The 71366-nt window shown below is 44.3% G+C and overlaps 3 protein-coding genes across 3 annotated transcripts; all 3 read right to left on the minus strand.

Annotated features, from left to right (window-relative positions):
• Positions 1-2439: 2439 nt before the first annotated feature.
• Positions 2440-5179, minus strand: HOXC11 (homeobox C11). Its single transcript, XM_089508970.1, has 2 exons — positions 4459-5179; positions 2440-2672 (listed from the first exon to the last, which is right to left on the minus strand). The coding sequence occupies exons 1-2, from the start codon at positions 5177-5179 to the stop codon at positions 2440-2442; spliced, it is 954 nt and encodes a 317-aa protein (XP_089365096.1).
• A 25143-nt stretch (positions 5180-30322) lies between these two features.
• HOXC12 (homeobox C12) lies at positions 30323-33353 on the minus strand. Its single transcript, XM_089508987.1, has 2 exons — positions 32774-33353; positions 30323-30561 (listed from the first exon to the last, which is right to left on the minus strand). Exons 1-2 carry the CDS (start codon positions 33351-33353, stop codon positions 30323-30325), a joined length of 819 nt encoding a protein of 272 aa, XP_089365113.1.
• Positions 33354-46939: 13586 nt separating this feature from the next.
• On the minus strand, positions 46940-51724 carry HOXC13 (homeobox C13). The gene is made up of 2 exons (XM_089508983.1): positions 51058-51724; positions 46940-47196 (listed from the first exon to the last, which is right to left on the minus strand). Exons 1-2 carry the CDS (start codon positions 51722-51724, stop codon positions 46940-46942), a joined length of 924 nt encoding a protein of 307 aa, XP_089365109.1.
• Between the last annotated feature and the right edge of the window lie 19642 nt (positions 51725-71366).

Below are 71366 nucleotides of genomic sequence, written 5' to 3' on the forward strand. Positions count from 1 at the left end.
GGTTTCTCCATCGCTGACAAATCAAACCAAAAAGACAACTTCAAAGTATGTTTATGGAAAGGGATTGTATTTAAAAGCCATCAGAAAACCTCGCCTTTGCCCCTGAATCGTCTTATATAGATTTGTTACTGCTTGTCCCTTTACACCAGAGACACCGAAGGAGAGTTGCACAAGTATTCATCAAGTATGAAAGGAAGATTTTGGGACAGGGAGAACCCCATTATTTAAAATGATTAAATTCTGCTCGCTTCACACACATACACTCCACTCACACACACTCACAACCAACAGGGTACAATTAAAACGTCCCTTCAACTAGTACAGCATCTTATTGTGTTATTTGTGCGTCTCCTTGTGTTTCTATTGTGAGGAGGCTGCGTTTCTTCCACGGAGGAAGGAGGGCTATTGCCACGTAAACACAAAATTGCACTTCTATCACCATGTCCCGGAATTGAACTTGTTTTGTTTAAGGGAAGGAATTAAGTACTTGACTTTGCATTTGTGCATTGCACGAGAAGGGGGTGAAAAAGGAAAGAAAGACAGAAAGAAAGGGGGGAGGGTGGAAGGGGAGGTACTCTATCCTTGACATTACGAAAAATTCGCCTTCTTTGTCCCAGCAGCCAGAGATGCGCTCTTTCCCCGCTCTCTTTGCCTCCTCCGTCCTCTTGTTTTCGAGTTGATTGCAATGCTACTTCATTAACCAAACATTTCAGCATATTGCAATAGACTGTTATTGCAGGGTTGCATGCGGGTGAGTGTGTGTGTGTGTGTGTGCAAGGAAGAAGGAGAAATAAAAAAAGGTTAACTGCATTGGGGAAACAGACAAAGACATCTGGAGGCAAACACAGAGCTGTATTATGGGGCCAAGAAATTCCTATAAATTTAAAGGCAATGATGAAAACAATGAACTCCACAACAAATGTCTAGTTAAACGCAGAAGGTTCACATTAATCGGGCTATATTTTATATATATATATACACACACACACACACACACAAACAGACATACAGGGAGAAAGAGTGCCAGAGCGGGAAGTGTGTGCTGCACACCTCTATCTCTCTGGCACACATGCACATATGTGTATGTCTTTCTGTGTGTATACACACACACACACACACACACACACACACACACATTGTTACTCTTTGGTCATCGGAAGTTCTACAGAAACCAGAGAGAAAGTCCATACCAGACTGACCGCAGTGAGTTTTTAAAAGAGGGAAATACTAATAAAAGGGTCAAATAAAAATCATAAATGTAGAACAGCTTGAAATGTCTTTATTTGCCACAGAATTTCACAGAGTTTTCCCGGGATTCACTTCTTTACATACACAAAGATTTATTTATAATCGCGATTGTTGCTGCTGATGCCGCCGCCGTTGTTGTTCTTATTCCTGCTGTCGGGCCGCCCAAGTCCAGGAGGGGAAAATGCATTTACATACTCTTTAAGAGACAGTTATTGCAAATTTATTGGAGCTATTCATTCCTCCTTCCTTCCTCCCAGCCCAGCCCCCACCCCTCCCCTGCCCCTAGATGCAGAAAAAGTGGGTGGGGGGGGGGGGTCAACCCAACCTGGGACTGCAGAGTGTGGGCCTATGGGGGGGGGGGAATCGATCCACCAGGGAATGAATCCATAGAAATCATACCATTCGAGGGACACCAGTTCCAGGAGAGGTGGTTTTAATTCGTTTCCAACACACAACAGTCCTTGGCATGTACAGCAGGGGAAACCCTAATGGATGGTGGGTGTGTGCAGGGATGAACACGTGTGGCTATATACACGCATACACACATATACATATGCAATGCACGCGCGCGCGTGCACATGCACACACGCACATCTGCTGGCACACTCACAAGAAGGCCTCCTCCCAGCTGAAGGCCAGGAGCCTTGGAAGGGGAGGCTTTTGCTTCCGACATGTCATCGAGTTGCACATGAAAATAAAGGGCGAGGGGAGTCCTCTACTGTGCAATTTTCTTCCATGGAACACAGAGGATGAAGTGAGGAGGACGGAGGAGGAGGATGGAAAAAGAGGAACCAAAATGAGGGGTTAAAAAAATAACAAACAACCCCCCTTCTTGGCCCCTAAACGTTAAATTAAAGACAGACAAACAAACAGGCAAAGGTTCGCACAGTATTCAAGTCCTTTCCCCACTTTTGGGTGGTGTGTGTGCGTGTGTATGGAGGGAATATAAGTGACTCCTCTCTGTGAATGCCCCGAACAGGTCCCAAAAACATACAAACAGAAGGAAGGGAAAGGGTTTCAAACGCTGAGGGTTGCTTGCAGGCTCCGCAGTCCAACCGTGCTGCAACAACCTTCCTTCTTCTTACACAGAAATACTTCGAGAGCAGAGGAATTTTTCAATTTTTTTCTTTTTCTTTTTTTCCCTTTTTTTAAACAAAAAAAGAAATGAGATTGAGAGGGAAAGAGAGAGGTTCACAATAAGGGATTTCCAGAGAAATACTGCAGGCGGTCTCTGCTTAGTTTTTTTTCTTTCATCCTTCTGTTCTGAAACCAAATTTTAACCTGTCGGTCGGTGAGATTCAACATCCGAGAGAGCTGCAGCCTTTTCTCTTTGTTGATGTAGACGTTGAAGAAAAATTCTCGCTCTAACTCTCGGATTTGGAATTTCGAATAGGGACACCGCTTCTTCCTCGTGCGGGGGGCACCTTTAAAAGAAGAGAGAGAAAGAGGGGGGAAAGAGGCAGAAGGATGCAACCAGGAAAAGTGTGTGTGCGCATGTATGTGTCTGTCAAAATAAGGAAGCAAAGGACACAACAAATAATTTGCAGCCCCATTGCTCCACCGCCTCCCTCCCCACCGCCACCAACTCAGGGCTCACATACATAGGTTTCACACACAGGACTGCATGTGCTGTGGACTAGAGGACAGCCAGGGAGAGCCTTTCCTGGTTAGTTTGGAATACAGGACCCATTCTCTCTTGCTGTCTCAAACCCCCTCCCCACCCCCAGACCTCCCTGGCTCTTTGGCTTTCTAAGGACGAGCCCTAAATACAAGTTATCCACCAACCACTGCTGGGGGGAGCGTGCAAGTAAACCCGGGATGTAAGGAGGAAACAGGCGTCCAAATCTGCAGCCTTTTCTGCAGGAGCCTGTCCAGCTCATACAATGCTGGGGGTTGTAAGAAGGAAGCATTCTGTCCCCCATAAGTTTTTCATTAACTGAAATGCCACCCTCCACATGCTTACACCCGCCTGGCCCCCCAGATGCACACATCCAGAAAATCAAAGCAATCTGAGATCTGAGCAGTCAAAAAGGAAACAACAGGGTGGCAGTGTGCTCCCCAAGGCATCGACCAAGATTGCAGATAGAATGTCCCTCCTGTGTGGGTCTGTTTGTGGGCAAGTTCACTTAGTATTTAACCTCTCATTCATTTATGAATCCAAATCAGCATCAGCAGATCATTGGCTTGAAGTGTCCCTTCAGTTTAGAATATTTTTAAAATGTAAAGAAAGAGAAAGGAGTCCACATGTATAAGAATAGCTAACAGTATTTGAAATGCTTTTTCCTTTAAATATATACACACACCTATACTTATACACACACAAACACACACACATATAGGTATGCAGATACATAACTAGGTAGAAAATGTTCTTCAAAACACATACATGTGCATATATCAATATATGTATCTGCATACACAATCACACAGTCTTTCAAAAGTGAAATAAGCATGGTCAGGTGCAAATTAAAATTTTGTAATAAATGTGTGTGTATGGCTATATATATATATATATATATATATATATATATATATATATATATAATTCACTCAACGATTTCCACCTCAGTTTAAAGAAAACCCCAGGAAGAGAAGGAAATGCGCCCTGAGGAAACCAACATGCTGCCTTTCCTTTCCTCTCATGCCTAAGCTCGAGGTGCAACTCCATTTAAATTTGGACCTGGCTTTTGTGGGGCTGGGGGGTGGGTAGGGGTGAATGAGGTGGGGTGGGGGTTGTGAAAGGAAAGCCCCTCTCTCCCTTCCCTTCCCCAGCTTGCCTGTCTCAGTTGCCTCCTCGAGAGGACAGGAAGCGAAAGCACTGTTCTGCCCAATTGCCTTTTACCCTCCGAAGCCCGGGACCCCCATCCTTTTAAAATGCTCCTGTAAGTTCATGATCAAAGTTAATATTTGTCACCATGGTGTGCTTTTAAAAATTTCACAGACTCGGAGATACTGTGTCTGCGCCTAAACATCTCCATCCATTTGGACTCGGAGAGCCCTTTTCTTTTTTTTGTCTCTCTCTCTCTTTCTCTCTCCCCCTCGTAAAAATCCTTCGCCTTGCACGAAAGGAGCTTTGTAGGTTATAATAAAAATCCTTTGAATGCTTATAAAACTCCACATAAAATTTGACCGACAAAAACAGCGGGCTAGTCCCTTAACCTTTCCCCATTTAACGGCTTTCTCTCTCTCGTTCTCTCTCTGTCTACCTACTGGAGTTGCTGCCGCCGCCGCTGCCTTTGCTGCCCTCCTTGTTGACAGAGGCGGACGAGGCGGAGGAGCCGGGGTTGGTGTTCTCCTCCTCGTCTTCCGGGTCCACGCCGGTGTCGGCGCGGGACGAGAGCGCGTTGGCGTTGCTATTCGGCTGGGGGTCTCCGGCCTCAGCCCCCAGCTTGGCCTCGGTCTTCTGGAGGCAGCTCTCCGGAGGGTTCTCAGCCGAGCAGTAGGCGTTCTCGAAGAAGCGGTCGAAGCCCTGCGGGAGGACGCTGTTCTTGTTCATGCCGGAGTAGAAGCCGGTGGGCGCCGGGTGGTTGGAGCTCGGGTGGTGGTGGTGGTGGCTGTAGACGCTGTCGTTTTTCATTAGCATTTCGGTCATGGTGGAAGGCGGGAGGCACTCGCGGTGCATCAGCTCCTCGGCGGCGGAGGAGTAGCACGAGGCGTAGTTGCTTCTGTGGTGCCACTTATTCGAGGGGTCTAGCCCATAGGAGACCTCCCGCACGGGCGGCACTTGCGAGAGGTTGGCGGAGTAAGGGTAGGAGATTTGGCGAGAAGGGGCCTGGGGCAGGAAAGAGGACACCGTCGAGAACTCGGGGACGTAATAGGTGCAGCTGGGGAGGTAGAGGTTGGAAGCGCAACCGGCTCGCTCGCCGAAGTCCGCACTCCGCTCCTTGCGCGACTGGGAGCAGAAGTTCCCTAGGTTGACTGAGTTAAACATCTTTCTCCTTTTCTGGCTCCTATGGATAGATGTTTTGGACCCGATGTGCAGAGGGGAAAAAAAATTTTGGGAAGGCGAGAGATGACGCGCGATCCGTCTTAGTCGCTCGCTCCAGGACACGTGATCCCCAAAGTAGATATTGTCATATATCAGTTTGGAGCACTTAGAAGCGTAGGAGTGGTTCACTTAGGTAAGATTCTCAGAGGTTCAAACGATTGGTTTTCAAACACCGCAGAAACATTATGAAAATCAATCGCAGATTTGTATTCATTTTCTTCCAGGCACACCCCTTTTGTAAGCATTCAAAGGAGATAGCGAGGGGATGGATGGTGAACTCTCTCTCTCTCTCTCTCTCTCTCTCTCTCTCTCTCTCTCCTCTATTTGGGTTTTGCTTTCAGTGGTTCACCGGGGAATTCGGATATGGGGTAAGGTGGGGGGTAGTTCAGGAGTGAGGGAGATGAGGGAGGGTCTAAGACATGTGTTAACTGTAATTTCTCCCTGGTCACATGTTTGCTCTTTTCCCATGTTAGTCACATTTTAGACGTCATAAGGCATATATTCTTCTCTCCCCTCTTCCATTATTATTATTATTATTATTATTATTATTATTATCATCATCATCATCATCATCATCATCATCATCATCATCATTTAAATTTCTGGATCCGGCTATTAGAAGCCCAGAGGACTGCATAAGGAGTTTTCAGTAAGTTTTCAAACATTTCTCAAGATGTTGTTGCAGAAGTGCAACCCACATCTCCCTACGCTCTGTGTCTGGGAACTTTGAAATAGGTAGGAAGTGAGGGAAGGAGGGAGCAGAGCAGAGATGATCCACTTTCTAAAGCTTACTCTTTACCTCGTCACCTTGATCTGCATCTCAGGTATACCGAAATCAGCGATGCTCAGCACAATATACGTCTCTCCAGTACCGCCGAACAGAAGACCTGAGGAACAAACTTGGAAACTTTTCCTAAGCGATTTAAACCCAAACTTGAGCCCACTTAGGCCTGGCTTTTTCACTTTTGGAGGATATCCGTCTAAGGGCGCCGGACGAGGTGGGGTGGGGATACATCAGGACCTCGAACCAATGACTTAAGTCGAGGACTGATAAATATCCGAAAGCATCCTGTAAGGTTTGGTTAAATATTTATCATGGGAAAGTGGTGTAGTGAATACTTAATGCAGCTGTTTATTGTCAATCAATGTATGTTCACAATGCTTTTCGACCTTTATTTTTACCAGCTAAATAAAAGGGAGAGGGCGAAAAATTAAGATTCTTATTAAAGTCGTTTGTCCTTGGTTTTGGTGCTGAGGAGGAGGTGGGGAGTGTCTTGCCCTCCACCTCTTTATATCTGATCAAGACTGAAAGTTGAAAGGAGGATTGTTTGCTTCCGGTGTTTTGCAGAACATTTCTAGTGATTTTCACTCATTTGTTAATCTATAGTGTCTTCTTCCAGTAGCAATTAAGGAAAAAAAGGGGGCTCCGAAGGCATATAAAGAATGCGGAAAATATTTAGGGAGAGTTCCTGTATCCAGAGAAGTGACCTAAAGATGCGTGTTTTGAAATCTGCTAATCTTTCAGATTAGGTTGGACACATATCCCCAAAAGCCTCGAACAGGTTTTGCTCCTGCAAACAGAAAATAAAATCTTTTGGGTTTAAAAATTAAACCTAATAGGGATCTTTCTTTAGAAAAAACAAGAGTTCCCTTCGGATGCATTTATTATCTGCCTAATGGCTCTTTTGTTCACTTCTTTGCCCTCTCATTCCTGATTTAATTTTTTAATTTATTTTTTAAAATATCGCCTTGTTGGTATTGCTGCCTCGGTGCTGATACACTGCCCTGTTCAAAGAACTGCGCAGGAAGGATTTGTTTGGGGGGGGGGGGAGAGAATGGCCCTGAGACCCCCACCAACTTGGCTTTGTTTACATGAAATCCTCCCCGCCTTAACCTCTATCCCTGGCTCCAATTCTGGACACTTTAAAAGCCTCATAACAAAATTCACACCGCATCAGGAGGGTAAAATGACTTTACTAGTGATATCCTGTCAATTCCTGTTGCAGTAAATTAAGCTCTGGGGAGCAAATAACAAAGTCCAGCAACATAACAGACCGGTTAACTATCATACACTTTGGGAGTCGGATCTCTCCTCTTTTCCTTTCTTTTGAACACTTTTTGGATATATATATAACCAAAGCGTTTCCTCTGCAAAAGCCTTACACGGGTCCTTTTTAAAAAAGAAAAAGTATTCAGGAGAGCAAAGAAGGGAAAGATGCGATCCCAGGAATTAAGGAGCAAAAAATTAGACGTCCTGAGATAACCTCTTTTGCCCCTTTGATTTCTCCTGAATGTACAGTACTTCTTTCCTCTGAGGCGGCTCTTTTGACTCTGAAACCACCAGGTAGGGCTTAGTCACCAGGCACAATGCGCTCCTGGCAATGGAGATCCGAGGAGAAGACTTCTTCCAAAAGGCTGTTTATTTAAATGAAAAGAAAACGGAATCATTAAATTAGTAAAGCAGATCCTTTGGTGAAGGGGAGCGGTCCCACTTTTCTCACAGGAAGGAAGCAGACTGACTGTACCTGACAAAAGATCACAATCTAGTTTAAAGGAAGCCTAAGGAAGTGGGCTGGGGTGAGGATGGGGGGGGGGCAGAGCATGAGATGGAGGGGGGATACCCTTGGCATTGAGAGCCAGCGTTCAGAACCACAGTCGCTCTGTTGGGATGTGCTTCGGATTCAGCCTCTTTGTGGGAGATGTTTCAGGCAAAACCAAACCAGGACCAACGGGGCCCGGGATCCTCTTGCTTCAAGCAATAGGACACCGACCTGTCCCCTTTTGAAGGCGATCCTCTCTCCGTCAGCTTTCCTTCAAGGCTTTGGGTCGCTGGTGTTGTGCGCCATCCTCCTTCCTCCCGAAAGGTGCCTTCCTTCAAAGACTGGTGGTCAAAGACAGGCGCCTCCTGTCTGCTTCAAAAACTTCTGTGGCCCTTTCCTACCCCAGTACACCCAGTACAGAGCTAGGAGGAGGAGGGGGAGGGGGAGGAAGAAGAAGAAGTAAAAAAGAACAACAACCCCCACCCCAAGTTGCTCACTGTTTAGGAGCTTGCATCCCTTCCTTCGCCCTGCTTTTTACGAGTTGGCTGTTGTTTTAAGGAAAACTTTTTTTTTTAATTAAAAGTGCCGGGGAGCCTTTCTCTGGTCCTGTTTTTTTTTTTAACGAAGTAATACTCATACTACCTACAAACTAATAAAGAATTTGTTTACGAGGGTCATTATCCGCGGGGGCCCCATGCCCACCCACCCACAAACACAACCCCACCCGGTCCTTTCCAACTGTGTGGAACCTAACTGAGTAGGGCGGGGAAAGTGTGTGTTTGTGTGTGTGTGTGTGTGTGTGTGTATGGGGGGGATATTTGCCATGGGTGTGGATGGGGAGGATGCTGAAGCATCTCTTGCAGAGGTACTTCACCATCCACTTCCCTTCTTTCCTTCCATTCCCCTTTTCTTGAGGTTAGATTAACTTCCTTGCCTTATTGGACTGCTTAGGTGGCGAAACAGAAGGGGTTTAAAGGGGGTGGCTGCTGAAAGCCAGTGGGGTGGTGTAATGAGCAGGATCTCTCCTCTAGGTGTGCGAGTAATTTATTGCTCTTAATAGGTAGATATAAGCTTCAGCAAAGCCCCAGTGCCGATGGTGTGTTTTTAAAGCCCGGTTTAAAGTATAGGATTTGTCGGCTTCCTGCGAAGAAGCTCAGAAAAAGACAGCTGCGGAGCCCCAGCACTTGAATTTGAACCACCAAAGTCAATTCCCTGACTACCATAAAACAGAAGAATGAAGGCTGGAAGTCTCACATTCCTTTTGGTCTCCACTTAAAAAAAAGGAAAAAAAAAAGCCCAGTGTGTATAGGGCAAATAAACTGTAGTGTTTGCAGGGTTTCTTTCATCAAGGATAGGTTTCCTTTGCACAGTCCGACATAACTTTTTAAAACAACTAGATGTATGTTACACTAACATGTACAGAAGAGGGGGAAATATGTTTTAATTTAAATAAAAAGTTTCCAAGATGTCTTTAAAAGTTGCTTCCATAATAGCTTGAATTTTCGATTGCTTTTCTTAAAATGTAGAAGGAAGGAAGGAAGGACAAGGAAGGAAGGAAGGAAGGAAGGAAGGAAGGAAGGAAGGACATATCAGTTGCTAGTCAGGGCTTAATTTCTGTGATTAGACATATGAATATTTTAGGTTCTTTGTGGTTCGCCAAGAATATTTCAGCACTGCATCGCATGACATTACTATGTTCAAACAACAAATATCAGGCCACTGGATCATTTGCCTGGTTAAATAAAGAGGGTATTGAAATAGATCTTCCAATATATTTGTTTTGCTTTCTGTTGTAAAAAAAGAAAAAGGAGGGGAAATATTCATTTAAAACAAGACTTTCTAGGAAACATTCTTTCTCTGTGGCTAAAGTGAACTCCCAAAGAACCTATCTGTGTTATAGTTGTGGCGGACTTGGCCAAATGTTACCGTCGCGGTGGCAAGAGTCCAGTCCTTCGGTTTGTTTGTGTACATTAAAGAAATCAAGCCTGAACCTGACATAATGTCCAAGGAGGAGTTGGACACAGCCTACCAGTCTTTGCCTTCAAGAAATGAGTCTCTTTGGTCTAGTATCCCTCTGAGAAAGAAATTCATATTTTCCATCCAATGTAAATTTGGATTAGCTTTCTGGTCCAGACTGATAAAAACACCTTTGCAGAGGTCATCACACAGAACTCTTTGTTGGATCTTCACAAATTATTTTAGAACAGGTATACTAATCTAAATTTCAGGCGGTTTTCCTTATCTTCGTAATCATAGACACTTACAGCTGCAAGCCCAAGTAATGTGTGATTTTTTATTCCCCCCCCCTTTTTTTAAAAAGGAGAAATCTGATCAGAGAATCTTGTGTTTTCTACCCATATTGGACACCCTTCCTTTGCCGTTGGATTTCAGGTAGAAGCTGTGTGTTGATAACTTCTTCTACCATCCAAACATAATTCAGATTATTAGGGGTGGTGGCTGAGAGGTGGCTTGAAAGGTGGGAACAACCCCCCCAAATAGTTCATGTAACCAATTTCGCATGTCTTCTTTGGGACAAACCAACCCCAAAATTTCGCTTCCTAAGGACTACATGACCTAGAAATCTCCAGCTTTGTAGATATAAGTGGAAGGGAATCAAATGGATCCCTCGTTTGGGATCCCAAGCTAGAACGGATTGTGGGGCTATTTATTTATTTAATTAATTTTGGGATGGGGATGGCAATAAGATAATGTGAAGTCGAAGGCTTTCATGGCCAGCATCCATAGTTTTTTGTGGGGGTTTTTTTGGGGGGGGGCTATATGACCATGTCTTAGACCATGTCTTTGTTTATGAAACATCAGGAATAAACTCTCCTAGAACATGGCCACATAGCCCAAAAAACCCACAAAACAACAATAAGGATAATAGCTTCCTAAGGCAAAATGAAATACCCGGGTATATTTCAACCCAGCCCAAAGTGTACTTGCAAAACTGCACCAATAAACAGATTATCTGCGGCTGCCTAAGCGTTGAGGAAATCCGGGGCCAGAGACAATAGCCACAAGTAGGAAGCTCTTGAAAAATATTATTGTCCCCCAATGGCAAAGATAAATTTAATTGGATATAAGCCAGCCTACTAAAGAGGACTTCATAAGCTGCGAAGGAAACAAAGCGGAGGGGAGGAAAAGGGTTATTTTTCTTCCTTTCTTTTTTGTCTTTTTTGATCTTCCACAGGCCAGGGTTGCAAGTTCAAAATCATGTGGACCCAATAAAGATAAAAGCTGATAAGCGCCCTAGCTTCCCAACCACACGCAAAGCCAACCCTGAGCCGGCCTAAAGGGGAGCGGGGAAGGGATGCCCTGACTTCGGTGCCTCTGGCAGAAATCTTCCTGGAGCATCTTTGGTGTGGTCATAAGCCACCCTTCTCCTGGCTTGGGTTGCCAACGAAAATAATAAGAGCCCAGGGGATTCTCGCATCCTAGGCACCTCAATTTTGGAGTGAAATGGACAGAACTCGTCCTGCTGGTAAGCCTAGTTTTCTATAGATTCTCTCAGAAGTGAGCCCCAGGACTGGCTGGGTTACTCCCAAATAAGTGGGCATAGGGTGCCAACGCAAATATCTTTAGGCAACAGTTGGGTCAATTTAATGAAGGGGCAAAGCAGTCTTAAATAAAGGAAAGTATCGCACCAGTGTATTGAGAGAGGAAAGGGGGGGCAGGAGGGGGAGCGAGAGAAGGGAGAGATGCATAAATAAGTTACAAAGCCAAGTTCACTGGAGTTTGTCAGTGGCTTATTTTGTCGGGTGGGGGGTTCAAATCAAAATTTGACCTAGTAATGCAGCCAAGAAATCAACCTTCGGGTCAACTGGGACTGGGCCAGAGCCCAGTTTCAAAAAATTACAATTCTATTCGCTTGTTTAAGAATGAAATGGAAGGTGGCCGTTGACCAAACAGTACATGCAACAAACTCTTTCAACGTGTTAAATGACATTTATGCAAGACGTACAAAGAAAACAGACACTGCCTACATGATTGTTTTTTTTAAAGAATAAGGTTTTATTGTCTGAACACAGTTTCCTGGAAAGGAGGGAAATGGTTACAAAACACCACCTTTGCAGTAAGAAGAAGAAAAAATTGTTTCAGGCGCCAGTCCAATTTAACAGCAAATATCTCGGGATTCACAATATCAGCTTCACTGGGATTTGTTAGTTTGGAAGGAGAAAGACAGTGCTGCCATTGCGAATGGGTCTGATCTAAAGAGGCTTAGGAGAAACATTTTTCCTTTGGGTCCTATGCGTGGAAGTCTGTGTGTGCCAGTGGGTAGAAAGATCTTTCTTTTTTAATCATTATTTTAAAAAAGACACGTTCATACACCTTAAAAGCCACATTTTTTTCACTTCATCAAACAGGCCGCCTTTTTCCTATCATACATATGGTGATCAAAGTAAACTCTCAACGTCTTTACTGAGGAGGAAAAAGAAAACGATACACCCATCCATCCTGAACCTGAATGTCCCCCCTCGCTTGCATTGGAACCAACTCCAGTATCCACACTGATCTGGATAAAACTGAAACGGAATTGTCTGGGATCGTTATGCGGGTGACACTTTGTGAACACAGATCCCTGATCTAAGGGTTGGCAAGTTACTTCAGAGAGCAGGGGTTTTTTTAAGGGTTGGGTTTTTTTTAGGGGGGGATGCTATGAAATATCAGCCTCTTTGTTTGAATGGGAGCCTTTGCGCCTGCGCGTGGCAGCCTGCGGTCTAGCCCTCTCAAAGAAAATGTGAGGTGTCTCTCAATCCATGGACTCATTCTCAGAGAGTATTGCAAGGAACCGCTTTGCTCACCCGCAGATCTCTTGGCATCCAAGCATCTTCAGACCCAGATGGGCCTATGTGCAAATAGCGGCAGCCTTACCTTATGGCTTTAGAAAGTTAGCGGTGGCTGAGATTAGATAGCTACTTTCTGAGGAACTGTTGTGTGCCTTGAAGTCATTTTTGGACTTATGGCGACCTGAAAGTGGATACGATCCAGCAAAGTTCTGGATTGTGTGCTTTAAGAGTTGTACAAGAGAGAGTAAGAGGTAATGTAAACCTTATAGTACTAGCCGCATTTAAACTTTTCGTGTGTATACACACACGCACACACACACCTCTTAGCACCTTCTTTAAACACCAGGCTGGCGTTCTATAGTGGGTTAGGCAAATATTAAAATAGTAGGAGCAAAACTTACAAATAGTCAGCCACAGGGCATTCCAGATGACAAGGGTGGCCAGGATCGGTCCAAAGAGATATTCTTTAAAGTTCTACTGATGTCTATGGGAGAGTTAAGAACAGCGTCATTTTCTTTCATTGAAATACACTGATTTTTTTTTAAGTGACTGACTCTGGATGGACGGTGTTTTTGGTTATTTAACTATATTTAGTGTTTAATATTTTCCTTAAGACACAGGGCATCCTTTTCTCTTTCCTCCCTTCCTTTCATCCTTCCTTCCTTCTTTCCTTCTTTCTCTCTTTTTCTCTCTCCTTCCTCTTTTCTTCCTTTTCCTTCCTACAATCCTATAAGTAACTTCTCTTTCACTCTCGCAGCCCCTTTCTTTCTCACAGGCAGACTCCCGTTTTCTGCTTTTTTCCCCTGTGCAACGCTTGAAACACACAGCCACATATCAAGCCCAGCTATTTTGTATTTACATAGAAACTTGTCTTTTAGGATAAGGGATAGGAGTGTCCACAGTTTCATATGTAGGACACACAACTCCATTGTCTTCCCGGCAGTCAGGTAAAAAAAAAGGGCTCGGACTTTTGTAAACCCCAGTCCAAAACTGAGTGCCCTTTGCGCGATTTAAAATGATAAATTTAAAACAATTTATTTATTTGTAGGTTGTTGGGTTGTTGTATTTTTAAAAAAACATGCTATTTTTAAAAGCCACCAACACAGCAGTAAGCCTCCTATAAAGCAAATCAAAGGGAGTTCAGTTCATGTGCCTAAATCCATTTTGCCACAGATGTAATGAACATGTGACAAACAAAAGGAGAACAGGCAAAATTAATGGACTGAAAGAAGTGCGTTTTGTAAAAACTGACTGGAAATAATCTGGAACTGAAATAAGCGAGTTCTGGAGCAAAAACTGCAAGGTAATATTATATGTGTATTTGTGGGTATAATACACACACACACACCATATATATATATAAAACCATATATTGACGGTAAAAGGAGTATTTTCGTGGCTCCCGTCCCGCACAGATCCCAAATAAACAAATGTTACAACTAGAAGTGTAAAGTGGGAAGGAGTGTTTTCCGATTAAAAAACCCACAGAAACTTTAAAATGCACATCTGGCGTTAGTCTGGAAAGACACACACAAACACACGCACCTTGGAAAGATTAAGCAGCTTTTGAGGCTGTCATTGGGAAACCTGTCCGCTCATTGATTTAGGGGATGAGGGTACCGAATGCGGTAATGCTCTTCTCCCATCCCACAATAGTATCGATATAAAAGATCCTGTGGAAAGCCAGGCACCAGGGAAAAGCCAGTGGCTGGGACAGGGGCACAATGCCACCGTCTCCCGAGGGTGTGCTATGGCTCTATACTTGGGGACTGGCCCCAAAGTCCCAGGCGGCGAGGGTTTTCTCGTCCTCCCGGTGGGTGGCATTTGAGGGGATCCTGCTGGAAATGGAGAAGATGGGGAGCCCTTCCCACTCTTTCCCTTGCAGCTTACTCTGGAGCAATCCTTCAGCCGACTATATTGTGCTCCTCGCTCTCCGTTTCGCTCCTTTTCCCCCCGACCAAGGATCTCGGGCCAGAACTAAAGGAAGAAGAAAACGAAAGAGAGGGGAATCACCAAAATTATGGGAGGGACGTGGCAATCCTGGGAGATACCAGTTCACTCCCTGTTCTGGATCCCAGCCAAGGGGATCCTGCCATATTTTCCTCCAGAAAGGGACAGACTTTTGGCTGGGGGGGGGGGGGGGGAAGGAAGAAACTCCAACCCTACTGAAAACTGCTTGGCTTCTAGGAGGGAGGGGGGGCTCTCTGAGGCATGGGGCTTTGTGGGGAGGGGAAAGAGACGCCACAGTCACCCATGGCTTCACCTACCAGCGACTCTTGTTCTCCCTATTCCTCTCCCCCACTCAACCCAGTCCTTAATCCAGACCCTATGTTACCTTATCAGTTAAATCTCTGTATTTTCCAAGACCACCCACTCCCTCCTCAGTCCCGAATCAATGGCAGATGTCCGGAGAGGTTTAAGGCTGCTTTGGCCTAGGACTGACTCTGTGTGTGTGTGTGTGTGTGTGTGTGTGTGTGTGTGTGCGCCAGTGTCTTTGCATCACCATGTCTCTGGGTCCATACAGACACACGCATACTCCTATATAAAGTCACACACACACACACACACACGGGGGCACACCAGTCTTTTGAGTCTTTCTGTCTCTCGGCTGTGCCTCTCTTCTTTCCTAACCATCGCTGGCTCCCTGGTCTATCTGGCCTCCCCATTCTGCTCTACTATTTCTCCCTCCCTCTCCCCCCCCCCACCAGCCCCATCTTCCCCTCAGCTCCTTAAGAATTATACCTTTCAAACAAGAAAACCTAAGTCTTCCCCCCCAACATCACCAATCTCCCATCTTCCCCCCTTCCCACCCCTCCTTACCGAGAGAACTTCATTGTTTTCTGGAGGAAACGGGAATGCTGAGACATTAAAACCCTAATTGGGCTTTTCTTTATGACGTTTAATTTCCTCCATGGCAGACGTGTTTGCATCTTGCTGAAAGAAGACTTGTTTGAAGTCTGCAATCCAAGAAAGGGGGGAGGAGGGAGGGGGGGAGGGACAGAAATGGGGGGAACTTTCCAAGCCGCAGTCCTCATGGGTAGATCTGGTCTCATTCCCGCACAGTCGCACCCTCTGCCCCCCCTCCGCCTTTCCTCTTGATCGTTGCATTCAGATCACCCCCCCTTTCCAAAAATAAAAAAGAACCACAGTGGTGTCCAAGAGGGTTTGGGGGAGGCCAGAGACCCCCCTGTTTACTTGGGGGAGGCTATGCGATGGCCATTGCGCCGCCGCCTTGTGACAAACCCATGAAAATGGAGGACAGCCGTATGCCATATAAGGTAGGATGCTAACTTGACCTTCACTTTGTAATGGCGGCCCCCGCCCACCCAGACAGACAGTTGTAAACAGAAGTCATCCCGACCCGAAAAAAAGGGGGTGGGGGGAAGAGAGAGAGAGAGAGAGAGAGAGATCAGCAGCGGATTAGAGGCAAGGTCTCACCGAATTGCTAAGACCTTTCGCTGATTTTTTAAGCCGCACCAAACGAGGTACAATATATTTTCTCAACTTCCTCGGGGTGGGCGAAGGGAGGGGAATGGAGGAGGACGAAAGATGGGGCAGATCCACGATTGAAAGGCAACAAAGCCTCCCCCCCACACACATACACACATTGCCGGTGCTTCACCCCCTCCAACCCCCAACCCCCCTGCAATCTTGAGCTTGCTGCATTAAAGGGCTATTGAGAAGAAGCCTTCCGTAATGAGCTTGGGTTAGACTGCGGCCTCGGAGGGGGGTTGTTTTGTTGTTGTTGAATGTGGCCTTGAAGTAGTGGGGCTGGAGTAGGGAGGGGGGGCAGAGAGAACGGCTGGGGGAAGTGGTCAGGGCTTCTTTGAATGAAATTATATGTCCAGTCTCAAAGTGATGGCTCTTTTTCACTCGTTCTCCTTTTCCATTTTGTCTTTGGTGGGACTTGATTCTCTCATTCTAACCCGAGAGCTTTTTTTAAAGCAAAATCTCTTTGCTTGTACTATCATTTCTTGGAATCAATCTGAAATAGGGAACATGAAGATAAAGACCCCCTTTCTCTTCTCTTACACAGGCTGGGAAACGAGAGCATAGATGTTCGCTGGCCATTTCAGCCACAGACGAATAATAGCAACAATACTAATACTACTAATGCTAATGCTAATAGCAACAACAACGGGCGGATAACAAAACTGGCCAGTAGTATGCAGACAATTTTTTTGCTTTGGAGAGATCGGTATGTGGGCTCCGAGAACCTTCAAGTGGTAGTTTATAGCCAACGTGGAGAATTTAGACCTTGTGAACTTAGACCTTGTGTGTCTATGTGTTGGTGTGGAAGACAAAAGAGGCCCTCACAGATCCTCAATGTATCTTGCAGTATATGCTTACAAGTCAGGAAAAGAAAGAGAAAAACAGAGGCGGAGAGAGGCAGGGGGGTTAGATATGTCCAGAAAGCCTTGTCCATTAGCCATTTAAGCCGAACTCTCCTTATTTAAGCCCCTGTAGTTCCACATTAACTAACGTTCATTATATACACATTCTAAATTCTTGTTTCTCATATTTCATATCCCAGAAACTTTAAAATAAGGGCAATAGGGCATCTGCCACAGACTTTAGGGACAGGGGATTGTAGGCCCATCCCCTCAAAGGTGATCAATGGAATAGAAGGAGAATTAAGATCGCCCTTTACTCTCCCATTGGCATTAAACAGGGCTTTATACAATGTGCTCTTCTTGCTCTAGACCTTTCCCTTGTTTCAGGCGTGGCGATAGCCTACAGGTATAAATAAATGTAAATATTGTACAGGAATAAATGCCAGTTATTTAACATTTGCCCTTGGGTTCAGACGGTGGAGGGATGACTAATAAGAGTAGAGGATGGTGCATATATACTTTTATTTTATTTATTGGAAAAATGGAGAGGCTGCCTGTGAATGTGTGTGTGTGTACATGAGCACACATAGAGCCATACATAGATACAACATGGTTGTGACATGCATTCCAAGCCGGCTAAATGGCTTGAAATATTTAAATATCCCTGAACCTTGCCCATCAGTTTTTCTCCTTCGTTGGCAAAACTTTGGGCTCCTCTTTTCATTTCAGTAATAATAACGGTGGAGTGTGTGTTTGTTTTATTTTTTAAAAAAGTAAGCCAATACCTTTATTTTTTGGCGGCTATTGTTACCTCGGTTTCTCAGTGTGTGCATTTGAAATGTGCAGCCCTGCATATCCTATGATTATTCCTATAACTGGTTTGTCCCCAAGTTATATATATTTAAAAGTCTGAATATTTCCCGCTTTTTCCTTTTTCTTTCTTTCTTTTTTCTTCCTTCCTTCCTTTCTTGCCCTGAGTCAGGAATTCTGGCTTTTGGAGAACTTTATTAAGGACTGGGAAGCAGCTCGTAGGTTTAAACAATGCGGTGTCAATCCACACCTCATTGGAGTCAATGGCAAAACTCTCATTCATTTTGATAAGTCTGGGCGGCATTTCTTCTTCCATATTAGGATTTCTGATCCTCCTCGCCTCTTTCATGTAATAGTGCTAATCAGGGTAATAATCATTTCTTTTCACAAAACCTTACCAAACCTCCAATGGTTGTTTTTTTCCCCCCAGCACAATAAAATGAATTTCCCCATGCCCTGTAATTATGAACTCATCTCTATGAAACATATGTTTTGGATAAGGTAAAGGGAAGGCTTGGATGCAAGTACTGAGATGATCCCCCCCCCCCACCATTTCTTTTTCTTCTTGAGAAGATTAATGTTGGCGGCGATTCTTATAGATCTTCAGATATAGACTTGTATAGTAAGAACAACAAAGGCCTTCCAACCGCTGTACTGCAGCGAAGGGAAAACATTTTTAGCATGTCTGTTCCAGGGTCCCGCTGTTATTGTTTCAGTCGAATGTAAACAGAGGTTCTTCAATGCAAACCTATTTAGGCCTTAGAAAGGCAATAGGATTTCTGACTTTGGGGCATACCATAAAAGGAGAAGGATTTAAATTCACCGACTCTTAATAGGGTTTGAGGGGGGGGGGAGAGAGAGAGAGAAAGAGGATGCTTTTTCATCCAAAAATAGGGGCACGATCCAACCGGAGTGAAAATGGACTTAATCTCTGAGTCAATAGCGACAGAGGACGAAGCTCATTGATTTCAAGGCTGGAGATTTCAGCACCTGTTTAAGGTTGCAGCCACTAAATGAGTTTATTGTGGAACTAAGTACTGTTACACTATTGAAGTCTCTGGGCACCTGAGTCAAAGAAAGGATTTGGGAGAAACTGAAATCAATGGGTCTTCTTAGCAATAATAGAAATTTAGTTATGGTTTAAGGGGATAACAGAGGTCACATATTTGGGTTTGTAAAGATGTAAAGATATATTCAATTATGGAATGGAAAGATATTGTAAATGTGTGGAAGAATGGAAACGATTTTTAAAAAATTTAAGAAATGAAATCAGTGGATCTCAATGTCGGATCAGGACCATCCTGACATTTCCTTTCAAACTGGTGAGTGCGCCTGTGTGTGTCTCTGTGTGTGCCTACTTTTGATCCAGGCTTAGCTGTCCTTAAGGCAGACCTTTTGAAATCAATGGGAATTAAGGTAGGTATGATATTCCTAAAACAGCCAAGGAGGTGTAGTTTGAGTGTTGGAGGAGGACAATGAGAGACCAGGGCTGGAATACGTCTGGGCCATGGAAACCCACCGCCCTCAGAGAAAGACAAAGGCAGCCCCTATCCTCACAAATCTTGCCCAGAAAACCCCATGATAGGTTCACCTTAGGATCGCCATACCTCGCAAATGACTTGAAGGCATGTAACAACAACAATTATTTGCGTAACCCTTTAATTTAAATAGGTCTACTCCGAGCATCACTAATTCTAGATCCAGCCCACATCTAATCTCAGCAAACGCTTACAGTTCCCTGGAAAGAATATAAATGTACCGATCTTTTTATCTTTCCGATCCTTTTCATCTTTATTATCACTCTTGTTAACAACACCAGCGAGGCTTGATACATATATCTCGTTTAAATGCAGTCAACCATGGAGTCACTGCAATTGGTTGCTACGGACATATTAATTAATTTATTCTCTGAACAATAAAATATTGCTGTGTCTCCTTCCTACCTACCAAGTCATATAAAAATCAGGATGTGCTTTTTTCTTTTTTACCTCTTCTGCAGTTCATTAGGCTTTACCTATAAGTTTCCATTCGAAATGCTTTGCTTTAAAACTAATTACTCGTATTCTATTTCATTTCCCAATCCCGGAGTATAAAAGACGGATTCAAAGGTGGCGTGGGTGGCATATGTTGGTAAACATTGCTAATTATTCCCACTCTGTCTTTATTGTGTATTTATGAACCCATCCTTATAAAAGGGGGAGAAAATACTCAGTAAAAGGTGCGCTGGCATATTGATGGTAATGGCACATGTTACTTAAAAGAGCCTCGTCTGGTCGGGAACAGAGTGAGATCAACGGCAGTTCTCTCCTGCTAGGCTTAGCTGTGTGTTTTGCAAAGCGGATTTACACTTGAGGATTAAATACAGGGCTCCTTCAGATAGGGTGAGGATGACGGCATGAGGGACAGTTTGGTTTTTGGTTTTGATTTTTTAAATAAAATCCACACCATGCTTTGAGAAGTTCGGCTCAACCACACAAAACAACTTGAAAGATGCCAAAGGTGCGACTGGGTTCAGATCGCCAGCCAGTTCACATTTCCCCAGAGTCCGAGTCTCTGTTTAGTCCTCTGTTCGCTTGCCCCCATTGAACTTAATGCCCCTTGCTTCAGAGTAGACACAGGCTCTAGAGGATTTGGTGGAGAGGGAGGGTGTCTGGGTCCCCCACCAGCCCTCCTGGCATTTGCCTATGGTTTAATTCTCCTCCTCAGATCTGGGTGCAAGCAGGTCACTTGCCAAAGGATGGCTTTGGGATGTGCTTTCTGGGCTGATGATGGGCTTCCTTAATGTCGGAAGGCAAAAGAGTGAGAAGTTCTATAGCTTCAAATGAAATGCGGGATGTATTAGGGACCGGCACCATTTTTATCGCCATTAACTACAACCCCCCTTCCCCCTTGGAAACTGGCCAGGGACCAGCAAGGGTCCAAGGACCACCACTTCGATCTAGGGTGCAACTACACTGTAGAAACATTTCAGTTTGACACCACTTGAACTGCCCTGGCTACATCCTACAGAATCCTGGGAGCTGCGGTTTTGTGAGGGGCCACCACTCTTTTGGCTAAAGACCTTGTAAAAGTACAAATTAAAGGGTCCCATAGGATGGAGCTGCAGCACTTAAAGTGGTGTCAAACTGCGTTATTTCTACTTTGTAGATGCACCCCCTAGACTGCATTGAGATTAATAATTAAGGCAAAACTCAACACACCTCCCAGTTTCAATGGGGAAATAAAGAATTTGTTTTCCCCCTTACTTCTGTTGCAATAAATGAGGCATAGTAGTGTTGAACTCCCCATCCACGATCAGAACCATGTACACTCGAAGTCCAGTTGAACACTGTTTAGTCCCATTGACTGCAATAGACTAGATGCAAGGACCTATGTGACATTCATCGCTTTCCGCTTTCCTCCAATATTTTGTGATGAGGTTTGTTCTTCACTGTTACTAACACTTCTACCGGTATATTACTTATACCTAGTTTTCCACAGTGCTTTAATAACACTGCTCAAACATTTACACACATTCACATTGCTTTTAGTGTTGTTGTTTTAATTTTAATTTTATTTTTCTATACAACCTTGGGGATCTTTGTTGTCGCCATCCTCATCCGTCTCCCTAGACATACTGATATTTCTCCCTTGAGGTGGGTCGCCCTTAGGTACTTGGCATCCCTGCCCCTTTTTTCTTCTTCTTCAAAAAGGCCAACTTTGTCTGTAACCGACGGTGCTTAGCTACGCATGCTCGAGCTAATGATCCCGAAATAATGGATTATTCTCTCTCCCCCCCCCCCCCCCCCCAGTTTGTAATGCCTTTTCACACTTACAGTTGTTTTCTGGCTTGCTTGCTTCACTATTTATTTAGTTATTTTCTCCATCCCCGCCAGCCTTGTAAGGGTTTCCAAAATGCTCAAAGAAGAAAAGCCTGGGGATTCTTGTAATTTTTCTCTTTCTGTTCTTTCCCCCCTTCTGTTTAGGCTTACAGACCTTGACAGGATGAAAGCCAAGGCGAGGCAAGCTCAGCCGTGGGTTCCCCTCTGCGAAGTCCAAGAGCAAGGCGCCCCGACCTCCCAAGCGGCGGGGGACCATTTGTCACGAAGGAAGTACCAGACACAGGGTTTCCATCATCTTCTTATCCGCTTCCCTTATGAATTCGCAGGAAGCAGATCCGCGGAATTCGTCTCAGATGCCGACCTTACTCCTATGTAAGCTGGATAAGGGGACAGAAAGGTAGAGCCTGGGGAAGGGGAAGAGCTATGGCTTGAGGGGAGGCAAGTCAACTTGTAGTATATCACACATTTCCTCATATATAGGAGGATAAACTTTTAAAAAAATTAAAATAAATTATTTTCCTCCATTGCCTTGCATAGGTCTTCACTGCCTTGCATAGGAGCCACATCTAATGGCTATGCTCAGCTAAAGTAGACCCATTGGATCCATGGAACTTACTTGTTGGTTTACCAACTTTAATGTTGATTCTAATGGGTCGAGTCCTCTGAGGACTACCTAATGGAATGGGTAGCGTTATTTTTTGTGTGGTTTGACTGGATATAAATTCCTCCCCCCCCCCCCCCGCTCCCCGAACCATCCTCTTAAGGGGTTTGGGGTATAAAATAGGTAAGGAAGAAAGAAAGTCTTTTTGAATGAGACATGAATATTCTCTGCCCAGTGTTGTGATGCTGAGGGCATACCTCACCTGAGATTTGTGACTCCTGGAAAATCGAAGGCAAGGGGTTCTTTTGAGAGTGAGGGGGTTGTTCAAACTCTGCCCTGTGCAAATGGGTCTTGCAGTATTTTCATCACGGAACAGCAAGGCTTTTGTTCAAACCTCAAGATCACATTTCTGCTTCCTGCAATTTCCCCAGATAATACTGTATATAAACTTCGCCTGCCATGTTTCTGGTGTGGGGAAGGTATGCTAACCTGTCAATTAGTTTGAATTTTTTTGGGGGGGATCAATTAAACACATTTTTGCACATTTCTTGTTACGGTGGAATAATTTACCCCTCTGAAGTATTACCTAACAGTTGTACTTTTCTTGCTTTCTTCCAATGCAAAATTATTCTTTGCAATTTGAGAGGTGGTGTGTGTGTGTGGGGGGGGGGGGGCATACTTCGAGCTTCTTAATGAATTCATGTTAAAACCATAGCTATGAAATGCAACCATATATATGTATATATGTACAAGCACACACACACATGTGCATGGAGGAAGCAAGCTCAGGAACAATGTGCACTTTTATTGCCTGCAACAATTTGTCCAGCCTCTCACTGGTAATAAATATGTTTTATCTGTTTGGGCGAGTGTTTAAGCATCTTTGGAACCAAGCATTCCCTCTTCAAGGTGAACCGACCCACAATTTTCTACACAATTTATGCCACTATATACAGCCCAGCCTGTTGGCCATGGGCCAGCAGTCTTCTCACTTCTGTGGAGACCTTAAGCGGCCTTCTTTATGGCCACTAACCATTGCCCCATGCTGCTGGTAAGACAGGAGAAAAATATATTTGGGTGGGTACTTCCCTAGTATAAATGGGTTGGGTTTTTTCAAATGCAACTCATGAATTTGGGGGCGAAGTCCCACCCAAGACAAGTCACCAATGGAGTTTGGTGATTTGTCGGAAAGACTGCATGGGGGGGGGGGGGGGACTGGTAAATAGAAATCACAGAGAGGGGTTATCCCAGTCTCAAAACAACTGGTTGGTTCTAGATTTAGTCATAATTAGAGCAGGGCTTAGCCATGCTATATCCCACTGTTCTAGAAACATGAGTAAATAAAGATCTCCAACACAGTGTCAATTAACAAAGAATTGGTAGTGGTGGACTCCAGAGTTTTCTACCTGTTTAACAAACAAACAAGCTTCATGTATATACCGCTTCTACCGCCTAAGCAGTGTCTAGGCAGTTTACAACTGTAAGCTAATTTGCCCCCAACAATCTGGGTACTCCTTTTAGCGACCTGTTCGGAAGGATGCAAGCCTGAGTCGAGCTCATTGAACTGCATGGAGATGTAGTTGTTGTGTGTCTCCAAGCCATTTTTGACTTATAGAAGCTGAAAGGTGAACCTATCATAGGTTTTCATGGCAAGTTTCTTCAGAGGGGGTTGTAATTGTGATCCTCTGAAGCTGAGAGTGTGACTTGTCCAAAGGCACCCAATGGGTTGAATGGGAACTACTCCCATGCAAATGTGCATCAAACTGCAAATACTAATACTACTAATAATAATACATAGTTCTAAGCGAGTTTAGAGAGCTCCACATACACTGAATTGAGCAATCCCTACAACAGTCCTATAGGATCAGGTTTACCTCTGTATTGCAAGGTGAGACAGGCTGAATCTGAATTATAGGAGCATGTCTAAAACTTGGGGTACATTTGTACCAAGGGGAAACCTCCAGCAAAACGTGTTTCTAAGTATTGTTGAATAAAAGAGGAGGGAAGAAAGAGAAAGGACATTTGAAAAAGAAGAACTCACAGGATGGACTCAGGCCTCCTGGGGAAAATGATGAAGCCACCAATGTGGATTTTGTGGAGACTGACTCAAACCACCAATATTACCATTTAACACTATTTAGGCCCAATTCTTCCACAGTATAAGTTGTGGATTCATGGCATTTCCCCTGAACAAATGCAGGACCTCATTGTCCACAAAAACAACGTCCTATAGATTTCAGTGAAACTTACCTCCATCTCCTGGGTTGAGGGCTGAGCTGTGGAAGCACCTTTCCTTGATATTAGTGGCCTTGTCTCCCCAAAACAAAATGATCTGAACTAGGTTAAGTTCTGGATGTCCAGCGGTAGATGCTTAATCCTCCCTAAGACCTCTCCCACTCCAAGAGGAAGAAAATGAGGACACCTACATTTACATTTTCAGCTTCTGTCCCAATCCTGTAATTTCTACATCAGCTCCTGCAAAATTTGCCCTTAAATTCATATACTGTATACTCTCATGCATAGGAGATTCCTCTCCACCTCTGGGTTTCCAAAACGGATGATGTTATTTATTAGGAGTTATTGTTGTTGCTGTTGTTGTTGTTGTTGTTATTATTATTATTATTATTATTACTACAAATTGTCAGGGCTGAATTCAGCTAATGCTCTCCCTGGCTATTAAAGAAGAGGATGAGGCAGAAAAGCCTGAAGGACCCTCTGCATTGTTTAAAGAAAATATTTGGTACATAAATATTGAAAGGAGGCAAATGCTTTAAGGAAGAATCCGTCTGGGGCTATGCAGTTTCTCCTTTTAGGTCCAAATGTGCTCTGAGTGCTGTTGAAATGTAAAGTCCCTTGTATATAGCAGAGCCAAGCGACTTGGTTTGGGTTTTCCAGGCGTCGTTATGAGGTCTGTTCAGAAGGGGGCGTCGCGAGGGGGGAGAAGGAGAGGGGGGTGGAAATAAAAGGAACTCACCACCATTCTCGTAGCTGTAGGTCTTTCCTTCCTGTTGTATTGATATTTTATGAATCCAAGCCCCCTTCATTCAAGAATAAGTGGCTGGAAGAAAGCTAAGCTCTGGACACAAAAGTTATTCAAGGTCGGGTCTCAGCTATCACCAGCCGAACCGAGGAAGAACCGAACCTATGGGTTTGGGGAGTTACTTTTTTGCCCCGAGGAGCTGGTTTCCCCCACTTCCCTTGCTTCCAGTTATCGATCCTTTAAAAGGTTCTTGGAATGGAGGGATAGGAAGACAAAGAGAAAGGGAAAAGATATATAGACAGAGAATGCCGTGCTTCAGCCGCCACTATCCTCGATCCTCGATCCGGGAAATGCATAACGCCATGACATACTCTTTCTATTTTGTTTAAATTTACCATTTCCTGGGTGGATACCCGGGAGGGGTAATAGAATATTAAAGAATTAAGTACAGGAGTCTGTGATTAAATCCAACCCTCTTCATCATAATCAGTATCTTTAATATCTGAATTTAAATAACATACCCTCTTCAGTTAAAAACATACATCGCATTAAAAGTAAATCCCTACTCTTTCATTCTTTCCCCACACATTTTTTTGGGGAAATTTGACTTCAGGCTTCCTGAAGAGCAACATAATGTTTTCTAGGTAATGATACTATTTCTCTGTCCGAGAAAACAGAATTTAACCAATTATTCCTTTTACAGACAAATCCATCCAAATGTTTCTCCTCCAACCAGCCTACCCACCAAACGAAATTCTAATTAAAGTAATAGTCTCTGAAGTTAATTTAATTTCTTATCCCGATTCTTTTTATTATCTTTTTTGTGGGTTTCATCAGGCTCTGAGGCAATCTCCCTATTTCTGATGCATTTATAAATCCATTTATTAGTATTATTAATTTTAAAAAGAAACATGACCTGTATATCTCCAAAGGTTTCATTGGCTTTCACTTTGTTTCTTTCTTTTTATTTTGGTTGCTAGATCACCTTCATTTGATAGTAAATCAGCAACTGGAGGTTGGAGCCATTTTATTTATTATCAGAAATCACATAATAATACATTCAATTTATTATCGTCATCATCATTATCATTAATATCATCGTCATCGTCATCATCATTATTATTGTGAAACAACTTTTTACATGACTCTATAAAGCTGGGGAAACGTGCTATGACAGACATTTGCATAGGCTCTACATTGAATAGCTTGAGGTAAAGAAGAACAATACTTATGGACTATATTGCGATCGAGGCATATTTAACAACAGCAGGGAAACTAGACTAAGAGAATAACAAGCAAGGAACCGAGCCACGGACCACACCGGGGAGAGACTAACACAAGACGAACAGAATTTCACATGGAATAATACTTGAATGCAATCGGAAAGAGAATATTGCATATATTTCAACTTCTTCATATTTTCTCTTTTTAAAAAAAAAAAAACCCAGCAACACAACAACAATTATCGCTTTTGTCCCCTCCTAATTTTCAGAAGTGGCAACCCAGAATCCTCTCGTGTAGTAGACAGTTTGAGAACCATGGAGACAATGGCCGAGAATGAGATTCTTGCTGGTGCGTTGTGTACCGTGTTATCCAAGCGCAGTAGTCGCTTTCCTTCACTGGAGACGTCTACTACGAACAAGGCAGTCTCTCCTCCTTTACCTTCCCTTTCTCCTCCTCCTCTCTCGCTTTCTCCATCTCTTTCTTCAGCCCCCTCCCGGACGACAGGGTTCAAATCCAACCCCGCATTGTGACATTGCCCCATAAACGCTTAAACCCCGGTTCACAAACCCGACTCCAGTGCGTTTTTCCAAAGGCAGCCTTCCAATACGGGAAAGAGGAACAAGAACCCAAATTGGCAAAGTGAAGGAAAGTTGAAGCACTCCTCTTTCCCCCTTTCGGTCTTTTTTCTTTAATTAAATCATTCAATTAATCAATCGAATACAATTTTGAGAAATTTAGTGCTTGGAAGGTTTCCCATCAACAATCCCACCCCACTCTCTCTCTCTCCACAAACCTTCAGATTTCCTTTTATATATATATATATGTATATACAGATCTATATGTTTATGTAATATATCACATTATAACTTCAGTGGCTCAAGGGCGTCCGAAAAGGCTTCTTCTTGAAATGCCCACACACACACACACACACACACACACACACACTGCAAGCCTAAAAGCTGGGTCCCAATGGAAGGCGACCCCAAGACTCAGGCGACTTCCAGGGCTGCTCCAAGGAAAGCAATCATGGGGGAAGGCAAGCCGGGTTTAGAAGGCTATGGGCTGAGCTTCTCAAGGTATCTTTTTGTGAGAATAGGTAGTATTCCTCTAGATTTAGGGTAGGGTTCCTCCGTTCTCCTCTACACCACCCACAACCACTCACTTATCCCGTCCCTTGCCCATAACTGGGGACGAATAGATAGCTAGGGAACATCTCTAGGTCTCTAGCTATCCATTCCTTCACAGTTATGTGTGTAGGATGAAGTCCCTATTTTTTAAGCAATATTGTCGGCGGCGGGGGGGGGGGGAGGAAAGTGGAGTGCGACCCTTGCTTTCCAGGGGGACTTACAGAAGGGTCTCTAACTAAACCCACTCACCCACCCTAAGAATATGGACGGAACAAGAAGGAATGTTGACCCAGACACGGGAAAGAAAAGGCAGCTGGAGAAGAGGAGGCTGGGAAAGAGGGGAGGAGGGAGCGGGGACTGGAGGCATTTTAAGGACTAACCGCATCCTTTGCAGCTCATAAAGGCAAGGCATTGTTGCTACCGGTCATGACCGTGAACACCGGGACCAGAAAGCACGTGGGGACTCTTGCGCCTTGGCCAGAAAATACTCCTTTTGTCATAAAATTAATCCCTTCTAATATAAAAACGAACCGAACAAAGCTGACAGCGACAGAACTCGACCCCCTTCCCTCACTCGGCTCTGATATCCCCTCCTTAAAAATAATGACAATAATAATAAAGTATGCAATTATAAAATCAGGGGAACTGAACGAGGAAAGGGTTTGGGACCCCTTCTGATGCACTCATTCCTCAGCAAAGTCGGGATTTTTGGAAGGAGGCAAAGAAGAAGGAGGGAGATGCCGGCCTTTTTACCTTTACATTTGCCACCATCGCCAGCTTTCTCTCCCCCCCCCCCCCGCCCCCACTCCAACCTCCCCATAGCGAATGGGCTCACGAAAGAATTTGGGATGCTTCAGTGTGACAGCCATCAGAAAACCTAATTGTTATTTTCTTTGGGGAGGGGGAAGGTGTACAAGGCAGAGGATCTGTAAGGCAACCTCGGTCTGCTCTCCTTACTCCTCTGGAAGGAAAATTGCAACGGAGGCAGTGGGGCTGTCGATGGAAGAATGGAAGCTTTCAGTGGGAAATTACCGTATATCCTCAAAAGCAAAGTGTAGCTTGAGCGCACAAGTGTATGCCTGTGTGTGTGTGTGTGTGTTAAAGAGAGGGGGAGGGGGAGGAGCGGGAACGAGAACGAGAACAAAAATGGGGGACATAAGGTGACCCTCCCCATGTTCACCATGGGCAGCTATGGCCTATGAAAAATCAGGACTGAAAATAGTGTAGGTGTGTACAGACGCCCAAGCGGGCGAATACATACACACACACACAGAGAGAGAGAGAGAGAGAGAGAGAAACACACACAGAGAAACACAAGCAGACAAGAGCATCTTTTGGTTCTGGAAGACCAAAGTCCCTTGTAGTTGTTTTTAATTCTCTTTAATTCAATATTTAACTAAATGTGAAAAACATTAAAAGGAACGGGAGCATCCTTGCATCTTCATTTCCAAAAAGGCAACCATTAAGGAAACCATTAAAGTTACAAGAGCTCTCTCACAGAAGGAGGGGTGCTATCAATAGCTTTAATTAGTTCCGAGGGGCTGCCACATAGGGACTACCATACAGTTAATGTATAAAAGGGGGCACCCCTCCGTCCCTCATCACCACCATCCAGAATCATCCAGAAACACAATTGTATAATAAGCACCACAAAGACTCCTTCAGCAGAGTCAGGATCAAAACTGCAATTATTATTAAGTGGCCCCCAGTTGGTTGAGGGGTAGAGGGGAAAGGAGAGGGGCACAGAGACCCACAGCCAGCCTAATCGACCAGGGCGAGGGAGGCAATGTCTTTAAAGACTCATCACAAGGGTAAGACTGTGAACGAGCCAAACGGGTCTGTTTGTTTGGCTCCTAGCGGTGTTGACGTCTGGCTGGCCAAGCCTGTGCACGTTTACTCGAAAGCCACCCCACTGATGCCAGGGGGCTTTCTTGCCAAATAAGTCTACCTCTGTGTGCCCGCATGTGCATGAACATCAACAACACTGGAGGAGCGTGTCAGTTTCTGCAACCACCCTAGCCCAGCTCAGTTTAGGTCAAACAAGAGAGGAGAACAACCAAGATCCCAGCAAACTCTCACTTCGGGGACAACCAGAGGAAGGCATCCACCCGCATCCACACCCCACACCCTGAACACTCATGGTCAGAGATGGCCGCTAACCTCTGTTTCAAGAGTGCCGAGCGCAGGTCTTCTTCAGACTAATCTTGAAAATAATCTCTGGCGAACAATAAAACAGAGGCTGGGCCCTTTCTCCTTAAGAATGGTTCCATCTGATTTAAGACGGGAGCCAGAGAATGAAAAATCCCAACCCACTAAAAAACAAATAAACCCCACTCATAGACTACGCGAGAAGGACTTTGCTGGCCGACCGGGCCACCTGCCCAGCAGTAAAGCCAAGGAGAAGACTCGGCTGAAAGTCAGACAAGGGAACCCTGTTGCTCAGAGTGGAAACCGTACCTGTGAATGCTTGAGAGCGAAGGGGTGGGAGAGATTTGGGACATGTTCGTCGGGTTCCATAAAGACTCTGCTCCACCTTGGCGGACAAAGCCTTGCTCATCATAGAGACCCAAGGTGGTGGCTGGCTGGCTGGTGTGGGTTCACATTCACATTTTGGGCTCTCCTCAACCAGTCCAGGAGTGGAAGGGACTCACTTTCTCATTCTCTCGCTCTCTCCACACACTCTCACACACACATAAACATGCCTGCTGTTGGGCTTTTGAAAAGGATACCGATTTTCTTTTTTTAAAAAGGAAAAAAATAATAATATTCGAAACCAGACAGGTAAGAGTCCCGTGACCATCAGCTGGGATGAAGGCTACAGAGTCTCTGTGGCTATCCCCATACGGACATGTCTGGTGTTTAAAAGAAAGAAAGGGCTTGCTCTCTCAGGAGGAGTCTTTTCTTTTTCATACGCCGGTTCTGGAACCAGATCTTCACCTGCTGGTCACTCAGGTTTAACCGATCTGAAAGCTCCCTCCTTCTTTGGCGAGTAATGAATTCATTGACCATGAATTCCCCTTCCAGCTCCGCGAGCTGCAGCTTAGAATAGGGCTTTCGCTTTTTCCGGGACCTTGTGTGCATCGGATACCAGGGAGCACCTAAGAACAGCGTGATGGAAAGGAGATTTAACACGTGGGAAGAGAGGGAGCCAGAGCCAGAGAGTGGGAGAAAGAATGGGAGAGAGGACAATGTTCCAACCCATTCCTGCCTTTCACCAACTTACACTTCCAAGTTCTTTCCAAACATGAGACGCCAGGTCTCTCTACACAATGAGGGGAATATTTTAGCCTTTAGAGAAAAAAGGAATAAAAGAAGGAAACAGAAAGGGAGGAAAAGGGAATAAAGGAAAGAAGAAGGAAAGGAAAGAAAGGAAGGCAGAAGGAAAAAAGGAAAGGAAAACAGAGAGCTTGAAGACATCTGCGTTTTAGATCCAAAGATCTAAAGGTCCTCTGTCATGCATACCGTCTAAACCCTACACTGTAGGTTCTCAAACTGAAGACAAGTTAGAAGTAAAGGCTTACTAGCATTGTCTCTTGTGCACAGTTTTAGTGGTTCACATGCACCCACACACTTTGCTGTTGGGCTTTTTGGAAAGGAGGGTGATTTTTAATGTTAAAGAAAGGAAAAGAAAGGCCAGGACACAGCAGACTTTAGGTCGGTTGTTCAGATCCGAATAACTCAAAAGTTTCAGGACCCCCCATTCTCTGGAATCAAGTTCAAAGTAATTTCTGCAGACAAGGCACTGGTTAGGTCAACCCTATGGGGATGGGGTGATTCAGAAGTGGGAGACGAACCCCTGAAATGTGGGAGATTGGGCGGGAGTCTCCATCCTAGAGCCTCAACAGCAAGATTTTGCAGAGGAGAAGAAGGCAGGCAGGCAGACAGGCAGGGGGGCATGCCAACCCAGAGGCGCCTCAAAGGGGACGGGAACCAACTGGTCCTGCTTTCTGGAAGTGTTGCTCATCAGTGAAGCAGACACTTAGCGGGAAGCCTGTGAGAAGGGCTCCTTTCATTCAGGAGGAGTTTCATTATCGAGGGGAGATCTTTCTATGTATTTATAGCACTTTCTCGGTTTTGTATAGAGGAAGGTTGGATTGGTGGGAAGGAAAGATATGGGGCTCTGAAAGCCAGGTTTCACAAGGGCTGGGAGTTCTCGTCCCGAAAGACATTTCCCTCTGGGTTTTCATCTGAGATACCCGTGTGAAATAGTACCTCTTGAAAAGATCCCCTTCTAAATCCTATCAGCTGAGTCCCCTCTCAGCCCTAAATCAACCAGACTCCTTCCAGCCACATCCCCGCCAAGATTAACATTGGGGCTATTATTTTAAAACAACAGCCATTCGAGAAGAACCCTTCCAATTCCATTTCTGTCGCAAAACCCATCAGGCACCCAATGGCCAACCCATCCCAGAGGTGGCATGCTGAGTGAAGAGACTGGGGACGGCGTGGGTGGCGTGGGGTAGGGTGGGGTGAAGGAGAGGGAAAGCGAGCGAGCGAGCGAGCGAGCAAGAGGCAGGCATGGAACTGGGTCTGCTTGCCTGGCCCATCGCGATCTCTTTTTTATGGGATATTTACATGTTTATAGGCTTTTCTTTTAAAAGAAGCACCACCTAATAAAGCGCGAGGCATTTGAGTGCTACCCCTAGTGGCCTCGGCACAAATAGACGTGCCTTCCAGCCCAGCTGCTAATTTCATGGAATTTATAACAGCGAGAGGCATGAAGAGACTTTTCCAGCGAGCGCCCTAGAGAAAAAGAGAGAGAGAGAGGAGGAGGAAGAAGAAGAGGAGGAGGAAGAAGAAGTGGTGGAGGAGGAAGAGAAGATGAAAGAGAAGGAGAAGGAAAAGTGGAGAAGAAGAAGAGAAAGAGAAAAGGTGAAAGTGAAGGAGGAGGAGGAGGACGAGGAGAAGAAAGAAAAGTGGAGAAGAAGAGGAGAAAAGGAAAAATAGAGGAGAAGAGGAGAAAAGGAGAAGGTGAAGAAGGAAGAGGAGGAAGAGGAAAATGGAGAAGAAGAGGAGAAGAGAAGGAGAAGTGGATGAGAAGAAGAGAAGAGGAGAAAAGGTGGAGGTGGAGGAGGAGGAGGAGAAGAAGAAGAAAGAGAAGGAGAAGGAGGCAAAAAAGTGGAGAAGAAGAGGAGAAGAAGAAGGAGAAGTGGAGGAGGAGAAGGGAAAAAGAAAATGGAAGGGAAGGGAAGACATTGCATACATTCAGGTTTTCTTTATCTATCGAGAGAAGAGAGTGAGAGAGAGAATATCAATCTACGTCCATATAGCATAATTGATAGGGCTGTCCCTCTGGTCGGACGTTCTTACCCCCGGCGGCCAGGCTGCTTCCTTGGTTGAGAGGGGAGACCATGGTGGAGGGCTCGCTGGCGGCGCCCTTATTCCCTTCATTGAGTAAAGAGGAGCTGGAGTCAGACTCCAAGGACTGGCAGGAAGGGGGGTCGTGGTGGGAGACCGCCTCGGGAGCCGCCGGGTAGTCAAATTTGCCGAAAGTGCCTCCCATTCCGTTGGGGATGCCGGACTCGAGGGGCAGCAAGGCATTGTCCCTAGCGACCCCTCTCTCTTCCCGCTTGAGGGGGCCGTTCTCGGAGCAAGCCTCCCTATAGTAGCACTTGCTCTCCTCCACTCTAGCTAGGTCGCAGGCTCGGCTGAAGGAGGACGGGTTAAGGGACACGGGGCTGCTGAGGTAGGGCTGGGGGTATCCGTTGCAGGGCTCGGAGGACGCCCAGGGCAAAGAGCAGACATTGTCCCTTCGTGGGTAGGAGAGAGAAGGCAAGCCGGGCAGCTGTCCTCCGGAGGCTCGGAAATTGGGGAAATAGAAGGTGTCTCCCGTGTGGATGTTCACCAGCGGTCCCACAAACCCAGGATTAAGGAGATTATGTTCGCCCATTTCCGCGGGCCTGACCAAGAGCTTCTAGTTTATTGCTATCTGACATTAAACATAGTTAAACCTAAAGGTCCGCCCGATTGGTCCGGAGGGGTCACGTGAGCGCCAACTTGCGTTGGAGGAGAAAAAAGGGTGCCACCCACCTTTTTGCAATTTGAGACAAAACAAAACATTAAGTTCTGCCTTTCGGGTTTTTTTAATAAGCTTTTTTAAAAAAATCATAAAACATTTTATAAAATAAAATAATGGGCTTTAAGGACTGGCCTGAGAAACCCACAGTATTGTAAAAGATATAGGCATGTATGCTTGGCTGTGTGTGTGTATATATATATATATATGTGTGTGTGTGTGTGTGTGTGTGTGTGCATCTATCTATCTATATCTATATTCTTTTTTTTAAAAAAAGACACCCCTCTCCTCAGCTGCGTTCCGGGTCCCTTCAACAGCTGGCAAAATTAAGCTATTTCCTCATTAATTAGCTCCCTTTATTAACTAAAAACCAGTCCGAAATTTACAATATCTCCCAATAAATTACTATTAGATATTGTGTCATATAAAGTTTACAGGCTCTTTAAGGAGACGAATGAGTCTAACCGCAACAGGCTCATATTTACAGAGGAGAGGGACGGAAGAGTTTTAAAAGCGCTTCAGCCCTTCCACCTTTCAGAGAGCTAGGCTGGACTGGGGAGGGATGACCCCCCCCCTCCTAGCTCCACACACGGTTTATTTTTGAAACAAATAAAAAAATAAACGGTTGCTTAAACAGGGTTGGATCTAAGCTTTAAAAATACATATATGGGGAAATTCAAATCCAGCCTTTGTATGTTCCCCTTGGCTTTTTAATGAGTGGTTCTCCTTCTGGATCTATGAAACAAAGGGATCGGGAACATTTCTGCCTCCCCTCACTTCCTCCCGTTGTCTCACCTGTCATAACTACCAGGAGGCGGGATCGGACCCTCCCTTAGCACCGATTCAAAGTTATATGGATCAAAATTTATATATATATATATATATATATATATATATATATATATATAATCTAGTGAAAGATCTAGGGAAGAAAAAGAGGTTGACTCCCGAAGGACGTGGTCCTCCCTCAAAGACAACTGCGGAGGGCGTTCTTCGCAGAAAACAGATCCTCTCTCGGAATCCGAGGTTCGCCAAAACGGACCCCAAAAGATAAATCGGGTTTAGGACTGGCGCTTTAGAGAACAAAGGAGAGCGAGGTTATCTGGTGGGGATTATATATATATATATATATATATATCCACCCTCGACTCATTTCCCTCCATGCCCTCCTCTCTCCAAAGAGGAATTTTCTTCGCCACCAACTTCCAAGACTGCCGGCAAAATTACCGTAAATATTCATGTAGAGGTCGAAACCGATTGGCGGGAGAACTCGGCCAAGACGTCTACATCACAACCATCACCCCGACACCCCAACATCAGATAAACCAAACGAAAGGAAGAGATCAAAAGCGATCTGCCCTTTTTAGGGGGGGGGGAAATCCCAGTTTAAGGAGCAAAAATTGCAAGATTTTCTGAATTTCTCCGACTATGTTATCCTGGGCTTCCTTTACATTAAGGACTGCTCCCCCTTCTCCGGAGGCGCTGGATACTTTAATGCCCCAGCTATGTAGGAAGGGCGGAAAAATCACGTGTTAATAAAATAAACGCATTTATTTCGTCTTTCTATTAAAGGGCAGCTTGCAGATATCCCACATCTCCTTTCCACGTGCCCCTCAGACACCTATGTGCAAGTCGCCTTCCTTTCCTTTCGGACGGCACATACCTTAAAGCGAGAGCCCTGTGTCCTGCGGCCAAGCACGGTTAACCCGACATTACGGAAGGCTGGTCCATATTTTTTAACCTTTTCAGGCGCAGCCAAGCAGTTCCTTATAATTCACGGTTTAAATGGAGGTGTTTTTATATCTCTGTTAAGGCGTTGCTACCGCGGAATAAACCATTTTATAGCCTCGTTAGTTTGCGATCTAGGCTGCGCAAGCTTCTGGATTTATTTATTTATTTTTAAAAACAGTTCTTTGTTTTGATCTCTCTTACATTCTCTCTCTCTCTCTCTCTCTCTCTCTCCTCGTCTTTGTGGCTTTAGAGGCTGCGTGGCTTTGTTCTCTTATCATTACTGGAAGAGTAACTTCAGCTTCCCATATGTCTCCCGGAGACATTTATTCCTCGTTCCGCAGGCTCTCCAATAACAACAGTTCAGGACGGAGGGCAGAGATAAATAATAATTGTAGACATCTCCGGCTTCCCATCCAAGACCATCACATCGTTACAAGAGGAGATCCTAGTCCCTCTCATCCTCCCCCTTCCTTAAAGAAATCCCCCCAAACACCCTGAACCCCAGTCAAGGACTGCATCCAGTAAGTCTGGAAACACTTTCAGATTAAAGGGTGCGAGGATAATATACAGAATATTCTATAGGGCTGGCAACTATGTTTGCGATCCCACACCTCCTCAATTGGACCTTTTCATCCTCCTTGATGGGATTTAAATGGGATTTAAAATGCTTAAGCCAATGTAATTTTCCTGTCCCTATCATGAGGGAGAAACGTCCGGCTATATAACAATATGGAACATCAGTATATTTCTGACCAGCTAAACGTCATAATCATCGCTCTTGCTTCTTCTTCTTCTGTCGCCTTTCCCAACCTCTCACTCTGGAATAATGATGTCGCAGATCCCACCAAGAAAAATGAAAAAAAGGAGAGGGAGGACAGAAATCTTTCACTGTGCCTATTAAAGATTTTATGGCTCTATTGTCAAAAAGGCCTCCCATTTCTCTAAAAATTAAAAATTAAAAAGCAAAAACAAAACCCAAACACTCTCTGGTTGTTATTAAGTCTTTAGGAGAGAGAGAGAGAGAAAGAACCTACACACAATTCCATCCTGCTTACTATTGCAAGAGAATGTAATTACTTTACTGCAGTCTTTAAAATAAAACATTCAAAAGACTAGGCTAAGCCTCGCTCATGAATAATTGATATTATTAATTTAAAGGTGGCAAAGGAATACATATTTTTTAAAAAAATAAAAAAGAAAAGATAAAAATGAAACGTGTGTCTCGGGCTCTTTTTTCTGGCCAAAATCAGTGCTGATTTGGCATGCTAAGGCGTTTGTAGGTAGACACCGGGTTTCTCTGTTTCCCCATCCCACTTTGTGTCCTACAAAAAGCCATCAACAACAGCTATGGGGCTTTGGTGTGTGTATGTGGGGGGAACTAACAGGCCTCAAAAATACCTATCCCTAAGGGAAAGTGCAGAGCAAAGAAGAAAGAAGCGGTTTCACCACGCAGACGGGGAAAAGCCTGTCTGGGATTTAAAGGAATCTGGATTTCTCTTTTTTCCCTCCTGCAAAGTTCACGGATTTCTCTGTTGGGGAGGACTTCTTGGGAAAAGGGGGCGCCCATAGAGAAAGTGGGATCCGAGCTGAGATGGCGCTTGAGCCAGTTCAAGGTCACTGTCTAGTGTAGTAAATGGGCCCGACATCTTATGCAAATGACTGTGTTGAAAGAACAGCAGCTATTGCAAGAAGGGGAGAGAGAGAGGGACAGAGAGAGAGAAAGAGAGAGGGGGGAGGGCTTGGGGGGCATCTTCCCAACAAAGCTTTGTCCCACGTTACTTTCAGGGTTCCCAAGATCTGCTGCAAAGTCTATGAACCCTTCTTTCCAAGAAGAGTCTACCCTCACGCCCTCAACTTTTCAACCCGACTTTCTTTATTTTACTTCTTTCTCTGCTTCCAAAAACATTCTTTCCGTCTTTTTCTTAAAAACAACACCGCCCACCGAAAAAACTTCAAACCCTGCCAGCCTATAGAAGATCCCACATCAAGTTATTTAAACATCACATTTTTTTAAAAAGAGAGAGATTAAGAAAACCTCTTCAGGTTTGTTGCAAGAAAATACAATTGAACTTAACCTTCTAATGGGAAATTCCTTTCCGCAACATAAAAAAGTATAGTACATTCTGTGTCTCCCACCCGCCCACCCCTCTTCTCCCAAACACCCCGTTTTAACACCCAATTGACATCTTCTCAAATTCTTTTTGGAAGAATGTTACCAGGCAAAAGAAAACTTTTTAAAAAACAACAACCCAGAAACCAACCAATCCTACAATTCTTTCCTTACTATTTTACTTCCAAAAATTCACACCATCTATGGACATTTTATACAATCCCCCCCCCTATTCTGCTCCATTCTTGGTCGTCCTCCTTCTGAGACCAAAATAGCATATTTATTAAGCATGGTTCCCAAACCTATAAGACTGGCCATGACCACTCAACCCTACTGAATTTGCCCTGCTTAAACTACATGGATATGGTGGTTGAATAAGAGAAACTGGGTAATTCTTATGAGAGGAAGAGATGAGGGGAAAGAGGCGGAAAGGGAATAACTGAAGGGAACATTTGAAGTCAAATAAATGCCTTGACCCATTCGGAAGCTGCTCGGTTACTCTTCCAGGGGTTATCTGTGCTGATGTCTCCTTTAAAACGAGTGCCTGGGTTTTGATAAGAAAACAGATTACTAGTTTAGAGGTTCAGCCTGGCGATTCTCCTCGTGTGTCCTGAAGAGTTAAATGCTTAAGGATGCAGCTACATTTTCCCCAACACTGCCAGCAGAGGCTATCATTCTCCTGCTGGATTTATGTAAACCGATGCCTCTGTCTTCAGAGTAGCCAAGGTGTAAGGCTAAAAAAAAAAAAAAAAGGGGGGGGGAGCCCCAGAAAGGTTTGGGTTCTACATATTCTTTGCCTATCCTATTTGCCTGTATGCAATAATATGCCTTTTATTGTGCACCAGTATGTGTGTGTGTGTGTGCGTGTGTGTGTGTGTGTGTGTGTGAGAGAGAGAGAGAGAGAGAGAGAGAGAGAGAAATCAGCTCCCTCCAAAAATGCATCTCATTGATTTCAATAGGTCTTGTTTCCACTTTGAGTTCTTTGGATCTCTCATCTCCAGGACTTTCTTCAAACTTCTTCTAGACTTTCATAAAAAATGCAACCGTCAACAAGGGATCTATCTCTCCATCTATTAATAATAGATGCACCACAGACAAACTTGGAAGGTGTTCTCCCAGTACCAACACCAACACACACACACACACACACACACACACACACACCTGGCAAGAGATATTTTCATGATACAGCCCTTCCTACAAACTTCTGCTGAAGATGCTTTGGGAACATCTTGATTTCGGAACAATGTATTTGCATCAAAACTTCTGAGACTATAAAGTCTATTCAAGATTGTGTGTGTGTAAATTCTGTAGCCTGTTGATTTATGGTGACCCCATGAATTTCATAGGGTTTTCTTAGCTGAGGCATATTCACAGGTGATTTTGCCAGTTCCTTTCTTTGAAATAGATCTCCCATCCAAGTATAAACCAGGGCTGATCCTGCTTAGCTTACAAGATCACATGAGATCTGGTGTTTTTAAAGCATTTAGACTTACTTGTGCTTATATTACATCATTTTATTTTCCACATATAGTGCCAGCATTTCTCCCTCGCCCCCCTCACCAATTAGGAATAAATCCCTCCTAAAGATAATATCCTTGGTTGAAGGGAAGCAGGGAAAGGAAGCGAAGGGGCGCAGGTTAACAATGAAGGCTGCAGTTCTATACACTTACCTGGGAGTCTGTCCTATTGAACACAATGGGCTTCATTTCTGAGAAGACATGCATGGGATTGCACCATCACCCTGGTGTACAACTTTGTGCTGTGAGACCAATTTCCTTTTTTCAGATAAATAATGACCTTTAACAAAAATCTTCAAGTGCAAGGGATGCATAACTACATAGGAAATGGGGGAAATGGCCGAAGGGGGGGAGGCTCCTTTTTGCTATAAAAGGCTGTAGTCAAGGCATTCCTGAAAGCAGTGCTTACAAAGGAAAGAAAAGGCTAAACCTGGGAAGCTTCCTTTTCATGCCTTTATTGTTGGCCATTAGGCCGCCTGTCTAGACTTGAAATGACACCTTGTTTATCTGCAAACAGAAACAAGGAGCACTTAGAGAGGAGACCAACTCGTGAGTGGTCGCTAGAAGATCAAGGCTCTAGACTTGTTGATCTTTATGGAGGAAGCTCGTGATGTCAAGGTCAAATAGGCTGCATAGTCACGGTCAAGGCTAGCCCTCACAGCATTATCAACCACGCCAACTAAATCAGGATTTGGGGGTGGTGGTGGTGATGATGAAGGCTTACTCAACACAAGGAAGAAAGGTCCAATGTTAGGATGGAATGGGACTTCCCTTACCACTGACTGAATTTCAGGCCAAGAGAAGAAAAACCAAAAGCCACCATTTTTGTCTAAAGTCCCCTGAAGGCTTACTTCCCCCCACAAAGCTGAGAGCTGTGAGTGCAAGTGTGTTGGTCACAGTTCCGAAGGGCCTTGCAGCAGACGCTGCATTATTGGTTTACTCTTTAGATTTGTTGACCAGCTTCGCTAGTGTTTACTTTTTAAATTGTTTCTCTCTTCCCTCCGCCTTTTTTGCCTTCCCCACCAGCTCTGTCTCCTAACAGATTCTGAGGATGGCAGAGCCATGAGCCCAAGCTTTTTTTAAAAGTTTACTTGTTAAAGTTTAAAAGGGGAAGAAGAACAAGAGGTGGCAAAGTTTAAACAGCCAAGAGGAATGAAGTGGTGGAAATAGACATTAAAAAGTGTACCATAAGATGGCAAAGACATTCTTTACTTTCTTCACATCCAAATCTTTCCTGATTCTTCTTTAGGTGGAGATAGATGAACAGATCTGTGTCTGTACTTTTGGGACCTCCGAGAGACCAGACACTTAGGTAGAAGCAAAGCTGAGATTCTCGCTCTTTCTTTCTCCTTACCAATTTGGCCTTACTAGTTAGAGATCGACTTTCCATTAAAGTCTACAGCTAATCTGCCACTAATGTTAGTAGTTCCCGAAAGCATTCCCTCATCACCCAAAGGAGTCTGTTTCTGGCCTCAGTTGTTACTCTCTAGTACATCACAATTCTTCAGAGCATAGTCCTTCAGAGACCTGTGAATCAAAGTGTGTCATAGAGAATTCGGTGACATAATAAAGGTTGGACACATACATTGTGGTGCAAGTGTTCTGCAGCTCAGGTACCTCATTGGGAGAAAAGATTCCCAGGAAATCATCTAAAGGTATGGTCCTGTCCACCAGAACCCTCCAGATGTGGCTATGAGGGCTAAAACAGAGGGGAGTCCAACAACATCTAGAAGGCCACCCTTGCTATACACACTTTGTTGAGACAGTCTCCTTTAATTCACTGGGCCTTTCACCCTAGAAGAGGCATCTGTGAGTATATATCAAATAAATGAGGGTGCAAATAATAGTGCCTGTGCTTTTTTACAAAATGGGCCCCAAAGTAAAGAGAACTCAAGAACTAGCAACAGGCTTGTCTGATTTGTATGGAGAGCACCAAAACAAATAATCAGAAGACTTACTCTTAAATACAGTGCTTGAATGGAGGGGGCAACGAGTTTAGTAAATTATGGGTCAGGGTAATGTAGTGGTACATGGAAAAGAAATGACATAGTGGTGCATGAAGGACCAGATTCCCATCAAAGGGGATGAGTTGCTGAATGGTCTGGAGAATGCAAGGAATATTCTGTGAATTTCTATCAATGATAGGCTTTGTTGTTGGCCTAGGAGAGTTTGGTGCTGCTCCGGACTAACTGGGGAAAGATGGAAATAGTTGCCACTTGGTCTGTTTGCAGAAACCAGAGCTTCTTTTCCAAACCTTTTTTTTTTGGGGGGGGGGGGTGAGGGAGGGGACAGTAATACTTGTTTGGACTATGGCTCCTCTGGAAACTACTAACCACACTGGATGGAGAATTCTGGAAACTGTAGTCCAAAAATGCAATCAAACTAAGCTCTAGTTTTCTCTGTGTCCACTCAACCCAAAGCAAGTTTTCCAGGATGATCTGCAGGTGAAAGATAGCAGTCCAACCGCTGGATCTGCCATCTTGCTCTTGGACAATAAGCTCAATAGAAGTGAGGCCAGACTTTTCTGAAATCCCCGAAGTGGTGCTTTCCCGAAGAGACATCTAACCTCCCAATTAGAAATTCACGTTCATTTTATTTAGAATGGCTGCAGGCACCCTAATTTCTTTTGGTTTGCAGAAACTAAGCAAAACTAGTTCAAGTCCAAAAAAAAAAAAAAAAAAAAAAGCCAACAAATGCCCCCATTGCTGTAATCCTATTTATGTCTACTCAAAAATAACTCCTATTGATTTCAGTGGGATGTACTTCTGCGTCCCTTAAGAAGGCACTTCTCTGGTGAGAGAAAGTGGAGGTGAGAAGACAAAGAGCGTGAACTATTCAGCCGGGCCTCCTCTTTCAGGAATTCAGAAACCTAAATCCTATTGTTAGCCCGTTCCTGAGTAGATCCATTGAATGAATGCAACTTATATAAGTGTTGATTTACCAAGTTCCCAGTGTTTCAATAGGTTTACTCTAACTGGGAATAACAGCTGGAAACTAACAACACAGCCCTATGGAAGACCTCAGCCTGCGAGAGTCCAGCTTCGTGTCTCATATTGCCCCACTAGCACTTCCTTGAATTTTATTATTTTCTTTTCTTTTAGGCAATGGATCTGGTTCACTAGCTAGGTAGCAGCAAGCTCCCTCCTCCACAAATAATGGGGAGGAGATACCAGAACCTCAACAGGGAGAAGGAGGACGAAGATCACCACCACCAACACCTACACCAGCACAAAGACAGCAACCTCGGACCTTCTCTGTTGGAATAAATAAACCATTTTTACAGGCAGTCTTGGCCATTGGATTTAAGCTGATTGGCCCGCCTGATCCAGAAATCAGCTTAGACAAACAACAAAGATACAGGTCACTATTAGTGTAGCTGAAAGTGGGGAAAGAGATGAGGCAATTAGGTTTTAGATCTTGGGGTAAAGGAGTTTGGCTGGCGTACCTCATGTCCTGAGCACTTTGTACTAGCTGTAACCCAAATTTATGCGCAAAATGCCCTTTGGCCTAAAACCAGATGCATTAGAAGTAAAAGCAAGGTTCCATAGAAATCCAACTGGCTTATCCTCAAATCACTGAGTTTAGAGAGAGCGTGGTGTAGCTTGTGGAGGCTCACAAAACCCAATTCCTTTTGAGAAGGAAGAGAAGAGTGAAAAAAAGAGAGTTAGGTATGTAGTTGAAGGTGTGTGTAAGTGTTGAAGGTAGAGGGAGAGGGGAATAGAACAGAAACGTGTGAAAGAGAGGGAAGGGTCGGGAAGAAGAGGAAAGGAGTAGTGAGATGGGAAAGAAAGAGAAAGGTGGTAGTAGAAAGTAGGAGGAAAGAGGGTTTAATATATAAAGGAGGTAGGAGAAGAAAGAAGATGGAAGATGGAAGAAGAGGATGAACATAGGGAAAAAGAGAACAAAAGAAGAAAAGAAAAGATATTAGTGTGATGTATGTTTGATCTAAATTTTATTATTTGTATGTCTGCTTAATATGATAAATAATAAAATATTGTTGCAAAGTTTAAAAAACAATAAAAAAGAAACAAAAACCAATTCCTTTTGACTCTACGCATCATCATCATCATCAGTAGTAGTAGATCCAGTTGTGCTGCTCTAGGGCCCCATGTTTCAAATCAACAGGACTTTAACCATAGGAAATTTGCATGGCCTGAATTTCAGAGGCAATTCTGTCCCACTGCAATGGAACAACAGGTCGTCTTTTTTTCCCCTCCCCTCCCCTCCCCTCCATCTGTGCGTTTTAAACCTTGAATTTTGGGGAGTGGGGGGTAGTGGGACGTCAGAAAGTGGAAATTGCAGCCAAATACCCCATAGAGAGGCTCAAGGGTCATAAGACTAAACTGGGCCAGACAGGGCTAAATTCCATCTGAAGAGAGTCATGCCTTCTTAATCTTAATCGAACCTGACTCGGGCAGAGAGATATCTTTAGATCTCAGACTCAAGCCAGGCGCCTGACCGTATATATGTCCAGAGATTTTTAAAAAAAATATTAAGGTCATTGTCACGCCCGAAACCCCAAATGAGGTTAGGAAACTTGACCAGATATAGAATTTAATTTTCTTGTCACCTTCTATCTGGGTTTAAAAACAAACGCTCAACCCAAATAAATATTTATGTAGTTTCTATATTTAAGGGGGGAGGCCAAGGAGGTGTGTCAGTCCGCTGCATTTCTTCCCGAAGCCTGGGCCTTATGTTGGAAAGGCCGTCTCTCAACATGCTGCACGGTGGACATGAAAAGTCTGGTTCTACCTTGGAAATACAGGTCAGCCAAGAGAACAGAACAGATAAATTAATTCCCGGCTCACTTAAAGGCACTGGGTTTTGTGAAACAAGGTGAAGGGCAAGAGAAGGAGAAGAAGAATCCAACTCTTCTTTTCTCTCAGTCGCCTTTCAAGGGGCAAAATTCCCTCACAAATTCAGAACATAACCTTTACTTCTTCAACTTGTGATTAAGTGATTATGTAAGGTTTGGACTCACCGGTGAGTATCAAGGATCGGATGGGTAGGGCTGGTCTAATGCCGAAAGGCTAATGTGCCTAATGCTCCCAACATAGGAGCACACTCTTTCAGCTACATTCCTTTTATCTTGGCCCAACTTCCTTGGGAAATACAGAGGTTTTGGACTGGAGAGCCAAGATGTCCATAGGGGAAGGTATCCATTCATCCATACGAGCATAAAAGCATGTATATAAATTAAATATGTGCACACATACATAGGCACAAGCATATAACAGGTTTAGGCTTGGGACACTGGTCTTTAATTAGCCAGCTGTTGTGCCTGGGATTATTTGTATGTCAACCCACCTCCCTCCCGTTGTAGACAACCCAACTGCGTTAGGAGCACTATGAGCTGAAGATCCATTTTTAAGGGTTTAAGGGGATTGAAAGTACAGTACTATGCTGTATGATGCCCAGCTCAGGAACACGTAGGCGACGGGACAAAAGCGCAACACCAAGCTTCAAGATAGATATCAGAGGTTGCCGGCCGCTGTCTCTCCGCCCGCACTTGCCCAGCAGCCAAGCACCATAGTAGGCTTTCCGGACCGGTTGTGCCGGACTCCGGTGACTCCATAGGCAAGCTCTGGGTGTAGGCAAAACCAACCCTGGCTTAGCCTGACACCATCTTTTCCGACGCTTTCCCAAATGTGGACAATTTTGCGACCTGTTTCATTGGAGCAAATATCAAGGGATAGCTCAATATTAAGGGATAGCTCTTGCCCAGGGAAGCAAAACTACTGAAACCGAGTTTAAGTGATCATCCATGCTCACGTTTTTGTTTTTATTGTTTTTTTAAAAAAAGCAATAGGCCTTATGCGTGTCTGCTCAGAAGGAAGTCTCAAGAATTCCCGAGTCTAATGCCCAAAGGTGGTTACGTCTAGCGTTGGCGCCCAAAGGAACTGAAGGCGGCTCTGGGCCTCTGGCCTGGAATTAACTAGTAAGCTGGCGTTAGGTAGCCGACAGCAGGGAGTGCACTTGGGAGGATCGGGACCTTTAAGGTGGGATCCTGAGGCTGTTGACTCAGGAACAAGGCCCATTGCGCTCAGCGGGATTTATTCCTAAATAAGACCGGGGAAAGTTGTGCTCCGCACCCTACCGAGCAGCGCCATTCTTCCACTCTTGTTTATTCTGTTATTAAGCCTCACCATTACAGAGGGTTTAGTCTGGGGTACTCTTGGTGCCCAAATTACAGCCCTAATGCCACCCGATCCTTCAACATGAATTTCCCCATGGAGAGTGGTGATGTTAAATACCAGGGTTCGCCTGGAATAGCTCCTTGTGAAGTTCCCCTATTTTCCAAGTACACGCTGCCCCTTTGGGTCCCGCTCTTCACCTCTTACATTGTCTATTTGGAGCAGCCCCCGAAAGTCTCCCATCCATCACACACTGGATAGGCAATACTCCCCAGTAAACAACTCAGGTACCCCATAACTCTCACGGACTCCCCGCTTACATCCCATGCTACACCTTCTACTATGTGTGTGTGTGGGGGGGGGGGAGGGGAGGATACAACCATCTCCATCCCTAAGCCACGGGTGAAAGGAAGTCTGCATCTGGGTGAAAACCTTTGGAGGAGTCCTGTAGATTCCAATGGAATTACTCCAGAGGAAGGCATTTGAGAAGCAGAGCCTTTCCTTTCACTTTTGCTCAAGTCGGATTTTTCTGCGTAAACCTGACTCTTCCTTAAATGGAAACACTCCTGACCCAGCTCTAGCATCCAGAGAACAGAGATAAGGTCACTCAGTCATACAGACATCATATCAAGAAAAATAAAATTGGTGGGGGAGAAGAAAGAGAGAAAATTATTTTTAAGAAATGTATTCTGCATTCAGTACATATCATTCGGACACCACATTATATACATATACAAGACAATTTCTTTTTCTTTTTTTTAAAAAAATGACCGCTTTAACATTGTGAAAGAACACCGACTGCTCTTTCAGACTTGAAAGATATATAGGAAAATAAAATAATAACCCAAGAAACAAAAATCAACAAGAGAGCGACAAGAGAGTGTCGATGGAGAAGAAACATTCCAGTTTTGTAGCAGAAAACAAACACACCATAACAACAACAACAATTATTATTATTATTATTATAAAAATAAGGATAAATCAAACCCGGATGAGAACATATTCCAGCAAATTAAAAATAATAATAACAACAGCAACAATAATTAAGGGCATGACCCAGCCAGAGCGAAGCGTTTTTAAATCGCATTCATGTCAATGGGGAAGTAAAATCCGCCTTTGATTTCCTTGCGGCTTTGGCTGAATCCCGTCCTAGGAATTACATCGACCAGTCATTTTAAATTCAGGAGGGACGTAACATTGTTTGCGGGTGGATTTGGAGGAAAAACAGACTAAAATCAGTGGAAGAGGGACATTTATCAGCAATGGATTCAGGATAGCAGCCTTGTTTCTCTCTTTTTTTCCTTTCTTAAAATTTTGTTTTAGGTTCACTTTAAACAAACAAACAAACAAAAAACCCCACCATGGTATCTTTATTGGAACCACTTTGAATACGTTCTTCATATATATATATTTATATTATATATATTCATTTATTTTTTAAAACATCCGAGACAGGAACAGCCAAAGAAAGGGGAATTTTTTTTGATCAGTTGTGAAAAGAAAGAGTGGGGACGATCATACCGAGCTATAAAATAACATTCAGACCCCCCCCCCTTTTGTAGGAAATCTACCTATTTGCCTGCATATTTCCTCTTCCCCTCCCTCCCTTCCTCCCTCCCTTGTCCAATGTGCACACTGAAAACCATAACAACATGAATGTTTAGGAAGGGCGACCGGATTCACAGTTAAAAGAGGACGGCAATACTGGGACAGAAGAAGAAGAAGAAACCCTAAGAAAGCGGTTCAATCCCTCACCGCCTCTTTTGGAGGTGTTTTCTTTAAATAATCAAATCAAGGAGTCCCGGTGCGTGGTCGTTTTTTCTACAGAGTTACCATATAACTATGTGTCTTTGTTCCTTTCCTCTCCCCTTAGTTATTGGTGGGTAATTTCCCCCCTATAATTTGACTTGTTTTGTTCCGTTTTCGCTTCGCTCCCCCCCTCGCCCCTCCTGAAGGCTCGCAGGGTCAGGTGGCGTGCAGGTGAGGTGCCTTAGATTTACTAACCACCTTCTTCTCCTTCACCCTGCGGTTCTGAAACCAAATGGTGACTTGGCGCTCGGAAAGATTAGTGGTCGCCGAGATCCTTCGTCGCTTCTCTTTGGTAATGAACTTGCTGGCGGCATACTCTTTTTCTAGTTCTTTCAGCTGGATTTTCGTGTAGGGGACTCTTTTCTTTCGACCCCTACGGTAGCTGCTCACTTCTGGTTGAAGAGGGACCACATCTGTAAAGGTGAGGACAGAAAAGAAAGAGGACAAGAAGGAGAGGCAGAGAGAGAAAAGAGAAAGAGAGAGAGAGAGAGAGAGAGAGAGAAGAAGAAGAAGAAGAAAGAGAGAAAGTGCGTAGAAGTGTAGGGGGAAAGAAAAGAAAAAACAGAGAGAGAAGACAGAGAATATAGAGGTGGAAGAGGAGAGAAAGAGAGAGAAAGAGAGGGGAGAATGGAGAGGGGAGAAAGAGAAAAAAGAGAGAGAAGATAGAAGTGGAGGGGGAGAGAGATAAAGAGGTAGAATAGAGGGGGAGAGAGAGAAGAGAGAGAAAAGAGATAGAAAAAGAGAAGGTAGAAGTGGAGGTGGAGAGAAAGAGAAAGAGAGAAGGGAAAGAGAGAGAGAAGAAACAGAATGTAGAAGTGGAGGGGGAGAGAAAGGGAAAAAGAGAGAGAAAAGAGAGAGAAGGTAGAAATGGAAAGGGAGAGAAAGAGAAAAAGGAAGAGGGAGAGAAAGGAAAAGAAAGGAAGAAAAGAAGAAAGAAAGAAAGAAAGAAAGAAAGAAAGAAAGGTGTCTATTATATTAAACAGTATCTTTTAACTAGATGGACAATGTCCCTTCCAGACATTATAGATAGGGAAGAACAGAAGCCTATGGCGAGGGAGGAAAGGGAAGGAAAAATTAGAAGAAGGGAAAATGTGGAATGGGGGGGGGGGAGAGAAAAGGGGAAGAGGAAAGAATGAGAGACTAAGGAAAGAAGGGGTGGGAGAAACAAGGCGCGGCGGCTGGAGCATGGGGGATAGTCTGCCCGAGCGAAGTATTAATATATTAGCATGGGAGGCGTTAAGGGGAGCTATTCCAGGCGAGATTGATCCGGGACAGAGATAAAGAAAGAGCACCAAGTCAAGGAAAAGGCATCTAGCAAAGAGGGCAGCCGAAATTAGACATTTTGGAGAAGGCTCCAAAATTAGATTTTGCTTTTTAAAAAATTATTATTAAAAAAAGGGAGAGAGGGCCTCTGAACCTCCAGCCCCTCACTCCCCCTCTAAGCATCCAGTGAATGCTTAAGCTGTCGCTTTGAGATATTGCGGCTTCGCCAGCCTCCTGAACCCGCATTGTTCCAGGGCTCTTCCATAGGAAAGCTCAGCAGTTGGGAGGCAGCAAACCGGGTTTGTGTGGTTCTGTGCCCTGCGTGGTGTGTGTGTGTGTTGTGCTTAGTTATGGACGCCGCAGAGCAAAGGATCTATGCGGCACAAAGAGTATTTGCAAGCTGGAGGGACCTTCGTATTAGTCTTCTCTGTTTCCCTCCACATCCTTTGCTGCTTATGTGAGCCACATTAACCAGGCCTCAGTTTGATTGGAGGCTTTGTGCTTTCTTGAAAGTTGTCCAGGCTGTTGAGAAATGAGTCACCTCACCTGGTCTAGAAGGCACTGGAGAATCGATGATTCTCATTACCCTTAAAGCATGCAGCCTTCTCCTTAATAGCCTCTTCTGCTAAGGCTGCCTGTTGCCAATTCTTCGTGGTTAACTGTAATAATCAGTCGCATCAACCTTTCTTTCTCCCCGTCTTCCCAACCAAACTGGCGTCTTTATCTACCTCTTGATCTCCTGAAGGCCCTTTTGAACTAACCAGGGAGAGTTATGACTGGATAAGAAACCGGACTGTGCCGAACTCACAATAACAGAAAGGTTGAAAAGGAAAATTGGGGTGGGTGGGTGTGAGGTATTGGAAGGACATTTTTCTACTGAAGCCAAGTGGAAACCTCCCAGGACATTTATCCCAGCCGCTGATCCAAGATGGGGAAGAATTAAAAACACCCTTCATTTTTTTTTGGGGGGGGGGGGTATATGTCTACCCAAACTGTGTTTTGGTTCGGTTCCAACAGTTAACAAACTAAGACTCTTGCAAGACCTTCAAGACCCACCAGTTTCATTCAGATGTTGTGGGCTACACTCCTCTACAGCTTAAGCCAAACAAAGGTGGCAAGTCTATCATTGAGGTGTTACAAGTCTCTGTTGTTTCTTCTGTAATAGGTTAGCCAAATAAAACTAGCTAATCTTCAAGGCGTACAGGGCTTTTTGTTGTTTATAGGTAAACTGAAGTGTGTGTGTGTGTTTTAAAGACAGACCTCCCCAGTTCTGAGGAACTGGTGACTTCTTATTTGTCTCTTGGGTCCCAGAAGAGATCTCTACCTATTTTTCCCCTATGGATTCTAATTCAGGCCCAAAGGCAGTGCAAAGTAATTACAGTATAGCATGCACATAAGAATACACAAACACACACACACACACACACAGAGAACTCAGTGCCTCAGAGTCTCGCCCCTCTTTAACAATCTATCAGGAAAATGGAAAGAGACTGAAGGAGAAAATGTATGCGTGGTGGAGAGCTTTATTTACGTCTCCCACTGACTTTTGCCCCCGAACCACAACAAAGGATGAGGCACTCCTTCCAACCTCAGTTACCTCCTCCCCCCAGCAGAAGAAAACAACATAGATGGAGAAACCTGCCTTTTCACACCACTCTCTCTCAGGCCAGCAAAGCCAAAGACCTGCCTTTCCGACAACCCCCCCCCCCCTCCACCACCACTTGCACCCCGCCTTCTATTTACCCCAGGCTTCCTCAAGGAATTATGGACTTTTCCCTCGGGTACTAAAAAGAAAGGGGGGCAGGAAGGAGAATCTTTCTAGCTCCCCACCGACGCTCCCAACCTCAAACCCTGCCAGTATATACGGCTGAAACACAAGACCTAGATAGGCCTTCTTTTCCCTCTCGCGCTCTTATAGAAAGGGAGGAAAACCCCATCATGCAATGCTCTGCGCAGGCATTGCTGGCAAGCCATGTCTCTCTTAAGGGGCATCCCTTCGCCCGCATTCCCAAAATAAATGTCTTCTTTATTTTCCTTTTCCTTTTTTTGCCGGCCGTATTTACTCTCACCCTTCCCTTCTCTCCCAGTCCGAGTCATCTATTTTATCTCAGACTCTTGGCTCCCGTCCATCCCTTTGAATCATGGAAGAAAGGCCTGTATACTGATGGCAAGGTGGGGACCCCAAGAGCAAAGGAGACGCCCGTGGGTCTTCCATCTCTCTCTTTCTCTCCCTCCCTTTAGTGGGAAGGCAATAAGCTGAGCCCGAAGCGCCTCCAGCTTTCAGGGTTCCTCGCAGGCTGTCACTCACTCCAGGTTTCTAACCAGAGGGGGGGGGAAAAAAGCCTCGCTCTGTTCTCCTCTTTCGCTCCCCACTCCTCTTACAAGATTCATTTGTAAGATTCATGTCACTTGACAGCTACTTCTGTAATTGCAATATGATTTACTGTACCTTTCCGAAAAGCCCAGCCTATTCTAGAAGAGAGAGGGGCTGGGTGAGTGGGAGCACAGAGCCAGCAAAAAAGAGGGAGGAGAAGCGAGGGAGACAGAAAGGCCAACGCTCACTAGGTTTTGTGTGTGTGTGTTTTAAAAAAACAAATGTAATTTAAAATATTCAAATTTTTAAAATCAATCAAAGCAAAAGCTACAGATTCAGGTAAGTGAGCCAACACAGGGAGATGGCTACACACACACACACACACACACACACACACACAGGCAGGGAGACTCAAGGCAGCTGCCAACCTGGCTCTGAAAGCACCTCGGAGCTCCAAGGTATGTGTAGCTGGGTTTCCAAGCCGCTCACTTGCTTTCACCTCCTTTCCCTGTACGTGTCGGTGCAAGCGTTCCCTAGCCGAGTTTACCTGGGAGGTTTGGGTTATATACAAGAAACACATATAGGCGATCATGCCGGTGCAAAGAGAGAGAGAAAAGAGGAGAGGAGGAGAAAGACAGCCAGCGAGCGAGTCAGGGCGCATAGATCCCGTGCGAGAGAGCCAGCGAGGCAGCCCTACCTGGGAAAGGTGATTTCCAGAGATGGCTGGACTGGGACTGCTCTTTCGAGCAATAGACCTGCCCGTCCCAGCCGTTGGAGAGCGCCCAGTGCTGGTAGCCTTCCATGGGAAGCAGGGCATCGTGCCGGGGCTCCGGGTGCCCACTGATCCCTGGCACCACGGATACGTCCAAATAACCAGGGACAGCCTGGTAGGAGCTGGCAAAGCTCGGGTAAAAAGCAAACTCTTTGGCCCTGGAGGATAGTTCTTCGCTGGGGAGGGAGCCGCTGGGCTCCGGGTATTTCTCCGCCGCCGGGTGGTAAGAGCAAGCCTTCTGCTGCAAGTTCACGTTGTGGGAGTGGGAGAGCCGACACCCGTAGTAGCTGCCTCCGAAAGGGTAGCCGTAGCCCAAGGTGGCGTTGGAAGAGGCGGGCGGCGCGGGGCACTGGCGGGCGGCCTCAGGGGCAGGTATATCCGTGTAGACCGATCCCTGGTGAGTCCCGATGGTGCTGGAATGGCGCCCCAAGACCGGATGAGTGATTAGATCCCTGCAGTGGCTGGCGGGGCAGTTCCCACTGAGCCCTTCCATGGCTGGGATTTTATTCTGGCTGCTTTCATTCGGGTTCTCCTCATAGACATACATGAAGGTATCCGCCCAGCGTGGATGCAGGATCAGTGAAGTCGTCATAGCATGGTCTACCGGAGCTTTTTAAAACTCGACTTCCCAAAGAGAGACACCTAGTTTCCCCAACATATTGTTTACGCCGGAGCATGCGCAGAGGGGCTGGGATGGGTCCGGTCCATTAAGAAATCCGCCGGACCACGTGACTCTGTAAAGAGCGCTTGCTGCAGTTCGCCCCGCCACGTGATCCCTCCGCCGACCTATCGCGCCCTCCCCCTTGGCTTCGGGAAGAGAAGGGAGCGCTCCCATTGGCTGCCTCCCCGACACAGAAACAGAAATCCTTAAAGGCAACGGGAGACACCCATTGATTGTCAAGAGTGGGAGGAAATAAATAAGGGGAATGTTGCCTGCTCCAGGTTTGGCCGACACAAAGAAGCTGGGGTTTGCTGTGCCAGGATTGGAATGCCTTGGGGAAAAAAACCCCTCAGCGTTATATATTAAATTAATGATGGAATGGATTCTCTCCCTTTAAAAAAAAAAAACCCAAAATCTAAAAAAATAATAATTAAAGCCTTCTTGCAAGATAGTGTTGACCAGAAGGGTTTTCTTCTATATCCATGACCGGCAAAAAGGATTGATATATGTATGAAGGCTGAAACAATGAGAATACCTTACATCTGTAATATTAAGGAGAGTGATATGAAAGACAGCGTCAGGTAGAACCTAGTCTCTCAAATGAAAGGAAAATGGAGAGTCTGGCAAGAGAAAAAACAGATTTTAGAAGACTGTTAACGCCAGAATTACGGACAGCAGCAATTGTGTCTGTCTCTGTGTGTCTCTGTCGTGGCGGGGGGTAGGTCATTTTTTTGTTTTAATCCTTAAGATCGCCTTGCCGCTTATTTGCTTCCCTCCCTCCCTCCCTCCCTCCCTTCTCCATCGGCTGTTTCTGGGAATCAGCTATTGGATCTTACGGGAATCAAGGAATCCAGACGTTTATCGCCCAGGAAATTGATTTCCTCTCAGTCTTAAGGCTGAACCGAGAGATTAATTTCTCTTGGAGATATCGGTTTATACATTTGCTCAACAGCTTTGTTGTTGATGGCTTTAACATAACTTACATTGTTGTTGGTGGCTTTAAACGTATCTTACTTTCCAGACCAAGATGATTTTAAAATAATTAACCCTCTTTTTTAAAAAGAAAGAAAAAGAACCCAGGAACAACGGATTTTTATCCAATATCATTGGCTTTTGTGTGTGAGGGGTATTTATCATTTTTCATAGAAGGAGGTATGTGAAATCCCTAATCCTTACCTCATTTCTTGCAGGCGTTTTTCCTCCCCTCATTTCTCTGTTTTTGATTTTTCAGTTGCCAGCCAGGTTATTATTGAGGCACAAAGGGATGAAAGCGGAGGTGAGAAGAAAGAACGTGACCGCCGCCACATTGTAAGAATATAATAGATGCTTCCAAAACGTCCCAACGTCTTTATAGGGTTTGTTCCTCGTATCAGTCTGACCCAATAATGCTTAATCTTTCGTGCTCTGCCAACTGAGGATGTTTTAAAGGGACTGGTTGTGATTATATTATGATATTACATTATTAATGTTTAATCCTTCAGTAGTAAATATGGCAGCAACCACGTCTGCTCTTGAGGGGTTGGGTGAGTTAGGTCCAATGGTCTCGATGTTGATTTGTATTCGTGTAAAAGAAAATAAATGGGACGCACTTTACACCATGTAAACAGGATCCGAGATGGATGGGTTATAATTACACAGATGAAATAAAAGAATTGTGAACTGGTCTGCCAAAGACTGATAGCTCCGATATTGGTACATATACACGTGCTCACCCCCCCCCCCTCAGATTCATATATGGTCGCTACATGTGGATGAGAGCCCCTCAATTATTTATCTACTTCCCCAGGAACTGAGGGCGCCCATTTTAATAATACTGTCCCCTGACCCTTCCTGGTTTGATGCAGAGGGCATTTGAATTAGTATTTGAAACTAAGCATGCCGCATGTATCCAAAAACACCAAGTGGAGAATTGTTTAGCTCTCCTGATTTCCCTCCTGCTTCGCTCCCACATTACGAAGGACAACTTTAACAGATAAGTGTAGATCAGTTGACAAAGTTATCATATATCTGGAAACGATGCAGCCCAGAAGACAGGTTGAAGTCCATATTCTTGGTTCTGTGCGGAAAGGAGACCAGACGCGAACTCAGTTTACTCTCCTCTCAACTAGGGATGAAATCAAGATTTGTTCACAAGAGGAGAAAGAATCGCTGCTCCACACATGACGATCTGCCTACCGCACTGGAGTAAACCTTCCAGGAAAATTAGTAATACTGCAAAGCATAAATAAGCAATTTCCCAAATAGTTAATTTCCGGTTTTCTATAGCTTTGCCCAACTTCGAGCTCACTACCTTTCCCCCATCAACAAAATGCCAAAGTCAAGGGGAAATTAGAGAATTCCTCTAAGATTCCAACAAAAGAAACCCGTCTAGACTAGGCTTTCAAGATTTGAAGTCTTTAGCGAATGCCCCCCCCCCGCCCCTTTTCCTCCTGGAAACTTTTTCCTTTGCCTTCCAAAGAGATTCACTCCCAAAGCGACTGTGGCTCACACTTTGCCAGCCACAGCAACTGAAGCAGCCGAAGTCCAAGGTCAAGGCAAAATAGACAAACCAGCTCCCAATTAGTGTCTAGACCGAAAAGAATGAACTTCACATGTAGCAGCGTCTAAGGGGATGGGGCGACTTTGAATTTGAAGGGACCGGCATGAAGACCACATTTTAAAAAGAAGATAATCCAAGATGGTACATCCAGAAGGAGACATACCTCATTAAAAAGTCTTGGGATGCATAGGGCAATTGACTATATGAAAATACCAACTCTGTCAAGACATGCATCAACCAGTTGTTGTTGTTGTTGTTGTTGTTGTTGTTAATATAACTATTAAATTGGGTAATGGCTGGGAGTACAGATTTCATCCGCCTCCCCTGTTTGGGTATAAATGTCTACCGGGGAAATGCTTAGTACATCCTTGAGAGCGTACTGAAATGCTCGAAATATTTTCCCAAATAAAAGGGTTTTTTTGGTCTCTAATGTGCCTGAAGACGACAGGGGCCTAAATACACTGAAAGGCACCAGATCTCATCTAATCTTGAAAGCTAAACAGGGTCGGCTCTGGCTAGTAGGTAGATGGGAGACCGCCAATTAATACCAATTTATGCTATTTCATGCTATTTCAGAAGAAGGAACAGACAAAACCATCTCTGGGTATTTCTTGCTTGTAAGAAAACCCTATGAAATTAATGGGGTTGTCATAAGTCCTCAGGCAGTTCGAAGACACACACATACACATGGTGCCATAAGACTGTTGTTTGTTGTTGCTGCACCAGTCAGACACAGCAATCCCTTGGAAAACCTAGACCCAAATCCTGTTGCCTTCCAACAAAGCACAATGCTAGCAGCACCCCATGTCCATGGAGACCCCACCAGTTTGGAAATACAGAGGTTGGTAAAAGAGGAACGATGGGTTACGCAGACAACATGCAAAAGGGTGGATCTGTATGTGTGCTTTGCAAATACCTTTATTTCCTACTTTCTCTCATGCTTCCAGAAAAAAGTATGCTTCCTGAGCAAAGCGGACAAAAGTAGTAAATAACAAGAGAGGTTTGATCTTTCCCAGGTTTATGTAAGACCATTTGCAATTCCTATTTCAGTGAAATATAGACTTAATTACAACTCGAATTTTACAATTCCATTTATTGTGGAGCACATCGGCAAGAAGAGAACTGGTGGAAGAGCGTTGAAGAAAAATCAGAAAAATTGCACATTTCATGCTCCGGGAAATTAACATTTGCTTTAAATTTGGGTTGTGAAATTACCAAATAAATAAGGCCAAGGTAAAAGATTCCAGCCTTTGGTTAAGAAATACTATATACATATACATATATATAGTCTTGGGGGAGGTTAAGAATGAATTTCTTAAAGAGTGGGCTTATTCCAGAGCCTGACCTCCTTTTCATTTATCTACCTTGTCTTAAGCAGCTTTTCATTTCATAAATTGCCTAGCAGTATCTCATTTAAACGAGCTGATCTTGCTAAGATATGGAGCTGTGGATTGATAGCACGAGTCAATTCGGCCTGGCTTAATTAACTTAAAAATGCATAAGGAAGCCGCTATCTCCGGGGAAAGGACACCGTGCGGATCTGTTTACTACAGTTCTCAAGATTCAATATATTAGAAATCTCCCAATGCAAAAGAAAGAAGGAGAAAGACATTTTAGATAGTTTCCTGGAATGTATTAGAGTCGGATATCTGTTGTAGTTGCTCATAAGGCGTGCACCTCCCATCCTTTTCCTCAATGGCTGCTGTCGATAGATTGGCATCCTGTTTTATAATCAGAATCTTCTCTGAGAACAATGGATAAACACGTAAGGACACAGAAAGCAAGTATAAGTTGAGGGATCTTCCATCTGGAAACCTGACATAACTCTGTGTCTGGTTATCTGGGAGTTGGTCCCACCTTGCTCAGGAAACCTTACTCTCAAGTAACTATACCCAGGATTGCAACCACAAGACATTGTGGAGCTGTGGGACTTTTGCTTCTTGCTAGTATCTCTCCCATAGGAGAGTGAAGGAGCCAAATTTTGTGTCATAGGCTACTACGTCCATCATGCATATATATATCTGCAATAACATATTTTTCAAATTAGGCTTATCAGGAGCGGATGGGAAGGTTGTGGAAGGGACGAAGATGAAGGCAAAAACAAAGCATAGGGTGAAGAAGAAATTATCCCACACTTAAGGGCAAAAAGCCTATTTTGTTTGTAATTAGCTGAATTGCAAAGCATATCAAGTGGTTTTGAAAATGAAGTGAACATTAAAAAATAATAAAGTAAAGAAATTCACTGCAATATATAAGTAACTTGTTAAGAATTAGGCATACTGATCTCTTCTTAGGAAAGCCAGTATTTCTTGAAACGAGGCGGGAGGGAATGTAGCAGCGTTTTTAAGACTAACTGGTTCGTCATTTTAGCATGGGCTTTCATGGATATAAAGTCATTTCTTCAGATGCAGTATTCAGTGGCATTAGGGATTCGGGATTAAAGCATATTTATACAGTTGTGGGAGTGGGATAGAGTGTAATAGTATATCTTGGATACTGGTTCCCCTCGTAGAGTTTACTATTAGAGAAGTTTCTAAGAGGTGGTGGGATTTCAAACCGTGTAGACAAGATAAATAAAATCCTCATGCTGTATAGTGTTCTTGTGTAAAGCCTTGGAGAAACCAGCCTGCCACTGCAAGATGCGAATAAATGTTCTTCTGTTTCTAAATTACTTCCATGGTAGATGTAAGTGTTGTATTTTCATCTCCTCCTCCCACACAACAATCAGAAATACACACAACACACAGCCTGTTCACAAAGGTACAGTGGAGTCCTATGTATGCCTGCTTAGAAATGATAATAATAATAGTAATAGTAATAATAATAATAATAAAATTTATTTGTATCCCGCCTCTCCCTTTTGAGGACTGAGAAATAAATACTACTACATCTAATGGGACTTATTCCTAGATAAATGTTTACAGGATTGCAGCCTTTAAAGTGTTTTTTATTAAAAACACACACATTTTAATATTATAAAACTGCATATATGAGGGAAAAAACCCCACCACTAAATCTATATAATGTATGAATCCTGGGTAAAGGTTTGTTTCTGGGTTTTGTTTTGCCTTTTTTTGTATAAAGCGTACATCTCAGTTTACTGTAGCAGAGATATGAAAATATTGCTTCATGTGAATTTAATCACACAAAGGGCGAAGGGTAAGAATAACAGCCCTGGGATACCTACAAAAGCTGGTTAAAGGGTTTTGAATCCAGATTGACTCCTACTTAAAGCGAGCATTGAAATCATAAGTACTAAACCCAACAGAATGATTTATTTGCCCCGCTGATTTCAATGGGTCTACTCTAAGTCTGGATGCAATCCAGGGTGGTTCACAAATAACTTAAAGTCAGTAGTAGTAAACTGAGGAACTTTACAATTCATAGGCATTGGAAGAGCAGCACTTCTTCCTTGTGTATCCAGATATATTTATAACTTCCTAAACATACCCATCTGGTGTAATCAAACATTACACCCCCCCAAAAAAAAATTATGATGATTTATTTGAAGTATGTATTATTTTAAAGGCTAAAGAAACATCACACACACACACACACACACACACACACACACACACACGGGAAATGTTTCCCGACTTCTGACTATTGGTGGTTTCTGAGGCGTTCCAGTTCTTTGCTGATGGATCCACCTTTGAAAAAACATTGCCTACAAACAGGCTGCAATATGGGCTCTTTGAATGCAGTGTCTTCTTGCACCACTGCTAAAAACTCAATGTTCATCCTACCCTCTTCTTACCCTTTTCGGTCTTTTGCTTAGAGGCAGCGTGAAGGTCCCCAGGACAAAGAGATAAGCCTGGGTTTGGGATTGGGAAGGCTCTTAATTCCATCAACATGCCGGGTAGGGAAAAATGGAACATTTCTGAGCCACCCAGGGAAGAGAAAATGCCTGCGTGTTCACAGCGTATAATTTCCCACCCCCGACAAAATGCGAACTTGGCCGAGAAACTGGAACTCTTCGTCTCGTTATTATACCAGTGGGTTCTATTTCCACCTCTCTTTTCTTGCTTTCTTGGGTGTATAAATATGCGCTTTTGAAAAGAAACACACAACACACACACATACACACCCGAAAAACCCTTCCGCTGCTTTGTCCAAACACGCTGAGGGCAAGGCTAAACCTCTGCAAATCTCTCCATTCCATTTGGGAGAAAATTAATGGTCATGTATCTTTCACTGCAGAGCTGAATTAGTATAATCGTCTGAGGAATTCTTCTTCTTTCTCCTCCCCCCCCCCCCCCCATTTCCTCTTCTTTTTTGGATCCTCGCCAAAGTGTAGTTGGTAAATTCACCCTTGTGCGGAAACTGCGTCTCTGCGTGGCACTGAGGCGCCAAGGTACTGAGGAAAAGGGGGGGGGGGGGGTTATCTGACATACCAAGATCTCCAACGTGTTCCTAATTCACCATATTAAGGCTTGGATTTCTGTCTCTGATTTGTCTTGGCACGATGTTCTTCTCGGACTACATAGGTTTCCCACGCAACGTGACATCACTGGAAGAGATGGTTTTCCAGACCCCCAAGATATTTCTTTCCTCCTTTCTCCAGGTGGACCCAAATCCTCGACATAGCTGAGGGCTGCCTTGAGCAGTACTTGAGGGTCGCTTCCAGCCATTCTTTGAAGCGGACTGTTGCTTTCCTGGAAGGCTCACAGAAGCTGCCACGAGCTTCTCAGGGATAGCTTTCCTGGGCTGGTTGTCCATTGCCTCTCCTTGCACTGTAAAAGGACGCATTTTCATTATTACCACGAACCAAGGGAGTAAATATTGCACCTATTTGCTCCCAAACTCAACATGATGGCAATGGTGGTGGTGGTGGTGATGAGGGCACTCCCTTAATGTCCTGTGTCTTCATCCTCTATTTCTTTGCCACCCTCGCCATAGGGATGGGAGGAATTCAGTCCTGTGCCTTGTGCCATTCAACTTCTCTTATTCACTCACTCTCTGGAACCCAAAAGAAACAAAGCATCTTGTCCTTATAGGAAATGGCTTACCATCATCCTCTTGTTTCATTCACACACCCCTCTCCTTGCCATATCTACATACCTTATCTATGTCTAATTTAAATCTAGATTTTTTTAAAAAAAAATCTTTCCAATAGGAAGATTATTAGTTTTTGGTGGGGTTTTGGGCTATGTGGCCATGTCCTAGAAGAGTTTATTCCTGAGGTTTCGCCTGTACAACTATGAATGCCGGGGCCATGAAAGCCTTCAACTTCACATAGGAAGATTATTCCTTCCCCATTCTGTTCCGCTCCACTCCCTATCTTATAGCTGGGAGGAGGACACAGGATGAAAATAAATATATAAACAAATATATAAATAAACAAATACCTCTTTGCCTTAGGCTGTGACACACATCACACCCCTTCTGATTCTCCCTCCAGCTGGCCAGCGCTACGTAGTTCTTTGCGGCGACTGAATGGAGGCAGTCACAGCATGGGATACAGGAGGTCAACTAGCCCCTTCCCTAGAGAGTGGCCCCTTCCCTCCCAACCCAATATTCACATCTCCCCCCCACAACCTTCACCCACTAATGCTCACCCCCACCTAATTCACCCCCACCCCCTTCTCTTTCGGCAGCATGGATCCTAAGAACAAAAGACTATGGGGAAATGGGGAGCTTGTTCCTCCCGAAAGAGGGAGATTTGCTTGTCTGTGTGTGTGTGTTTGTGTTTCCTTTAAACATTCTCAGTTCCGATGGCTTGTCCGTGATGATTTTACACTCTCTTTAATAGAGCACTTCACCCGTTAGGAAATGATTCAGAGGCAGACAAATAAAAATATCTCCTCCAGTTTAGTGCCCTGTCTGGAAGGAAGTCCAAGTTCATTTCCAAGTTAAAAGAGGCGGGAGGCTCCTTTCAAAAGACCCAAGTAGGGAGGAAAGAGGGGGTGGGTGGGAAGCCATTTGGCCGAGTTGTTTGTGTCAACAAGCGAGTACCTCCAAAGGTATCTGTCGCTCTCCCTGGAGTGGGCTGCTGCGAGTGTCTTCAGAGACAGCTGAGGGAAGCCAGTCAGCTTTGATGTCCCTCTCCTCCCTCCAGGAATTTTCACTCTTATTGTTATTATTTCTACTCACCTTATTGGAATTCTTATTACTATTGAACATGATATGCTAAATCAAAATATTAAGACATCTAGAGATACAATGACCCCATCGTCCCGCCATCCTCAGTTAGGCCGATGCCAGAATAGTGTTGGCACACATGGAAGGAAACATACACAAAAAGGACATTGGTCTTGCAAGGAAAAAACAAAATCAGTTGCCTTGATGGCAGAAAGTCGGGCTCGGTAGAGTTCAGGCAGGACATCTGAAGCCCGAGGTATGTACTAGTTCTCTCTTTACCCCCTTCCGACTTTTCTTTTTCTCCTCTCTCTCTCTCTCTCTCTCTGGATTGGATTTTCTTCCTCCTCCTAAACGATGGGGGTGGGGGGGTGTAGAATAATCCTGACACCATACTTTGTGATCTCAGTGCAACTACTTAGCATCTCCTTCAGTTGAAGCTCTCTGACACTTGATTCCAAATTATTTGTTTAAGAATTGTGTGTGTTGGGGGGGGGGGGGGGGGGAAGAGAAGGTGTAGAATATTTCTTGAGAAATAAAAAATGTCCTTTTCAGCAGAAAAGCAGCCACATTCTATTTGTGTCTATTCAGGATTAAGTTCCAGTGATTTTACACTCAGTTAAAGGTATGTTGGATTACAGTCCTCATGTCAAAACAGGATCTACTTTTAAAGGACAAGAATAAATCGCAGGACAGACAGAATCGCCTTTAGGTCTGCTGAGATGCACAGTGCATGTTGAATTGTATCTCATAACTGTAAAAAAGAAAGAGAAAGAAAAGGAGGAGAAAAAGAAAAGAAAAATGATAAAAAAAAGGAAAAAAGTCAACACGAGGGGACTTTCTTAGGGAGGATGATTTTATCTTTTAACTCTTTACATTATCCAGACTTTTATAGAAGTTTTATAGATGGTGGTTTCAGGAATAAGGATAATTTTTCCATTCTCTTCCGCAAACCGGAAACGTTTTCTTGAACTTTCAAGGATGTACTTCCAAACTTTTCCTCTTAGATTTTCTGATTTTCTCATAAAACCAGCCGACCAGCCCCTTGAATAATGCAGTCCCTCTGACGTCCCTTCCCTTCTTGACTACTTGAGCCTTCATCTGTTGGGATTATATATATATATATATATATATATATATATATATATATATCTCCCCCATCCTGATTTGATTTCTCCATCTTGTCAGTTCTCTTTCAATGTGTTTGATTCAAACCTGACTTGAGAATCTCTTCGTGATGATTGGCTTTGGAAAGGGTAAAAAACACAAACACACACCCAGAAATATCCTTTAACATATTTGTGGCTAGAGATTTTATTTTTAAGGTGCATTTGGTCTTTGTACCTTTACACGCCCACACGCCTTTTCTCCATATGCCTATTGTGCATTCATCATACATGCTTAGGGGTGTAGTGCTTTCCCTCTCAAGAACGATTATTTATGATGGATAAAGACATTATTCACTCCTTCCCAAAGTTAGTATTCAAAGTCTGCCAAAGTCTTCCCTCGTGAGGGCTCGGTGCAGTTGTTCTCGAGATTTGTTGCAACAACAGGGCGTTATAACAAATGGCAGCTACCATTCCCCCAGCCGCCGTGCCTTTGGGGTCTCGCATTAAGACATACTCCTTGCATAAATCCATTGCATCAGAGGGGAAGAAAATGGACTCCTGGAGGAAAAAAATCTATATTTCCACCCACACATGCAAAGCTAAGGAATCTTCCGTTTCCCTTCCTTGGAGAGGCATAGAAAAGAACCCTGTCTTTCTGTTGCAACCAACGCTGGGCTTTTGCCATCTTACTGGACAATTGGTCATCTTGGGTTGGTTTGTGTAAAATTCTTCCTCCTTCTCCTTGAGGGAAGGGAAAGACAATGGAAGGTTACCCATGTAGTTGCTGTTGTGTGTCTGCAAGTGGTTTCCGACTTACAACGACCCTAAGGTGGAGGACCCTATCACGGATTTTTCTGGGGTTGAGAGTGTGTGACTCGCCCAAGGTCACCCAGTGGGTTTCTATGGCTCCAGAGTCGTGAGCTAAATCTGCACGGCAGAAATAATGCAGCTTGACACCGCTTTAACTTTCATGGCTCTATGCTATGGAATCCTGTGATTGCAATTCATTGTGGCACCAGAGCTCTTTGACAGGGAAGGCTAAATATCTCACAAAACTACAAATCCCAGAAGTCCATAGCACTGAGCCATGACAATTAAAGTGGTGTCTAACTGCATTATTTCTGCAGTGTGGATACATCCATAGTCGCTGGAGCTCAAACCCCCACACCACCAAGTCACCCATATTGACACTAATACACGAACAATGTGGGTTCCTTGGAGTAAAAGTACTGCTCTGTTAGCACTGCTGTTATTGTGTGCCTCCAAGTCGTTTTTTGGCTTACAGCGACCCTAAGTCGATCCTATCATAGATTTTTTGGGGGCAAGTTTCTTCAGATGGGGTTTGCCATTGCCATGGCCGTTATCACCATCTCTTAGATCCTTGGACCAAATCCGAATAATTGATGATTCTTAGGCTTTCTGACAGAATCCGAACTATTGATGCATCCATAGCTCGATTCAGTAACACCTAATAAATTGTGAGTTAGCGATGATAGTGGTGATGGTGGTAATGATACAAGGGAGTTACAAATTCCCAAAGGGCAGAACTTCATCCTTAGGCAATTGTGTGAAAATACAGAAAAGGGGGTGGAAAGCATGCTCTGTGTGTGTGTGTGTGGGGGGGGGGGATGAGAGAGACATTGGCAGCAGGCTCCTAACCCTTTTACTACAGAAGAAACCGTTAGTACATGGATGGGAGACCACCAAGGATCATAAAACTTGCTTAGGGCCAGTCTGATCTTAGAAGCTCAGCATGGTTAGATGCAGTTGGTAGTTGGATCGGAGACCGCCAAGAATCTTAAAACCTGCTTAGGGCCTGTCTAATCTTAGAAGCTAAGCAACCTCAGATCAGGTTGGCACTTGGATGGGAGACCGCCAAGGATATTAAAACTGGCTCTGTGTGTTTGCGGTGGGCCAGGCAGTGGACTGGCAGATGAGCTTGGTTTTCCTTGATGGGCTTTAATTCATCCAGCTGCGGGAAAGTGCGGGGCAGAGAACCATCTTGCCGCTGTTTTAACGGTGGATGAGTTCAGCGGCTGGGACGCATCCTGGAAGTATGCCTGCTTCCAACCCGCACCGCATTGCCCACGGGGGGATAGTGGGAGTGTGTGTGTATCCGCTATTTCCCTTTCCCAGCCCCTCTCCCCCCTCCAGCTCCGCAGCGCCTGTTGTCGGCCCCTGAGCTGTGCAACAGGAATGCGGTCTGTAATGTACACCAGCAGAGGTATGAATTATTCACAGGTCGCGTTTCCAGCAGCCATCACCACCACATATGTTAGATGTTAAGGGCTTGAAATGGTCTCCATACCTGACTTGCAGCAAGGCAAGCTCCACGTATCGCTGCCTGGCCTGGCCTTAGTGGCTCTGGGAAAAAAGGATGGTGTCTCCGGTGTTCTCACCCCTTCCCTTCCTCCCCGCTCCCTCGCACTACCATCACCGGAACCCAACCCATTGAGTCGGATCCCTTCTCCTTGCCCTTCACTCAAGGGAAGGCCGGTGAATGGTCCATTCATCCTGTAAGTACAGTTCAGAGGCAGGAAACAGGATGGGGTCGGGGTGGGAGGGTGGGGGGCCCGGAGGGGGGAAGAGGCTGACAGCTTTGGGGGCAACGAAGATAGAGTGCCTTTGTGAAGTCGGAGGCTTTCATGGCCGGCATCCATAGGCTTTTGTGGGTTTTTCGGGCTATGTGACCATGTTCTAAAAGAGTTTATTCCTGAGGTTTCGCTGGCAGTTGTGGCTGGCATCTTCAGAGAAGATGATGCTGGTGAAACGTCAGGAATAAACTCTTGCAGAACATGGCCATATAGCCCGAAAAACCCACAAAACAACAACTACAACAACAACAACAACTATAGAGTGCCTTTGTTTCCACGTCACGTTCAGACTGGGATGAGAAGCGGAGTGGAGCTAGGTATGTGAATAAAGGACTCTGTTTCTCCTTCGCTCTCCAAATCTTCTTATCCCACCTGTTTAGAGTATCTACTCCTCAGTATGCACTACACCCCCCAAGTACAACATATTTAACTGCCCCCGCCATTGAAAGGATTAAATGAATGAATGAATAAATAAAACCCGAGCACTTGACCATCATTGACCAAGTTCCAGAATTCTACTTGAGAGAAATAAATTTTGATACTTCTGGCTCTGGAGAGAAAGTGCTCCTTATCCCTGCTTCCATCTCCATCCCTTGCTCGTCTTGTAAAATTATTTAGCTCGGTTTTTAATCTCTTCGCGCTCCTTGCCCCCCACTGAGCACAAAGATCTTTCTCTCTCCACACACCATTCAAGGATCCCATTTTCTCATCTCCTTTTCTTCCCAAGCTGTTTTAAAAGTGGGAAGATTTAAACTAAGGTCCAAGACACACTGCAGAAACAACTCGTTTTGAGACTGCTTTGACTGCCCTGGATCACTGCTAGGGAATGCTGGGAGTTGTAGTTTACCATTGTGGCTCCAGAGTTCTCTGACAGAGAAGGCTAAATCTCTCACAAAACTACAGTTCCCAGAATTGCCTGGCATTGAGCCAGGGGAGGTTAAAGCGTTCTCAAACTGGATTATTTCTTCAGTGTGTTTTGGACTTAACTTTAAAAGTAGATTAATCAAAGCAACATTCTACAGGCATAAGAGCCTGTCTGATCTTAAAAACTAAGCAGGATCATCTCCGGTTACTACTTGGATGGGAGGCCGCCAAGGAATAAATACCATGTGCTCTGGGCTATATTTCAGAGGAAGAAACTGATAAAACCACCTAAGAAAACCCTATGAAATTCGATAGGCGACTTGAAGGCACACACACAACACATCATTATTCTGATGGCAACCCCCTCCCCTCACCTCCAGAGAAAGATAGAGACCATCGTGGAAACTGCTAGCGCCATAAAACAGATTTAAAAATAATCAAGATTAACTTGGAGGGGGGCCAGTAAACCAAAGCTGACAGAGAACATGTGAAAGGTGTTGAATATTAACTGGCAGCCTAAGTAACTTGAATGCGATCCAGGAACCAAGTACTTAAATGTTCTTTAGAAATTAATGGGAATCAATGCGTGGTTGGTAAGCCCTATTAAAATACGCTGAACTTCTTCGAGACGGAGTTTATTGGAAGGCGAGTTCCACTGAGATCCGTAACAGGATTAATTCCATTTTAGGCTCGTGGGTGTTAAGAGACCGAACAGGTTTCTTGCGGCAAGAGCTGCAGAGCTGCCAACAGCCCATTTCATTGGCCAAGAGAAGTTCATTCCGCAATGGGCAAGTTACAGCACAATCTTTCCTACACTTAGAAGCATGAAACTCCCTATCCAGTTGAGGTTATGACTATAATAGGCTTCCCACCCCTCCGCCCTGGCGCCCTCCATCTGGCTGGGAATGATGGGAGCTGTGGTCCACGTCGCCGGGCACCGGGTTGGGGGAAATCTGAACTAAAGAGCTGCAGTTTTCTGCATTCTTGTCTTTGAGTAAGGTCACACTGCAGAAATAATCCAGTCTGAGATCGTTTTAAGTTTCCCGGCTCAATGCTAGGGAATTCTGGGAACTGTAGTTTGTGGAGACACTGAGCCTTCTCTGTTAGAGAGCTCCGGTGCCTCAGTAAACTAAGATTCCCAAAATTCCCTAGCACTGAGCCAGGGCAGTTAAAGCAGGCTCAGACTTTATTATTTCTGCAGTGTGTTTTGGACCATAGTCACCGAAAAGGGGCTTGCAGGAGCTGGAGTCCTACGAACCAGACCTCCAGTGCAGAAAGCCTCATGGCTGCACTTAACTGCACTCTTCTTTATGAGTAAAGAGTATTGAGCTCAATGGGCATGACCTTGGAGCAAACATGGGGATTCATTCTCCTCCTTCTTCAAAAAAACAACTCTCTAACAACTTCTAACAACTATTAGTATACAAAGGGATCTTGTAGCACCTTTGAGACTAACTGAGCGAAAGAAGTTGTAGCAGGAGCTTTCATAGACTTCATCTTCATGCATCTGAGGAAGTAGACGAAGCTTAGAAGCTTATGCTACAACTTCTTTTGCACAGTTACTCTCAAGGATGCTACAAGATTACTTTGTATACTTGTTCTAGTGGTAGCTAAATACATTTAAACTTCAGGGGTGGCTGTGTTGGCCATTTAATAGAGCTATCCCTGAATGTTTTATGTATTGTGAGATACCTACCACATTGTAGCTGCATGAGGAGTAGCCCGTCGACTGGGACTTCAACCAAATTTTTTCTTCTTAAATTTGGACTGAATTCACATGTTTTACCTCCCCATCACCAAAATGTTCCTGATGCAAAAACATGGAGACTTCTTGAGGAATCCACTGTGCTCTGCCTACAAAGAGGCCTGTGACCTCACTGGAACTGAAACATATTGGGTTGTAAAAGACTTTAAATTTCCTGGACTTAGAAAAATCTCCCTATTGCTGCATGGCCAGAAGGAGGAAGAGCCTGCCTGCAAAAGATATCCTCCTCATCATAACACCTTTACTAAGGACTGAAACAGCATGCAGGCACCTGACTAACATCTCAAATTGTTTTTTCCTCCTGTTTGGTTTGTAACATCTTGCCTGATTAAGAAGCCCATGGAGCTCTGAAAGCTTGCAACAAGTATATTGTGCATTTCGGTTGGGCAATAAAAACGTATCACTGATGGATCTTTGCATTTAACCTCGATTGGTTGTCTCCTTATTTATTTGTTTGGTTCCTAAAACCCTCTCAGGGCTACTCTTCTCGAATTTACCCTAGAAATCAAGGCAAGGGCACAAGTCAGCCAATGCTGAGCCACTTTGGGCCCCACATGGGAGAAAAGTGAGCTATAAATCAATTAATTAAATTCCAAAATTCAAGTAATTTGAATGGGACTGCTATCTCATACTCATTTACCTAGGAGTAAGCTCCACTGAATTAAGTAGGTCTTCCATTTGAGAAAACATCCATAAGAATAAACTCTTCTAGAACATGCATGGCCACATAGCCCAAAAAACCCACAAAAACTATGGATGTTGGCCATGAAAGCCTTCGACTTCACATCCATAAGACTGCTGGGTTAGAAAGCCAGTCCAGCCCTTCTCTTCCTCTGTAATCATTGGGATTTTTCAAAATGCTTACCTTTGGCTACCTTTGAGTTTGCTCTTTGGTCTTTCAGCAACACTGCGATGTGGTGACTTTTACCACCCAAAGCAAATATCAAGAGAATCAATTATTGCTTCCATAATTCCTTCATTGGGAAGGAACCATTCAAACACAGAGACACACAAGGCATCCTGGGATGTGTGCGGTGAAAATATATTTGGCATTATTAATTTTCTCATTTAGCATCTGAATAACAAGGACAATTCCCCCTTCTTGCATTCTGTCCCCTTTAATTCATTCATTAACGTGGGAAGGCCACGTTGGCTTGCCCGCTCCTGCTCCTGTCGATAGATTTACCCAGTATTTTTATACCCATAAGGCAAACTCGGCCCCGTTATAGTGTTTAATTGTAGTAAGCAAATAAATTGAAACGTACTTAACCATATCCATCTGTACTTTGTGCTTCTCCGCTCCACCCCCCATCCTTATTTCATTTCATTTGGGTGGTTTAGACTACTTTGCTCTCGAAATAGTACCCTCCGGAGCACCGAGCAAACATATTAGCGTCTGTCATTAAAAGTTTTTAAAACATTTTTTAAATAGGGGACACATATTCAATCCATGCAACTCTATTAATATAATAGTAATAATACAAATATTCCTAATAATAAAAGATGGGCGATGAAATAGTGGGTCTTCAGGAACAAGCCTCCCTAATCATCATAAGCAGCGGTGTAATGAGTTAATGAAGATGCCTTCCGCAAATAGGGCATCCTATTAGAATTCACAGGATTGTTATGAATGGGGTCCTGGGGGTTGAAAGCCACTTCAAAAGAATTAAAGGGTCTCCTTCCTGAATACCTCTTTCGCTCCTAATAACTTGCCTACCTTCTTGTTGTTGCTGTGTGTCTACAAGTGGTTTCTGATTTATGACCACCCTTATCATGGATTTTCTTGCTAATATTTGTTCAGAGGCGTTTTTGCCCCTGCCTTCCTTTGAGGCTGAGAGTGTATGACTCCCCAAAGGCTACCCAGTAGGTTTTTGAGGCCAGGTGGGTTTTGTGCTCCTGGGGTTTTAGTTCAGCACTCATAGTACTTGCATCATGCTAGGTCCCATTTCCGGATTGTCTCTGACTTATGGCTAACCTTTCCCAGGGTTTTCTTGGCAAGACGTAGAGGAGGTTTGACACACTTGCCTTTTTCTAATGCTGAGAGAGTATGACTTGTCCAGGGTCAACCAATGGGTTTCCATGGCAGAGTGTGGATTTGAACCCTCCTGTTTCAGAGTACTAATCCAACATTCACTATGGGTACATCTATACTGTGAAAATATTCCAGTTTGAGACTGCTTTAAGTGCTGTAGCTCCATCCTATCGAATCCTGGGATTTGTAGTTTTATGGGGTCTTTAGGTTTTTTTCTGCCAAAGAGTGCTGATGCCACAAAAAAACAAACAAACCCAAAACCCTATGGCTGTATCCACGCTGTGCAGAAATAATCCAGTTTCACACCTTTTAACTGTCAGGGCTCAATGCTATTTCTGGGAACTGTAGTTTGTTGTGTCGCAAAGTACTCTGATTTTCCAACAGAGAAAGCTAAAAATATCACAAAACTATAGTTCCCAGAATTCCATAGCACTGAAACATGGCAGTTAAAGTGGTATCAAACTGGATTATTTCTGCAATGCAGATGCAGCCTATGCCATGTTTTCTCTGTAGACACACTGTGTGTGGGTGTGTTGTGTGCCTTCAAGTAGTTTCCTAAGGCGACTCCAACATGAGGTTTTCTTGGCAAGATCTGTTCAGAAGAGGAGGCTGAGAGAGTGTGACTTGCCCAAGGTCACCCAGTGGGTTGCCATGGCCAAGAGGATACTTGAACCCTGGTCTCCAGAGTCACAGTCCAACACTCCACTATGCCACACTGGCTCACTGTATTTAGGCCTAAATCCAACTGCAATAGACTATTGAAGCAATGGGAATTTAGCAAGTCAACAGTTATGCAAGTTCCATTGATGTGATGGGTCTATTCTAGTTTGAACTAACTATAGTTGGAACTATTCTAGTTGGAACCAGTTGGAACTAGTTCGATTTAGCTCTAAGTTAGTTTTGGGTGCATCTTGGGGGATATTCCATCTATAGACTTTAGAATCCAGATTAATCACGTGGTCTGGTTCTCATGTTTTGCGGAGACAAGTCCCATAGAACTTAATAGGATTACAGGAGAAGACAATGGCAAACCTCCTGTAAACAAAACTTGCCAAAACAAACAAACAAACAAACGTGAGAGGCTCGCCTTAGGGTCTCCATAAGTCTATAGACTTGAAGGCACACAACAGTAAACACCATAGCTTGGCCTAGTTGCAAGTCTCCAGATCATTTTCATTAGGGACCCTCTACATTTGTCTTTGAATATACCGAGGAATTCATTGTTAACTTAAAAAATAATTAAGAAATCGGAAGGCTACCTAATTGTCTCTGCAGAGGTCCTACCACTAACAGTAAGTTGCTTTCAGTAAGAAGGCGGCTGTACTGCCGTTCAGAAGGAAAACATTTATGTAGTCAAATGGGATATTTTGAGTCCAAAATCTCCCCCTTTCCCCCAAGAGGTGCAGTAGTCTTCAAGAGCAGATCAACAGAACAACTGATCCGTGTCAGCGTTCACTCTATTTTTCTGACTTTTTAGAGGCTAAATCGAGATAAAGCTGGCTCGTTAATGTTTTCCACCGATATCTATAGAGGATCCCACCTCACTTTAGAACAACCTTGCCTGGAAATCCTCTCCAGTTTTGTATGAACAAACAGGAAAAGTGTCGAGACGCCAGAGTTTATTCGATTTCATGACGGTCTCAACCTGCCAGGACCCCTTGACTTGACAGAGCTTAAACGAGAGCATGAAGAAGAAAGCTCTTTCCTTCGGTGAAGCTTTGGCTGGTCTAGATGTGGTTCTGCTTCAATCCAAACCCCTCCAGATGCAGCTTTTTGGAAAGGAAGCCCTGGGCTTAGGAAAACGTTCCGATATGTGCTCCAGGAAGACGTCTTTATGCTTCGGGCTCCAATCCTACCTACCAAGGGGTGAAAATGAAGTCAGGGTGATCAGACCGCCTCCTTTTCCAGGGCATGTCCTTCATTTCAAGGCATGTCCTTCAGTAGCCGTCTTGAGTGCTTATACTGGGAGGAAGGCGGGATATAAAACAATAGTCCGTAGTCTTCAAGAGCAGACCACCAGGACAATTGATCCCATGTTGTGTTTGAGTCTGTTGTTGTTGTTGTTATTATTATTATTATTATTATTATTATTATTATTGCTATTTCAGCCTGGTGTCCAAAGCGTCCTTCCTTTTGAGCATGGCTAAGAAGCAGGAATTTATGTCTATATGAGTGTTTTTTTTTTAAAAAACCATTTAATGTGGTCGCGTCCTACATTTTGTTTGAACTGCCTCCATTTTGCGGTGCCTCGCCCTCCTTTCCAGTTAGGACATGTGGCCCCCCTGAATGAGGCTGGAAACCCTTCTCCTTGCATCAACCAGCCGATGGGTCGGACTTCTGGTCTTGCAACAGAACCGCCTTTCTAGCCGTGGCTCCTCAGAGGAGACCTCTTAGCAGGCTCCAGAGGAGGAAGATAAATGGGGAGTGGGGGAGATCAGATGTTTACAGAGTTGCTTGTAGTGACCCAGTTCTCTCTTTCCCCTGAACTGTTGCACTTTTTGGGGGGAAGAACCGGGACGGGGGCGGCTTACAAGCCCCGCTGGAGGCACTCTTTCCACTTTAAATAATTAATTAACCGGCAGCTGCGTTGCG

Source organism: Sceloporus occidentalis, unplaced genomic scaffold (assembly GCF_023333645.1).
Source record: "Sceloporus occidentalis isolate IW3139 unplaced genomic scaffold, rSceOcc1.0.p SCAF_1, whole genome shotgun sequence".
Lineage (NCBI taxonomy): Eukaryota > Metazoa > Chordata > Lepidosauria > Squamata > Phrynosomatidae > Sceloporus > Sceloporus occidentalis.

Excerpts from the sequence above, each read along its gene's own strand:
- HOXC11 (XM_089508970.1), bottom strand. The coding sequence starts at position 5,179 with ATGTTTAACTCAGTCAACCTAGGGAACTTCTGCTCCCAGTCGCGCAAG. Across the intron at positions 2,673-4,458 it reads CGGCGGCGGCAGCAACTCCA|GTGCCCCCCGCACGAGGAAG; the intron begins GTAGGTAGACAG and ends CTTCTTTTAAAG.
- HOXC13 (XM_089508983.1), bottom strand. The coding sequence starts at position 51,724 with ATGACGACTTCACTGATCCTGCATCCACGCTGGGCGGATACCTTCATG. Across the intron at positions 47,197-51,057 it reads CTGGAAATCACCTTTCCCAG|ATGTGGTCCCTCTTCAACCA; the intron begins GTAGGGCTGCCT and ends TCACCTTTACAG.
- HOXC12 (XM_089508987.1), bottom strand. The coding sequence starts at position 33,353 with ATGGGCGAACATAATCTCCTTAATCCTGGGTTTGTGGGACCGCTGGTG. Across the intron at positions 30,562-32,773 it reads AAGCAGCCTGGCCGCCGGGG|GTGCTCCCTGGTATCCGATG; the intron begins GTAAGAACGTCC and ends CGCTGTTCTTAG.